This window comes from Watersipora subatra, chromosome 4 (genome assembly GCF_963576615.1).
Source record: "Watersipora subatra chromosome 4, tzWatSuba1.1, whole genome shotgun sequence".
Taxonomy (NCBI): Eukaryota; Metazoa; Bryozoa; class Gymnolaemata; order Cheilostomatida; family Watersiporidae; genus Watersipora; species Watersipora subatra.
In genome coordinates, this window is record NC_088711.1 from 55,594,752 (window position 1) to 55,666,840 (window position 72,089).

The 72,089-nt window shown below is 33.9% G+C and overlaps 1 protein-coding gene and 1 long non-coding RNA gene across 2 annotated transcripts; one reads left to right on the plus strand and one right to left on the minus strand.

Moving 5' to 3' along the window:
* Nucleotides 1-2,209: 2,209 nt before the first annotated feature.
* LOC137393347 (cysteine-rich motor neuron 1 protein-like) lies at nt 2,210-57,287 on the minus strand. Its single transcript, XM_068079855.1, has 12 exons — nt 57,219-57,287; nt 56,464-56,586; nt 12,087-12,236; nt 9,959-10,036; nt 8,611-8,700; nt 7,297-7,386; nt 6,818-6,907; nt 6,140-6,217; nt 5,186-5,275; nt 3,473-3,643; nt 2,880-3,021; nt 2,210-2,449 (listed from the first exon to the last, which is right to left on the minus strand). Exons 1-12 carry the CDS (start codon nt 57,274-57,276, stop codon nt 2,434-2,436), a joined length of 1,176 nt encoding a protein of 391 aa, XP_067935956.1. The 5' UTR covers nt 57,277-57,287; the 3' UTR covers nt 2,210-2,433.
* Nucleotides 41,844-52,733, plus strand: LOC137394690 (uncharacterized). Its single transcript, XR_010978349.1, has 4 exons — nt 41,844-41,931; nt 43,278-43,391; nt 48,911-49,048; nt 52,025-52,733. It is a non-coding gene; the product is annotated as an uncharacterized lncRNA (long non-coding RNA).
* Nucleotides 57,288-72,089: the final 14,802 nt, after the last annotated feature.

The window sequence follows — 72,089 nt, forward strand, 5'->3', positions numbered from 1 at the left end:
ACACCGAAAGCAGTGCGCGTTTTTGGGACAAAAAATTCACGCTACTAATCTTTAATTTCTTCAGTCATTATTTTGCTATTATAGCGGATCAACTAGATTGTTTTGTTAAAAACCTTAGAACCGATCAGTTTTTTATCAACCGACACAATCGACGAGACCCTGTGTCGGCCGCCCTGTGGAACCCTCGAATAGCTTAAGATTAATTATTGCTTAGATTCTTCTCTTGTGTTTTGGATGGTAGTTTTGAATAAATTCTTGCTTATTATACTAGTTTCTTCGTTTCTTTCAATTCATAACGAAACAGCATGGGCCAATAAATAACTTCTTTAAAGGTGAGTAAGAATTAGTTACGGTCATGAATTTAAAGTCTGTATTTAAAAAATAGTGAGTGACTGAGCTTATCATATAATAATATTCATGGTGGTTTGGAGATGGGACTGTCTTGTGTCTGGGGTCTGTGTGGACTGTCCATAGGGTTTTTTGACTCACCCACATCACAACCTGGAGTCTCCATAGTCAATGATAGAGCACACAGGTTGTGCAGCTAAGCCCATTTTTAATTTCTTACTGAACACAACACAGGGTTTTAAGTTATGGAAAACAGCATAATTTAGGAGCATTCATGCTAAAAAAATTTCTGGGGGAGTACCCCCGGACCCCCTTCTACTGAGAGGGTGCAACGCCCTTTTCAGATTCGCCCTGTGAGCGATGAGCAAGGCCGTTGGCCCTGGACACTACCCTCCTGGCATGACAGAGAGTACCCCCAAAAATCTCTCCACTTTAGACACTGGTTATGAATTACTGGTCTAGAGCAACTGTATCACATTCCACTTTTCAAAAATCATATTTGTTTTTCTTAATTCTAAAAAAAGGCTGCTCTTTGCAGCAGCAAGTCACAGCAAAACTCTGTTGAATGTTGGAAGATTTGCTGCCTCTTCTCTAAATCTTTTAGAACACTCATTTTAGCAAATGTACGTAGCTGTTTTGTGAACAAGCCATTGCTACTTACGGAGCATTACAATTAATAATTCTCTTTTCATTCAGAACAATAGTATAAAAGGAGCAGACAACTTCTTGTAACAAATAGATATATTTTAGTGGTATAGGTTGAATGCTTGTTGAAGTTTGTGATTCTAAAAATACTTCTGCTGGAACTGTCGGATGGCTGGTTATAAATTTCCCTATGAAAAGACCAGCTCAGACTATGATCAGAGTAATATATATAGTACAATAGTATTGTCAGCATGTGCTTAGGATAGTCTAGTTAACATAAACCTTTTTGCTTCAAGTAACTAGTGTCATATTGGCTCAACTGTGCCTAGTAGTAAATTATTTTAAAGATGAACTAACATCAAATTTTAGTTGATTTTATTATAAAGCATCAATATTTTTCTGTCTTTTACAATTTTATTTATTTTTGAGATGATCCAAATGCCAGGATGTTTCAAGATTAAATGCAACAAAACTTCATCACAGTTGAAATACTCAAAAGAAAAATACACGCAAAATTACTCCACTACATATGTAGTTGTTACTGTTGCAATAGTTGATACCAGCTATTGCGTTAAGTTGCAGAGTTATGCGTCTCTATTTTGTCGGTCTCTTCGCAGCTATGAATTCCATTATTACACTTTTGCTTGTGCCGAGCACTATAATCGCGAACAAGTTTTATCAATTCCAATCTCAAAACATCCTGGCAATCAGAATCTCGAAGCCAATCTCCACAAACACCATAAACCATCTCAAATGATTGTAAAATACTGATACTTTTTAATAAAATTTACTAAAATGTTGTGCAAGTTTATTTCTAATGCTTTACCTGTTTAATTTAGTTTTTACTACAAAATGGACCATGTCTGTTTGTCTGTCTTCCCATAGGAAGTCGCAGTTGGAGGATATGAAAAAAGATTGAATAGTATGTGATTTCAACTCACAACTTTCAGCATCTTAAACTGTCGCTCTATGGCTTCACCAACCACCATGAGATCGAGCTGATTACTACTACAGATAGTTATTATCTGCGATTTACCAGTACATCGGAGAATCTTTAATGGTACTAGTATAAATAATATGTAAATATGTATAATCTAGAGAGACATGAGTGTCTTTGCAGAAATATTTAAGTTCCCCTTAACTTATCTCATCTGTTTTCTTTTGTAGGATTGAATATCTTTCCTTCAGATATAAGAGCTTTTTGTAAACTGACTCATAGTGAATTGTGACCAGCTTGTTAAAGCTGGGTTGTAATTTATTGCTTTCTCAGGGTTTTATTTTATAAGGGTAACATAAAACTTTAAAAATTCTTTAACATTACATAACAAGGTAGTCTTTAACACAAGATAAGAACATGAGTGATAAAAGGTTTAACTTCCCACAATTCTTCATGTATAGAAAAGTCTCTCCTTTCGGTCAAGCAGAACTCATACTCTCACTTTAATTTTGATAAAATCTGCAACAGAAAAATAACATTTTCAGGCTCACTAATTTGCTATTATATTAAATTATATTAAATTATATTATATTAAATATATTTACATGTATGTATAATACTCTACATTTTTATATACATTATATATTTATAATGTTTAAGGCTCACAAATATATATCATAATAACATACATTAATATACTTATTTTTAATGTTAAATTTATATTATGCAGATATTAACATATATATAAACTTTATATAATTTATATAAAAATATAAATTTTATTGGTGTATTTAATTGTAAAACTATATATGTTTATATTGGTATATTACTATAAAGATAAAATTATTCATGGATATTTATGTGTTAACATAAACAAAAATATTTTAATTTAAATTAAACAATTAGCCGTTCATAAGATGATTAGGCACTCAAACAGTCAGATACTCACATTGGTCTGATACAAACTCTGTAACCAGGTCTCAATGGACAACATTTCAGACTTCCTTCACAGTCATAATCCCGTGTGCATGAGCGATTGTTATTCCTGTTTGTTGATCGGAGACGGGGACATCTTCCTGGTTTGTCAACTCCTGTATAATCAACAACTAGTTGACACTCATGTACCAGAATCGCATTCTATTGATTAAAAATTAGACTATATTTGGGCTATAGTACAGATGAAGTAATAACTCAACACTGGAAAGCTTTAATGTAGCGGTGGTACACTTGAACTCACTTTTCTTCTACAATCTAACTTAAAAAATAGCTGATTATACTAGTCTAAGAATTCTAAGAATGCTTTTTTTAGTTTTAATCTGACAGTCTATTGGTTAAAAATCCGCAAGCTACTGATTATTGTTTGCCACAACTTGTTAGCTGCAGCATTGCCACACTATACAATTTTTCAATTGTTATTATATTTATTAAAAGTGATATTTAACTTAGTCTCGTAAAGTCAACATGCTTTAGATAGAAACAAGTTCTTAGTTTTGACTAAGTTGGTTTGCTTTTTTCTGAATAGTTTTAGATAAAGCTACTCACCATCACAATTTCTGTACCTGCAGTTTCTTGTCTGAAAGTCACTACCTGGGCAGTTCTCACCATCGCCAGATGGATCTGAGCAAGTTCTTGTTCTACGTCTGACGCCTTGACCACAAGTCACAGAGCATTGTGACCAAGGGCCCCATTGGCTCCAGCGAGCAGGACCGGGTTCTGTATCAAAAGGAGATTTTGATCATACAACTAAATCTTGCATAAGAAGAGCCCATACAATCTAACGATAAACTTGTGACCTCAGACAAACTGGAAAAAGTGACAAGATGTTACTTTTGAGAATAGCGTGACAAGAAGCTAAATTTTGATTAACAATATCTAGCCTGCGATTTTATTAGATGAACCTTGTATTTTCGTTTGCGTCATTGTGTATGCAGTGGATTATTTTAACTAAAAATCATAGGTCAAGTTACTACCTCTACTGATGAAAGGTTGCATCTTTAAATTAACTAAATTGCTATAGACTCTTTGTTGCACAATCCTTTCTTAGCCAGAGGCTCATTTCTTTAAGTAAAGTATTTTCCAAGACTGAAGGTAAACTAAATTTCTCTGGCAAGTTTCACTAAATTTCTCACTAAGTTTCTAATAGCAAATGCTGCATTTTTATGTTTTTATTGGTGAGCATCACAATAAACTGCAAAGAGCTACTACGTAGTCCAATGTACTGACTTTGTTTCAGAAATTTTGTAATAACCCCCAACGCTAGCAGTGACAGAAAATTAGTTTAAAAGCGTTTAGCATTTTTTAGTCTTCTTGCAGATTATCCTGAAACCTTTCTTTGAACTTTCTTTGAATATTTTTCCAGTTATTTCTGTATGTATTTCTGTATTTCTGTATGCATGAGAATTTGGTGGTAACAGGAAAAGCTGAAGGAAAGCAGAGAGAGGCAGGGGCAGATAGCAGCTGACCTACTTGGGAAGTGTAGGCAAATAGATGTCAGCTCAACTATCAGAAAGAAAAAGAGCAGAGGTATCAAAGCAAGCAATGTTGAGAAGAACAAGAGATAGGAAGGGTGGAGAACCATGATCGTCTGCGTTCTCACAGGACATGAAAGAGTGAAAGAGCAAAAGAGCGAGAGAGCAAGAGAGTGAGAAAGCGCAAGAGCGAGAGAACAGGAGAACGCAAGAGCGCAAAAAATTGTGAGAGAGTGCGAGATAGCGTGAAAGCATGCGCAGAGAGAATGAGAGAGAAAGCAAGAAAACAAGAGAGTGAGAAAACAAGAGAGCGAGAGAATAAATGAGAGAGAGCAAAGAGAGTGAGATGAAAAAGAGAGGAGAGAGAGTGCAAGAGATCAGAAACCCGAGCAAAAGAAACGGCAAAACAGGGAAAATGGGAGAGAGCAAAAAAGCGTGAAATGGTAAAAAAGAGCACGGGCGAGAGTGTGAGAGAGCGAAAGAGTGAAAGATGAAAAGGAGTGAGAGCGAGGGATTCAGAGCACGCGAGAAAGAGAGTGAGAGAGCAAAACAGCAAAAAAGTGAGACCACGAGACAGCAAGAGAGAGCAGGTGAGCTAGCAAGAGAGCGAGCAACAGAGCGAGTGCGAGAGCGTGAAAAGGTGAGAGAGAAAGCAAGAGAAAGCAACTGCAAAAGAGAGAGCAAAAAAAGAGATTACTTTTCTATCCCTTTTGATAATCTGGATAGAGGATTGATAGAATGAGAAGCAGAGAGTTACTCACAGAGAAGATCTAGTGATTAAACTTACTGCATGTACATGTTTGACAGCCATATTCATCTAGAGCAAAACCATTTGGGCATGGGTCAGCACAACGAACTGCTGGGCAGGGCCTTGGTCCTGTATAAGCAAACAACTTACAGTTCAACTCAGGGTATTCAGTATGCATTGGAATGACCTGTGCATAGTACAAAGTATTACATACACTTATAAACTATCAAAGCGATGTTCATATCATTTTGTATGCAGCTCTAAAAGTGCTGCTTATCTGTCATATAATAATGTGTTTTAGAATGAAATTTTTTTACTACATGATTGCTTTTGGGTTTTGTGTTTCAATTTTTTATTTTATCATGGTAAAAGGCAGAAAAAGTTTTTCCACTTTCATTTGTCAACATTTGTCTAAAATCTATTACATGGAAATTTTGCATCAATAATAATATGCGTACTTAAACACTAAAAATATAGCTGAGCAACTGAAATACATATTATATTAATATATATATATATATATATAATATATTATATACATAATATATTAGTAAAATAGAGTTTAAAGAGCTTGTAAAGGCAGAGCACCGTGACCCAGACCAACGAGATGGTTCATATGACCGACGTTGTAGCCAGTCTGAATCTCAATATCACAACTCGGACTCAGCCACTGGTGATCTGGCTCAGCATGCCAAGCAACACAACAATGCGGAGACCACCCGCAGTGATAAGAAAAAAGCAGAGTCTATCGCACTCCATCGATATATAAGTAGTTTGCTATCAGTGATGAAGCAGAGCTCGTGCAGTCTCTCTGCATGGTTCTTCATTGTATGCACACGCATTAATTTCATGTATATTTATATATTTACGAGATCTATATATATTATTGTAGCTAATACACTTGGGTGTATTTATTCTTGTGGAGAGTAAAGGAGACCGGCAGTTTCCTTTACAAGCTGGCAACGCTATCTGATTAAAAATAAAATAACTTACTGCATCGACAGGTTGGACATCCATATTCATCTGGTATGTTACCATGCTCACAGTAAATATAACAGACCGGCCCGCACCCTAAAAAAATACAGCTTTGTTTAGTTGCTACATAGATCCTTGCCAACTGAATCTGTAAAAAGGAAAATATTAGCTTTATTATATCTTGATTACTATTTTTACTATTGCTAGTTACAGATTATGTTTTTCTTTAAAAAATGCTAGCTTAGAAATTTTTACTATAATAAGACCCTTGTCTGCTCATTTACCCAATGCCATGATTGAGAGTTCAGAAAAAAATATTTCATTTTATATGTTTCAAACTCGCAGCTTTCAGTTTGGTGGGCTTGCATTCCAACACCTGCACCAATCTACCACCTTCGGTGATAAGAGAATAATTGTGCAGATAGTGATTCCCTGCATTTTATCTAAATCTGACAATCTCACACAGCATACAAGACTGTCAGGATACTTGTGATTTAAAAAAATAATCCATGAGCTTGCTTTGATCTTTTAAAAACCGTACAGACAGCTCAGAAGGGTTACACTCAATTTCCTACTTTTGCTATCAAACATGTATTCACTGTATTTGTGCATTCAGAGGTATTTGCTCTAACCATCTGTAAAATTTGAGCAATTACTAAATAGAAGGTTTTGACTGTAAGAAGTCTGAATACTCACTGCATCTGCAGGTCTGGCAGCCATTTTCATCCGTCTCATAGCCATTAGGGCATTGCTGACTACACCTTACGGCAGGACAGATATTTGGCTCTATAACGTAATATAGTATTTAATAACTTTTACAGGTTATTTTTTACCAAAACAAAGCTGAGTTTTTAAGACAAAACTATATATTTAATAAGCCAATCATTGACTCATTTCAGTCAGCTAATGGACCAATAATATGTTGATAAATATCTTTATGGCATTGAAGCTAATTGCAGCACCCAACAGTTGCAGTTTTACCTGATCCACACAACAGCAAACCAAACACCAGGTTTTGGGTGACCCATAAAATCAATAGACAAACATAAAATCAATAGACATACATAAAGTCTTTACACAAAATCCAATGCTTTTTTGTAAGAATAGTTCTCCGAATGAGATGAATTTACGCAGCTGCAAAAGCCGTGTTAGTTGCTTGCTATGAAAAGACTTACTGCACTGGCATATCTCACAGCCATTTTCATCCGTGGCATATCCGTTCTCACAATATAGCCTGCAGAGTACTGGTTGGCATACTGGGGGCTCTAAAACCACAGCAGTAGGTACACAGAAATGTCATACGCTGTTATAACCATATTATAACCATATTATAACCATTTTTATTATATAACGGTCTGTAGCCATATTTGGTCATAAGTGAAACTTTATAATCTATTAGCTGGTCATCAGCCAGTCAGCATATATTGTTAGTAACTGTTTAACCTTTGACTGCCAGAAAAAGCTGCAAATCATTTTTCAGTTTTACCACAAATCCTAGAAATATAGCTTAACCAAACAATGTTTTAAGCAAATTTTAGATTAATTTTTGTTTCAATTGTTGCAACACCTTAACATTTTTTTTAGAAAATAATTATGCATAATTATTATGCAGTTTTAATTTGCCATTCTTATAGTTTGCTACCAAAAAGGTTTAAAAATGGCATTCATGCGGCTGTGAAAAATTTATAAAAGTGTTTCAAACACAGACTCGTTTGTGAAATTCATTGTGAATTATTTAAAAACAGGTTGTCTGCACCTACACTGTTTTTGTAGACATGATGGTAGGTCTTTGCTTCAAAATGAACATGCTGACACTCTAATAACGTTCAGAAAATCTGAATTCTTCAAAATGTCTGTTATACTAGGTAAATAGGCAATTGAACTGACTTAATAAGAGCCTTAGTCAGTCACTCTACGCAGACATGTATTATTTCAACTGCTCCTTGTCTTCACGATAATCGTTATAGCAAAGAACGATTAAGAGGCAAGGAATACCTTCTCTATTATGAAGCCTGAAGAGCAGACAACTTCTTAATCACATGTTCTAAATTTAATAAAAGAGGAAAGGTGCCCCAACCTAAAGTGACTTATTTGATTAAATCATTGAGCTGCTTTAAAAAGAATACTGATTTTCTATATTTGATACATACCACGTGTATAGGACAACTTTTATGATAGATGCTTTGATATTTCTATTTTATCAAATTCTGTTGGAATAGTCCTTTAAAATAGATGCAAAATTGTTTTCTAAATGGCTCTATTAGCTATTGCATATCATATATGAAATGATTTTCTTACACAGTCTCTGGTCATTTATGTATACAATATAAATATTTACTGAGATTTTATTGATGACATCAATCAGCTTTCACAGATTATTTTAGCCACAGCACAGAAGTGTTTAGATATAACATACTTTGAATACAACCACTTCCTTTCGTGATAAGTAAATGTTTGAATGAGGTAGAATTTAACAATGAGAGACTTACTGCACTGGCATATTTCGCAGCCATTTTCATCCGTAGCAAATCCGTTCTCACAAAATCGTCTGCAACGAACTGGCTCACAGGGTGGAGGCTCTAAACCAAAGCAATATAGATGAAGAGAGAGAAAAATATACATGTATCTATAACTTTATTTAATCATAAGTGCATGTGGTATAAGTTGGCACATACACTAGAAGATTTTGTAGGTTCAGGTAGCCTATGAGAGAAACATGCTATTCACATTGTAAGTTATATTGCCTGCACCCGCTTGCCAGTAAGTCAATTGTGCATGGTCCCAACATTTCGCTATTATAATACATTGCCCGATAACAAATCACGACTTAATTGACCAAAGAAAATCACGACTCAGTTGATCAATAATGAATTACAACTTTTTTATGCGAACTTTTATTTGCTAGCTATTAAATTTGATCATTTCATTCATTTTTATCTCAAGTATATAATAATTTATATTTGAACTGAAATTGATATACCAAAGAAGTAATTTGTTATTTGTAATAGTTAATTTAAGATAAATTTTATAGGACAACACTACACAAATATTACAAACTGTTATTTGGTGAGAATCAGCCATGCGCCATCCTGCACAGCGGTTTTCGTGTTAGCTTGGCTAAAATTGGCACAATTATCTTGCGTTACAAAGAGTTAGTCAGTTACCAAGCTTTTTTAGGATCAAGAAGTAGAAAAAAGTGGATTTATATTTGCTTAAATCAACCTATCACTGTTTTAACGGTTTAATGAAATAGCATTCATACTATACAATACAGAAATCTATAGCTATCTATTAATTATAACTAAGTAAATATTTTTTTCGCATAGCAGTTTGCTCTGTTTCAACTATACAATCACTTTTTTTATAATTGGAAGCTTTTGACACAGATAAATAAAACAAAAACTTTAAATGATATCTATTTTGTGCTTTTGATAGCCCAGTGAGGCAAATCCTACAATATAATTCATTTTACATTTTAACATTTTTACATTTTACAGAGTTAATCCTACAATAGAGTTAATCCTACAATAGAGTTAATTCTACAGTAGAGTTAATTCTACAGTAGAGTTAATCATGCACTAGAGTTAATCCTACAATAGAGGTAAATCCTACAATAGAGTTAATTCTTAATTCTACAATAGAGTTAATCATGCAATAGAGTTAATCTTACAATAGAGTTAATTCTACAATAGAGTTAATCATGCAATAGAGTTAATCTTACAATAGAGTTAATTCTACAATAGAGTTAATCCTGCAATAGAGTTAATCCTACAATAGAGGTAAATCCTAATATAGAGGTAATCTATAAACCATTTTACAACAAAATGCAATACTCACTACATTGGCAGGTTGCACAGCCATTACTATCCAGCACATTTCCATGCTCACAGTATATCTCACAGACAGGAGGGCACTCTAAAACAGGCTGAGTATGTATGAGTGTAGGTAAACACATTCAGCTATGAAACCTGTAGTATTGCATATGTAAAACAAGTCACAAATACATTTTCTTTTATCATTTTAGTATATAACTATATTATTATTAGTATTATCGTTATTGCCCTAGCACAGATTAGGCAGGGTAGGACACTGCTGTTTATCAGTAATAACCAATTACTAGCATAGGCTGAGTTAGAACAATAGCTATAAATGTCTAGTTATCAATAAAATTTATTGATAAATTGCTAGCTAGCATTTAATGCTAGCTAGCAATGAGAAAAATATGGCTGCTGATGATTAGCAACATCTACATGTTTGTGTTTCTGTATATAGCTTATATGTAACTCTAAATATATGTATACATTCATATGTGTATATACAAATGTGTGTACGTATATATATATATATATATATATATATATCTATATATATTTAATTTTCTAATTTATATATATATATATATATCTATATATATTTAATTTTCTAATTTATATATATACATATAAATATATATACATATAAATATATATATAAATATATATACATATAAATATATATATATATATATATACAAATAAATATATATATACATATATATATGTATATATATAAATATATATATACGTGAATGTATAGTGTCTACATATACGTGTATACATTTATATATACAGCTCCCAACACTCGACCTCCTGCTCGAAACTGGCCATCTTTTGGTTCCACAATAATTTTACTATAATATAAACGGTGTTCCATGGCGTTAAAACATCCTCAAATTAAAGCAGAGTTATAATAGCAAACTACCAGAGCTCCACACATTATTTCAAGCCTTTTTAATGTTTAAAAGCAGGCAACTCCAAGCAATGCTGTGTTTAAGTGGTAATCTAAGAGCTTTGATTTTTCATATAAATGTGCTACAGTCTATGTTATTATAAACTCAGAGATGCACCTGCCTATACATTAGGGCCAATCACTCTCAATGAACATGTTCACGGATTGTTGTCGTAAAAGCATCGTATAAATTTAAGATGAAAATGAAAGAAATTGTAAAAAAAGACAGAAAAGTCTTTAATTTCACCTGGTTTACTTAAGCAAGTGGTAATTTCCATTTATGCTCAAGTCTCCTACCAGAGACCTGAGATTTGGAGCATTTGCCTCAAAATCTTAGCCATTCTAAAAAACGCACTTTGCTGCAACTCACTTGTGTTGACTGTTGCCGATACTTGGACAAGCCACGTTTGATTCGCAGGTAAAATTGCACTCGATACTCCAAAGGCTATTGGAGTTACAGTTGTTTATGTAGGTACTGTTAGATATTTATAAATACTTATATCCACTTATAGATAAAGATAAGTAGTTATGGGTACTTATAGATATCTATAGATTCTTATAGATGGTTATAGATACTTATAGACATTTATAGACACTTATACACACTTGAAGATACACTAATTAGAAATACTGATAGATACTTATAGATGCTGATTGATGCTGATTGATTTTCATAAATAGCAGACACATTATAAACCTCATCCTTGCTTTGCCATTAACTTCCTTCATGTTGAGTCGGAATCCATAGATCATCACAGCATGTCATTAAAGTCTGTTTGAAATCACCACCATGATGTTTAATAACATAACAATTTATGCCTTTTGCCCAATTAAACGCTCATAAGTTTGCATGGAAAAATTTTCCATTGAATGCTGGTCTTTATAATAATCTGCATGACATGCATGGCTTTCAAATAAATATTTATTAGAATTAGTCTGCAGTCAAGATGAAGTTTCAAGAAAAATGACAAAATGAATTACTCTGTGAGCTAATAATTACATATTTGTTACTTGTGTCAACTTCTGTCTGCGGTTACCTGTTTACTTTGATTACCTGTTTTGATATGACTCACTATAATTATCTGTCAAGGGCTGACAATTACTATTCACAAATTACTTTCACAAATTACCAGCTCTAACAAAGTGTCAATTTTTTTGAATATGCAACTGTTACTGAGCAATATGCTTCTTTACATACCACGAGGTCTGCATTCACACGTGTTGCAACCATCAGGACCGATCACCCAACCACCTGCTGCTTCACAGTTTACAGGACAGGTTAGTCTTGGACAGCTTACAGGACAGGGGCATGGAGCTCTTACACAAACACATGACAGGTCTGGTGGTACTGTAAAAAAGAGATATTTGCAGGCGTAAGATGACATTCATTTGATTCAATTTACTAACTGTTGCTATGCTTTATGCTTGCTGTATGGCACAACTGGAATTTGGAAAAAATTCTGTTCAAAATGAAGTTATCGCCAATAAATTATATCTATATATATATATAAATACATATATATATTGTGTATACATCAAACGATTACAGTGTAAACTGATTTGATACTGAAGCAATTATTACGAACTAAGAAAATTAATAAAAATCATGAACATGTTGAATTAATAATAACAATAGGTACAAAAAATTGTGTATAAAAAAGGTTACTGTTGCAGCAAAAGCTCGTTGTATTGAAACTTTTTAGGGATAGTACTGGTGCCTCTCGATACTGGTACAAACGTAGAGCAGTGAAGCGCATGAGGGTACTTTTGTCTGACCGAACAGAGAGAGAATGTATAGACAATGCCTACTCAGGATAACGCAACATAAAACTGTCCAATTGAAGTTCTTAACTTTTACAGAGTGCCATGAGAAAGAACTGGAAATTGAAAGAAACATGAAACGGCACATTTGTGAAAGCAATTACAATTAAAAAATAAGTAATGAATTTCAAAATGGCTTTTAAAAACCTTTTACAAGCAAAACAAATGCAAAAGGTAATATTAATTAATAATATAAAGTACATACTTAACTTGGAACCTGCACTCGAGATAAGGATAGATCATATAATTAGAAATGATAAGGATGGTTTAGCCTAATGGTCTAGAGGGGCCCGAAAAACATGCTTTTATGATGAAATTAGCCGAATATCCGGCATTGCACAGGTATTAAATCAGCTTATAAACAGTGGCAGGTAATGCAGTTGCCTGCCATTTGCCATTAGCCTGCTACATTGCCAATGGCTAATTTAAGGAAGGTAGTGTCCGTATTGCTAAACTTCCTAAAAAGAGCCCTGAGAGCAAGCTTTAGTGATGTTGCGCTGTAACATAATGCAGTCGCTATGTGTATTTAAACCTAGATAACCCCTCATACCACCCAATGCATGTAATGCATTCTGAGTAGCTCAGTTGGTTAGCTTGTTGCCTGGTGAAAGAGAAGTTCTGTGATACAGAGTTTTCATTGTTAGATGGTAATCACTATAGCTGGACAGACAGAATTGCAGACGACACACAAACCTTGAGATGTGTATATATATATATATATTTATATATATATACATGTATATGTGTGTATATATATATATGTGTATATATATATATATGTGAATATATATGTGTATATATATACTCAAAATATGTAGGATGGGAGGCCCCCTAATAAGAGGCCTTCGTATATATAAAAATTATCTAAAATGTGTATAGCAAATTGATAATAGGAGGCGGAACATTTTTGCCTCCTATCAAGGATATATTTTTAAATTTGTTAGAGGTAGTTTTGAACTTGGAGTTGTCTCCTCAAGGATATGTGTCCAAAATTAATGAATTCATAGGTAAAATTTGTACACACTTAAGAGTTAAGTCTCCTTATCCCAAATTTTGCAATAAAATGCACAACGGATGGCTGTCAGCTGAGCTTTTATAGGCAGGTTTTTATCAGGCATGAAATCAAAGTGTAATGTGATGTGAATAATAAACAAACCAATTATGAATTGAATTAGCAAGAAGTTATTTTTTGAATATAAACCTTTAAAACTGATGGTTTGATTTCGATGATTGTGGTCTATCTTTTGAACTTATGTGTAAATTGGCTACTTTTCCTCAATATAAAAAACTCATAGCATTTTATTTATTGTACAACAAATATAGTTTGCAAATGTGGATGTTGGCTGACTGGTTATTGTCATGGCAAGAAGGGACTGAATGGTAGGTACTAAAACAGCTGGTTTACCTAACATTTTTATCCAAAAAGTTGTAAATGCATTAAAACCAATTAAAATAGTTTGTATTTTATTGCTTCACAACAGTGCTAAAAATAAATAGCAAACAGCAACAAATTTATGCAAACATAGTATGATCATGCAGAACTACGCTAAAAAAATCATCTCTTGATATTAATGTTAAAACATCAACAACATATTGATACTTAATTACAAAAACGATATAATACCAAATAAATTTAAAAGATATATTCTACAAAAGTAGAGACATTATTATTCAAACACATACAAAGTATTCACAATGTGTTTTTATTATTTTCTATGATTCATCAGTGTCAGTTTAAAAAACAAAATATTCTTATAATTTTTTATTTCGTATTGTAAAATGACGCTATTAAACTATACAGTTATATATCCATGTACATATACATATGTACATGTATATAGTTTTAGTGCACATGTAACAATCGTAGGATATGGAATGTTCAACAATAGATAGAATGTCAATTTTGATTTCTCCCCTGGTATTCTAAATCACTGCAAGATAATTTAGATAAAATTAGCAAATTTGATGCTTCTATGGAAGAAATCGTATTTACAGGGGAGATAAATCCTAAAATGTCATTTCTGCCAGATCTCTCATAGAAGTGGAAATGACAGCTACGGCACTTCTTCAGCTTTGAATTATCCATACAATAATTAGTCTAAATCACTGCAGAAATTTCCACTGAAAAACGGTGCCAATGGAAACGCAAGATAAACTGTCTTGGCCCACGGCCTATACGGCATCAAAGTGTTAATTGACTTCATAACAAGTGTTTGGAAAACCATTAACAGGCCATTAGGCAAGCCACTAATTAAAAAGCTTACACTGTTCTGGCTACATTATTACAAACATACTGTAAGAATCGCTTGCAGCTAGTTTTCTGATGAAGGCAGCAAAAGTTCAGTTATTTTATTTTAGTTCTTTGGCTATCATTACAACAATGCATCAATAGTTACAAAGAACATTTTTTTGCTTCTACTAGCACTTTATATTTGTATATTTGTATTGAATAAAACGTTGCTGTTTGTCAATAAAATGCTACCTCACCAAGCGGAGAGTGGTTAAGCGAATTACTTCATCTAATGAAGAACAGGTTCAGGCTTTCCTTTTTTACCGGTTTTGATAGGCAAACATCAAACAGAGCAGACAGTAGTCAATAATTTCTATAGTACGCAACAATTTTGTCTGTGCCTCTGAAGCTAGGGGCAGAGATTAAAAAAACTATTTTTATCGGTTTGGCTACTGGTGGCATACAGCTTAAGAGTCGACTACCCTAACACATGCAATAATGAGCTGTCTTCTTTAAGGGTAGAATAATTGTGGATGTAATTATTCTCTGCACTTTATCAACACGCATGACTATCCCTCAAAGTACAGCGGACTGCCATGGGTACTAGTAATAACAATACAATGATAATTGTGAAGTATGAAAGCCGCAGTCTGAAAAAATACATATTACATACATATACATATGTGACCCAGGCAGTCAGAATGTACAATCGTGCTAAAACAACATTTTTGAGTTATTTACAGATTCAAAATCAACAATATCTGAGGATTTTAATGCAATTTAAATTTTTTAAATCAAATTATATATGCCCAAGTTATGCAAGATTTAGTAGAGAAGGTCTCACGATGAACTAAAACTGTTGTTTTGAGTTTAGGCAGGATAAGGTTGACGATTCATGAATCGTAAATCATGTTATTTGTTTACAAATCAAAATGCCATAGCAACAGACCACTTAATCTCAACCTATATTGACGAAACCTGGCATTCTACACATTAAAACCCTGAAAAAGATAATGGTCACATTTTTATTTAAATTTGATTGACGGTTGACCTTCCAAAGGTCAGGGTAAGGTCAGCAATATATGTGGCTAAAAGCTCACCTTCCTGGAGATTTACATTAAAAGGGTATGCTTCAAACTGGGCACTTCTCATCAAGCTGTATTGCTATGACTGCATATAATGACAATCCAACGACTTATCAAAATGTTGGAAGTGTATTCAAAATTGTCCATCTATACAGAAGGTCATGGTAAAGTCAACGAAAGATGACCACAGAAGGTATCAAGATGCGGAAATATCAACCCAACTCATCAAGTGACCATTCAATCTAGAGCTATTTTTATGTAGTTTAGCACTCACACATTGTAACACAGAGTACACTGCAGAGATTTATTGTAGCCCATTCAACGGGTTTGCTCGTTATATTAGTAGCAGCTTGTCCCAACACAACCATATCAAATGTGTCCTTCGATAATCCTTGATACACAGTTCTAATGAGGCTTATTTGTTTAGATGACATAAAACTAGTGCAGAATTTTTTACATTTGCATCCACTTATTAGTTTGATGTCAACAGCTATAATGGGAAAGTTATCAGCAGTGATAGGCTGATCGTTATTCTCTGTAATTTAATTAATTAGGATGATCGCTGTTACTCTCCTTATCGTTAGCAGCTACATATTGCGTAAGCAGCTGTATTTCTGAGGTTTCCCTATTATCACAATCCTGATCATTGTGTTCACTATAATCTGAGGCAGCTGACTTAGATTCTAAGTAGAAATACTTAGAATTACATCTAAATTATTAGCGTCAACTAGCCGTAATTTGTGCGACGGTTTATTTTGTTTTAGCCTGAGGCGTTGAAACAAAAATGGCCACATACACGCATCCACCCGCAATAAAGTCTATACTTAAGATCTTGGGTTATGACAAATTCCATAGCAACCACCGGTATGGGTAGATTTAAATGGCAATTCTGGCTTTATGATTGGTCAGACACAAAAATAAACAAGACCACGTGAAAGTGCAGGGTTGAATGCACTATAAACCACTGTTTACTAAGATAGTGACGGTGAGTCATATAATAGCATATAGCACGCGTTGCGCTCTATTGTGAACAATCCAATTACCGCACGATTGTACATTCTGACTGCCGGGGTCACATATTTTAAATAAACTGATAACTAACAATGAATAAGACATGTAAGATAGATTTTAGAAAAAAAAAACTAGAAGATGCTATGCTATATAATGAACACCAAGACTGATGAATGAACTATAACAAATGAAAACAAGCAATCAGACAGTAGGGGACACAAAAGTGGATGACAAAAAGAGGCCTTAAGAAAGAGGCAGGGTGTCTAATAACAGCAGCGCAAGACTAAGCACTGCAAACCAATTCCAGGAATGGTAACTAAGTGCAGGTTGTGTAAGACAAAGGGTGAAACAGCCATATTGTAAACAAGTGCTCAAAGATTGCACAAACTGAATACAACCTCTGACTTGATCAAGTGGCCTCAGCAGATTACTGGAGTATCTGTAAGAAGCATAACATACCACACACAGCATAATAGTATAACCATACGGTAGAGCCAGTGTCTGAGAATGACAAAGTAAAAGGTTTAGTACTGATCAAAAAAGAAACAACAGATTGTCAGATTAGTTGTATAACCATCATATGTGATGCCAGAGTAAAAAGAAGAAGGAAATATATAAAGGAGATGTACAAAGTGCAAGATTTGAGCATCGAAGGCTGTAGAATTTTCAACCGAAAGTAATATAATGTATGTAGTGATTGGAGTGATTGACCATTATTCAGCCAGCTTGTGTCATATCTCATTGAGGTCAGTGCTCAACAGTCTTTCAAACAACTCAGAAAACAGTGCTGCTAGGAGCTGGTCAGATTTTAAGGACAACTATTCAGTAAAATGACTCGTTAAAGTCAAAATCATCAGGCTAAGGCCTTGGCTCACCTCCTACCAGCCACCCGGTTGTGAAGACAGTTTTTAGAATGACACTAATAATATAAATAATAGCAGTGTCTGTCCATATGTCTAAAGCTAGATATAGAGGTTAGGAAAAACATTGCATGGGAAATTGAACTCAAATCTTTGGCTGAGCAGCTGTGCACACTAACAACTAACACTATAAACGGCTCAGCTTAACAACCTTGCAGCTATGTTGGGCAGTGGGCCAAGGCAGTTTATTCTTGCATCTCCGTTGGCACCCCCTTTCAGTGGCAATTTCTGCAGTGATTCAGACTAATTTTGATATGGATAATTCAAAACTGAACAGTTGCCACAGCTGTCATTCCCAATTCTGAAAGAAATTTGATAAAATTTTATTTTAGGATTTATCACCCCTGTAAATAAGATTCTTTCCATAGAACCATCAGATTTGCAACTTTTTATAATATTTATTTTGCTGCAATTTAGGATGTCATTGGTGAAGTCAAAATTCATCTTCTATCTACTTTCTAACTTTCTATATCTTACGATTGTTACAACCACATGTAAACTATATACATCTATATACGTATATGTAAATGTAAATGTGTGTATAGTTGTATGGTTTATTAGCTTTATTTTACACAAAAAATTCAAAACCTCTTTAATTATGTTTTATAACCTGAAACTGATGAATCATAGAATATAATAATTGGTGATTATTAATAGCATTATTATTAGTGGTATTATTAACAGCTAATATCAGCAGTCTTACAAAACGAGCTGGGATATTTCAAAATATCGCATATCCTAACTATTTGTTCAATATGTTTAGTTCTTAATCATTTTCCTCGCTATCGGCATCTTCTGCTACTCCTGCTACAGTTTTGTTTCAGTGCATGCATGTGTAAAGCTCTGTGTAAGGCAGCTCTGCCATGATACTGGCACATCAGTTCCCTCGGAACCTGGATTTTGACACTCCCATAGAACAGCTTGTAGAATTTCAGGTGGGGCGATAATTCTGGTATGACACTTTACAGCATACTCATCATTTTCCTTACCCAGTATCCACCGATGTAAAGAAGGAAATTGTGCTTTGGCAAGTTGTGTTGTTGACCCTCTCCATATACATGTATGTATAGCTGCTACATAATTGACACAATGCACATGGTTTTCAGCGATTGAAGGGAGGGACTGACTGGTTTAGACCTAGACACAAACAGCCGGTCTGTTAGTCAGTTGAAGTCTGTACCATTTTCCTGGGTGCTATCTCCTTGGCCATAGAGTCTGCGTGTGTAGGTTTCACAGAGAGAATAAAGTCGCTTTGAAACTTAAATGATTCCCAGAGTCCTTTCATTACCTGCTGAAGGTCGACTTCTGAAATACTCACCTCACAGTGTTTTCTCATAACAAGCTCAATTTTGCTGTTATTTGTCTCTGATGGCATATGTTCTGTGAATCTAGTAGCGATTGCAGACAACTTGAAGCGTACACTATTTGAAACAGACCATTCAGGCTTTTTAAAAGTGTTTTCCAGCTTTATAGACAGTGACTAGTCAATGTTTATTAAGTTAATTTTTTGAGAGTCATGTATGTGAGCTACACTAATCATGTCAAAGCTCAAACAGTGAATGCACTTATCTTGTATCTTATTATTTTCTATTATTCATCTGTGTCAGGTAATAAAACATAACTAATCTGTGTCAGGTTATAAAACATAATTATAGTGTTTTGAATAGTTTTTGTAAAATAAAGCTATTAAACCATACAATTATTTACATACATGTATGTACATATTCATATATACATGTATATAGTTTACATGTGGGTGTAACAATAGTACGATATGGAATGTTCGAAAATAGATAGAAGATAAATTTCGACTTCACCAATGACATCCTAAATTACAGCAAAATAATTATGATAAAAAGTTGCAAATCTGACGCTTCTATGGAAATAATTTAATTTACAGGGGAGATAAATCCTAATATATTCTTTTTATCAAATTTATCATAGAAGTGGGAATGGCAGCTGCGGCAATTCTTCAGTTTTGAGCTCTCCATACCAAAATTAGTCTAAATCACTGCAGAAAATGCCACCAAAATGGGGTGCCAAAGGAACATCATTTCTAGAACTGTTTTGCCTGCTCGGCCCATAGCCTATGTGTAATAATTTTACAAATTCAGCTTGCCAGACTGACAGGGTACCAGTTTTTCTGTAATAAGAATTCTGGGCCTCCTTCTGCTCTAAGCCATGGTTGGAGGTTTGGGAAAAACGTTGCGTAATAGGTAAGGTTTCATACTGGGTAAATATTGAAAAGTTGCAACGAAAAAATTATTTTTTACAAATAAATTGCTGCTTTGATAATTTCCCGAGGTAAAGTTTTTAGAATTCAGCCCGTTCATGAAGCATCACTGCCAGAGACAGCTAGAGGAACAGCACAAGGATAGCGACAGCTGAGAAAATTAGGTTTTCACACTGATCAAGAACAGTCCCAGCAATCTTGTACTATGGGTAGAAAATCAGCAAGGAGATGCAAACAAACATTTGTAAAAAATATTTAAAAGAACTGATCAGTTTACACTCTCATACATTTACAAGTAGAACTGCTTGGAGTTTGTATTTGATGGAGAACAGGCTAATGAAAAGGCTGTACTAATGAACTACCAATACAATCATCCAGGCACCTTGCTTGTAGCTGTGCATATATGCAGGATAAGACAACTTGTGCTTAGAGGCCACTGATGATGGATAGTCAAAGCTGCCATGATTTTTCACAAGCTTTTTAAAAACGTGTGGTTCTCCTTGCTGTCTGTTACACTTTAATATAACGCTTGCTGTGCTTCTGGAAATGTCAGCAATTATTATACGGTTTAACCCTTTCACTGCCGAGCATGTACAAATTTGGGTATCTGCCAAGTGCCAGCCATTTTACCGAAAATTGCCGATATTGCTTCATGATATGTAAACAGTATTTTTTCCAATTTCACTCTCTATTCAGAACAATTTTGTTACATATTTTAATTTGCTAACATTTTAGCTATCATTGCTATGCAAAAATTCAACGGATCTATACTTTGTGCGATGATAAAGCTGTGTGATGCTATGATCGATGCGAAGCTAAAACGATCTTCCATGTTTTTTACTCTTACAAAATTATTACTTTCACTACTCTCAGAGACAGTGCTGCTGCTTTAACTATCTGTATAATCACGAAAATCTGAATCTGAAATGGCTATAATGCCATCAACATTGCTAATTACCTGTTTTCTGACTCGCGCGCGGTAATTAATGAACTCACACAAAAAATGTTCGTTATTAAATTAGAAATTCTCTAACAAAAGTTTGAAATTGGTTCGTTACTTTAAGCTATTTTTATAGATAAATCTTCAGACAACACTGTGAATTTCATAAAAGTCTTGAAGACCGTGGCTTATGCTGTCAACGAGTAATAAAATGAGGTAACTACGCAATGGCTTGGAAAGTCGCAATAATGCGTCTACGGCAGTCGTCCCACGAAAACGCATTTATGCGTCTACGGCAGTGAAAGGGTTAAACAGTAATTAAGATGCTTGTGACATTTTAGTCTCAATTTTAATACATAGTTCATTTGCTTCGATGTCTTAACGGCCTTTTTTCCTGTCAAATTCAAAAATAGTTGGTCAAAAAGTATTGAAGTCTTTCCATCATTTGAAATTTTGTTGGTTGTTTTTGGTGTTCTGACAGACAGGATGTTTTAAGATTAAAATTAGCAAAACTCAATTCCAGTTACAATGCTCACACAAAAAAAAGTGCTCAGACCTCTCCAAAAATTACATCCATAGTCATGCTAGTTGTTTATAAAAATAGACATACTGTCACGTTATCAATGGATACTCACGTGTTCATACAGTATTTAAAGGAAACCAGTGGGACTAATTCTAATCAAACTATCTTTATAATATTTGAAACTGGCTATAGCGGTGTATCTAAGGATAGGCTTACATTCTAATTTGCATCTAAACACTCATAAGCAAACACAAATAATATGTACGTCAATAAATATGCATAACACCGCAACTTGGCTGCAATAGCCGATGACATCACTGGATGAAGAACAGGAAGTGCAACGATTGACATCTTTTTGGAGTAAACATTTTCTTCTGAACTTTATCAATGCAATCAAAAATTCTCAATTTTAATTTTGAAACTTCCCTGCAGCCAAATCACATAAAACAACATGCAGAAAGTCAAAAGAAGGAAAATACAACGATTATATAACGATTTTTAAAACTTTATGCAATGGACAATTTCAAAATATTGGTTTTAAAAGGTTTATAGGAAGTATTTGCCAAATAATGACATCAATATTAGTTGTACGTCCTACTCAATAAATAGTGAGTAAGAGTTGCAACATTTTCGATGATATCAACATTTTAATCTTTTTATAAAAACGCTTTGATAAATATAATTAGCTCGTGTAATACATTGAACTTTGAAACAGAGAGCTACATTGTAAATCTCACAAAAAGTGATGGTTTTAGACGGCTGTGAATTTTTTAGTTAACTATATCATAACTATTGTGTCACACATGCAAGAGTACACCACATTTCATCCAACATATATAACAAGAATTTTAATCTAATTTTTAATTTAAGAGCTTTTAATCAAAAGCTGTAAAGGTTGACTTGCACAAAATAAATTCACATTACAGGTGTATAGTATCAAAAGATTGACCATGTCTTACTCTGCTGTGTTGTTGGTGCAAAATATGTGTAAATGTAATTGCAAGCTTTTAAAAGCTCTAAATCGAACAGTTAATCGCCGCCGGTTGGAATCAATTTATTTTACTGACGTAGGCTAGTCCAGCATCTTTTGTTATTGTTTTGACAACTGATGTTCTCACGTGAAATTGAAGGCCAATACAAGGCTCAATAGAAAAGTTCTCGTAGCATTAGTTTATGACAAACACTTCGGGTTTTATCGAGAAACCCATATCAAATATAGATGCTCGCTACTTTACAGTTTTGTTTCGGCTTGGTCTAATCATCTAGTCGTTATCTGATCATGAAACTTGGGGAACTTGAACCATTTTTCGCCCGAGTTTGAGGGCATAGCATATTTAGCTGACTTTAGACTCTTATAAATTCAAGAATATACCAGTGAGAGGTATAGATTCTTTTGTGTTTACAAACAATTTGTATATTTACACAAGCAAACGAATGAAAATTTTCAGAAGAATAATGTGGGAGATAACTCCGACCGAAAATGACCAAAAATGCTTTTTAGCGACTATTCAAAAACAATTATTGCTCCTAACATATAATTTGCCTTTGTTTCTGTTATTATTTCTGAGTTTCCCCAAGCCTCAGCTATCCAACACTAGTCTCGTCTTCTCTGTAGATGCATCGGGTCTGCGTATAGAAGCCATAAGCCTGCAAGATTAACGTCTTAGTCGAAATACTGCAATAGTAGAGGTCCAGGTCAACTTGTGGTTTCAACAAAATCACACATTTTTCTCATGTTTACACCAATTCACATATGCAGATTTTATTAAAACCATTTAGAGTTTGTGTTTCATACTGTAAACCGCTTAAAATTGAGTTTCAAATGGCCTCCAAACACCTTTTTAAATCGCCTTAATTAAATGAGATGATCCCGCTTGTCAAGCTTTAACTTGGCTGATTATTATCCTTTCATTATCAAATTTTCTGTTTTCTTTTGGTTTGTGATTGTGATAGTAATGAAGCTTGAATTATTTTATTAACATATATTCCTAAATGTTATCAATTGTTGTAGCTTCAAATGCATATGTTTTGCCTGAGTTGGTCGTAGGTGGTGGCACCACTGCTAATAAAAAACCGCTATTGTGGTACCCAGCAGATGTCTTCTCGCTTTGATCATGTGAAATTGTTTGTTGAGCCTTTGCACATGAATCTCACATTAACATCATTGTTCTCTTGATCATAGCCAATTGCCATCCCCATATACTGCCGACCATCATATATACAGGCCAGATATTGTCCAGGTTGAGGTGTTAAGGTATTGCTGGTAACATGTGAGTCATCAGTCTTCTCAACTTTATATCTTTGTAGCATACATTTTTTTCAACAAGTGGTGAAAGTTTTCAAACTTCAATGGCTTTCCTACTGAGTGGCTTGAACCAGTGCTGTTCCCGACAACCAATGACTCGTTGTGTTGATTTGAACCTTGGTTCCAAAATCGCTGCTTAATCTGCGGCTTCATCAGTGGGTACATAAAACACCTCCACCCCAGCAATGTTTTCCCTAGCATACTTGTACAGTTGCTCAGTACTGAGCAGTCTTTCTTTTCCTGACTTAAAGGTTGACCTGCAACAAAATTCACATTACAGTTATTTGGTATCAAAAAATTCACCATGTCTTACTCTGTTGTGGTGTAGGTGCCAAATGTGTAAAAATGTAATTACAAGCTCTTAAAAGCTCAAAAACGAAAAGCTGCCGTAGATTCGAATCTCTTTATTTCTTGGACGTAGACATGATATTTGGTTATTGTCTTGTCACGTGATGTTCTCATGTGAATTGAAAGGCCAATAAAAAGCTCAATATAAAACTTATCGTAGAACTGGTTTATGACAAACACTTCGGGTTTTACCGAAGACACCGTATCAAATATAGATGCTTGCTACTTTACCGTTTTCTTTTGGTTTGGTCTAATCGGCAAGTCGTAATCTGATTATGTGACCCAATACTTCGCAAACAATTTTTGCAGCACTTTTAGATTACAATCCAAAGCGTACAATCCGGATAACGCATTTTAGATTGTATACATACATTCCAGAGAACGCTCATCAGATTCATTAAAAAAACCTACCTCAAGTGACTCATGTGAATTATTTCAGTGATGGATCTGGCGCCCAATACAAGAATTACAAGAACTTTGCCAACTTATGTTACCATGAGCTTGATTTCAATCTTACAGCATCTTGGAGCTTCTTTGCCATCTCACATGAAAAAGGTCCGTGAGATGGGATTCGCGGATTTGCTCAGTGCTAAACCACTGTGCAAGTATGCTAGAGAAAACATTGCTGGGGTGGAGGTGTTTTATGTACTCACTAAAGAAGTCGCAGAACAAGCAGCGAATTAAAAACCAAGGTTCAAGGCAGCACAACGAGTCATTGGTTTTCAGAACCAGCACTGTTTCAAGCCGCTCAGTAGAACAGCCATTGAAGTTTGCAAACTTTCACCACTGGTTGATGAAAAATGTATGCTACAAGAATACAAAGTTGGGAAGACTGATGACTCACATGTTACCAGCAATACCTTAACACCTCAACCTGGACATTATCTGGCCTGTATATATGATGGTCGATGGTATATGAGGATGGTAATTGGCTATGATCGAGAGAACGTTTGTGTTAATGTGAGATTCATGTGCAAAGGCTCAACAAACAATTTCACATGGCCACAGCAAGATGACATCTGCTGGGTACCATAAGAGCATGTTCTATTAGCTGTGGCGCCGCCATCTACCACCAACTCAGGCAAAGCATATGCATTTGAAGCTACAACAATTGATAACATTGAGGAATGTAAGTTAAGAAAATATTTTAGGCTCATTACTATCACAATCACAAATCAAAATTACACGGCATATTTAAACTTGATAGGATAATATTCTAATAATCAGCCAAGTTAAAGCTTGACAAGGGGGGATAACCTCATTTGATTGAGGCAAGTTTTAAAGGAGTTTGGAGGGCATTTGTAACTCAATTTTCAGCATTTTACAGGCTGAAACACAAACTTTTGATAGTTTTAATGAAATCTGCATATGCTAATTGGTGTAAAACATGAGAAAAATGTGCGACTGTTGAAACCGCAGGTTGACCTTGACCTCTCCTTTTGCAGTAATTCGACAAAGACCTTATTCTTGTATGGCTTCCAGACGCTGACCTGATACATCTACAGAGAAGATGAGACTAGTTTTGGATAGCTGAGGCATGGAGAAATTCAGAAATAATAACAGAAACAAAGGCAAATTATATGATAGGAGGGATAATTGTTTTTGAATAGTCGCTAAAATAGCATTTTCTTTCCTTTTTGGTTTAAGTTATCTCCCCATTATTTATCCAAAAAATTTCAAACCTATTTGTTTGTGTAAATATAGAAACTTTGTGTAGACACAAAAATCTAGATATTTAACTTGTATATTCTTCAGATCATATGAGTCTAAATTCAGCTACATGTAGATGTGCTATGCCCTCAAACTCGGGCTACAAATGGTCAATGTTGAAATCTTCTTAGCACCTGAACCAATGACCCTAGAATATCAAAATTTGGGATATAAGCGCTTTTCAATATGGGCAACAACATTTTAAAAAAATCATCAAAATCTGAGACTATGAGGTTTTTTTAGTTGAACTTGGTAAATTATATGCCAAATATATTTTTGCAAAACTCCAATTTTTAAAATAAAGCCAAAACATGTGTGCTTAACTGAAATGGTTGATTTTTACAGTCTCATTTTTATTTAATGAGTTTTCAACATACTTTTAATTTGTCCATGAATGACATTTGAACGAAGATAACAACAGGGATTCACACAAACATCTATTAACAAGGGGACAAAAAGATTCTCACTTTTACCATATATCTGAAAAATATTAGGAAAACTTGGAAATGTTTATAATACAATAAATTATTTATACTTCAAAGTTTAGTATGTCATAACTCAAATTATTTTAGAGTGTTTTTTATCATGACCATGTCTAATAGTTGTTGAGATGAATTGTTGAAAAAACGCAACTAGATGCGAAAATTCAATTATTATCACAATTTTCTTATTACACACGCTGTCTGTTGGCATGTAGCAGCCACAAGTAAAAAGGCTTGACCTCAATATTAATTAACATCTATGGAGCCAGGTGCCCTTTTTGAGAACCCGCAAGGTTGGCCTTGGTGTCATGAAAGCAACCAGCATGAAGTTTTGGCCTTCAGTTACCACCTTCTTTAAAAACTCCATGTATCAGGAGGGGAGGAGTCTACAAATGCTATAATATAGTTATTTTGATTATACTTCAACATTAGTCATATTGGATGATGTAGCAATGAAAATGTGAGTGAAGCCAAGATTAATTAGTATCATCAGCTTGCATTCAGCTCTGTATTTGGCCAGATCATCAAGCCAGTCCATAAAACAATGTTACCTAATCAACCTCAGAGCTAACCTTTAGAGCTAATTGTGGTGTACCAATTCATTGCCTATAGTTGCTGGGGCAGGCACGAATTTCTGTCTGTTACTCCCTTTATTCTTAGCCCTGCCTAATTTAGGTGCAGGTGACCAATGAACTGAGAAATATGGGTCGGAGTGGTCAAGTTTCAGCTGATTGCCGGGTTTATCCTGCGGGCCTATAAATACACCTATTTATGAAGCAAGACTAACATTAATCGTCACAGTATTTCTAGATGTGACAGAGATGTTATTTACGGCTGCTGCAGTCAAAGCAAGGCCAATGTTATTACAGCTGCTTATCTAGTATTTTGCAATATTATCACATACTCGTTATATACGCATTATGTGGCTCTCAGCCTGAAGGGCCAGGTTTGTAAGGCAGAGCTAGTTAAAGAGTGGTAGAACACACATGTGAATAATAAAGCCTGCTCTGTAACACTTACTAGAACCAACATGTACATTCAAACATAAAACATTAAAAATACCTATTTTTGTTACGGTATATGCATGCATGCTATATGCTGACCTTAGAGCAAATCAGATGATGCAGTTTACAGAAAGCTGTTTGGAAAATAGAACTGTCTGGGCCCTAGCTTGTATATTATTTATGTTAGCCGTTTGGCCTTGCTGCTAGAATTTTTAAGATAACACAATGGCAGTTTGAACAAGCTAGAATAAATAAATGCAGGGTTAAATCCAGATATAGATATATATATATATATATATATATATACACGAATCTCAATGTTTGTCTGTCTGTCATTCATTCACCAAATTATAGCGATAAAGCTTTAGCAATGAGAAAATCGCCTTGCAGTATATTGGACTCATGACATTCAGACCGCAAGTCTACTAACAAGAGTGACTAACCACAAGGCTAAGCCATTCTTATCACTCCCATCACTCTTACCATATACAGTAAACGCTCCTATAACATAGGCCTATACCTCTTAGAACTAAAGTCTAGACGACATACATTTCTGTAAAGTTTTTGCTTCCGACTACCAAAAAAATTCCATATTACATGCTAAGTCGAGTAAGTTCTCAACTTTGATTTAAACGTTAGTTTATATTGATTGCTTCACATGTAAGAGAGAAGACTATGTGAATATAGCATTATACATATTATGTATATAATTTTTGTAGCAATCTAGTTGGTTGTGACAGATTGCCAGATGTACCGACAAAACAGAGAATAGGGTAATTGTGCAATGTTCATAAATATAAAGGCGATTGATTGGCGCAGGTGTTACAGCGTAAATCCACCAATGTGAATGTAACGAGTGGGAGTATCATCACTAGTTCTATTTTTTCCTAACCTTGACCTCTGAATACAGATAGGTGATGAGCAGGCAGAACAGCTTTTGTAAAATATTTTGTTGTTTTGTTTCCTTGTAGACATAAAATATTTGTTATTAGTTTTCCTTTGCAGATTATACATTGCTGTTTAGAAAAATTAGTAAATCGTTGTAAATGAACGTCAAAGATGTACGCTCCCCAAGTTATTGTGGAAGTACTGAAAAATGGTAAAAAACAAATGAGGTTGATCAAAAACAGAGAAAAGTTGTCAATGCACCCTAATATTACTGCAGTTACAGTACACCCCACATATTTAAAAAAAATTACGTCAAGTTTTTCCTCTTTGTATGCCCGAAAGGTCAGTTTGGAAAGGTCTTTGAATGGGTTGTGCAATTCACATGTATTTTACTGTTCTTATATTGTACAATCAATATATTGTAAACTTCACTGGAAAATATTATTTATGCTGCAGGAGCTCGTAATGTAGGCCTACGGTATATTCTTTCAACGATTGGAAAAACCAAAGTTGCACTTCCTATAGGTAGCTAATTGATATTACCTTTGGTGTTTTGTTTTTTTTAAATCTAATTTTTACCATTATACATTTTTAGTTGGTAGTTTTCAATGGATTTCAATTTTCAATTTTCAATTTCAATTTCAAAGGTCCTGGTACACTCATGTTTCTGGTTTTCCTAAGATTCGATCACTAAATATACATATGACTAACAATATACAGTGTCGTATACGCTTTCACTGCCGTATGCTCATTTATGTAAAATATATGGTCGACTGCGCATTTTCGCGAACTTCCCAGTAATTGCGTAGTAGCCTGATTTTATTATCCGTTGACAACATAACCAATGATATTTAGGACTTTTATGGTATTGACAATGTTGTCCAAAATTTGTTGTATAAAATTAGCATTGAATCACAAGGTAATTTTAAATTTTTGTTTGGAAATTTCCAACCGAAAAAACCAACATTATTGTGTAAGTTTTATGTAAGAACCTTCCGAGATACATGTGAATTGGATTACCTATCATAAGCAGAGTAGGATTAAGTCTGTCATTAATATTAGTTTTAGCACTGGCTCACATTCAATCATCTGTTAAAGTATTCATGATGTTTTTTTGTCATTAGTTAGTCTTGCCTAAGGTATGTTATGGTATGCTATTATAAAGCAATTATGCTGTGGTTTTTGTATCTGTTTTTGTCGTTGATGAGTTATGCTAGTAGCATTGTTTTGCTGGAGTCAGTGAGCTACGTATGTTTTAACAGTAAAGGAGAGTATCACAACAGAGCTGAAGATGAGAGGCGTTTAGTGAATTTTAGTAGACCAAGATACATAACTTACATTAGACAACAGATAATTACTTATGTTGATGATATTATAGGTAATTCAGATTTTTTTTTTTTTTCATTAAACCGACAAAAAATAGCAGCACTGACTCTGATGGTAGTGAAAGTAATATTTTTGTAAGAGTAAGAAATATTGAGGAGGATTGTTTTAGCTTTGTAGTGATTGTACTTTACATCGCTTTATCAATGCACAAAAAAGTTATAAAAACAAACTGAAATATTGTTTCCAAGTCTATTTATAAAAGCCTTTTATGAAATTTTTTTATATCAAATATTCCAGATTTATAGGTTCATAAAATTATTGTTATGAAAATGAACTACAGATCAACAACAAACTATAGGGCTCAGCAAACGTTCAGAGTATGACATAGCAGAACGGTAGAACCTCAGCACATTTGCTATTACGCAATCTAGACAGAAACCGGTAGCCACTCCCAAATTGATTCATTATACCAACTACCTAACTGTATATGTAGAAGTGAAAGCATTAGCTCTTGCTACTATGCTTTTGAAATGCACAAAATGCCATTTATTTGCGTTGCAATTAAGTAGCTTGGCTATCTATCACAAACAACTCAAGAAAACATGTTTTTCAACTCTTAATGAAATTTTTGCCATAAAATTTGGCCAATATCTTATAATTGAGTTATATAACATCTATTATAGATGTTATATAACCCAATAATAAGATATTGGCCAAATTTTCTGGTACAATAATAATAATAATACATTAGTTACTTATTTGGCTTCAGCTGTTAGCCAAACCTAAAAAAACAGCAACCTATATGGGCTAGGGGCGCTTATCGGATCCAATCATTAGTATTTACAAGTTTGGATTAAACCAAACAATGTTCTTCTGTTTTTTAGGTGTGAGCTGTCATCACAAACTTGGAGAATGATTAAGCTAGGCTCCTTTTTAACTTCCCAACCTTTCATAAGTTTCATTATCTTTTTAGACAGCCGTTGCCTGTTCAATTAGAACTCCTGGCATTCAAACTATGGTTCATTGTTCAATTCTCAAATAAGCTCCTATGGATGGCCAGATCTACATCAACCCCTGAAATGTTCTCTTAGCCAATGTTCTCCGCTAATAACTGTTACTTGTTATTGCTATAATAGTTCAAACAGATTGTGTTGGCAGAAGATTGTTCCATCATACGGTAGTTTTCAATTATTATCATGTATGTTTTAATAGGAGTTGCATAATTTCCAATTAGGGATTTTAAATGTTTTTCAATTTGATGAATCCAAACATCTATGTTTACAATAATTGTGATTAGAAATAATCACTGCCAGAGCAACGAGCTATGGGGATCAGTGAATGTCTAATTTGGCGCAGCAGACCCTCAATGCGAGAGTAATTACGTAATACCTATGGAGTGTCTCCAGCTGGACAAAGGATGAGAGAAATTAACAGCAAATGACACAGCAAAAGTGTAGCAGTGCCCGGCTTTGATAGAGACACACTAATTAAGGCAATGCCATTTCACTGTCACTCTGAACTTTGACGTTCTTACTTACTCCAATGCTTTTAGTAAAAGGCTTTCAATAAATTTTAAAGATCTTGTATTTACTCAGATATCATATATATTAAACTGAAAAAGAAAAGATTTAACAAAAGTTTTTACTGCCGCCTAATGTAGCAGTGTTTTTAAACTACTGTCATTGACAATCAGTTAGCCATGATGGATTAAGCATGCCGATAGCTTGTGAACTGTATACTGTTTTAAAGCATTGCAGAAAGCCCTGCAGTCTTAAAATAAATTTCATAGACATACCAGATAGGTGAGCCTTCCAGAAAGCATTTAAAAAGCATTAAAAGGCACCTATATGCTTCAAATATATATTTTTTTTAAAGCATTTTATGCACTATGCAAATATTGTTTTTTAAATTTGTGCTCAAATTCATCCCCGCTTTCATCATTGCCTTTTGAACTAATGATTTGGCAAGTCTCTTGCAGTTATTGTTTTAAAAATATAATGATATATTGTATATATATATATATATATTATTGTGCACGTGGTAGCGTATAAATTAAAACCATCAAAAATTTACAAATCCTGTAGTGAAGTTTATCTTATCTTGAATTTATCAGTTTGGCACTCCTTTGTCTGCGCATGCTAAGGTGAGGCCGGGTTCAGACCTGGGGACAGCTGCGTAATCTCGACTCATTATGTATCCAACAGCTGGAAAGCAAACAAATTGTGTAGCTGCGTATGGGCATCAAATTAATTTAATTGCGCAAATGACGACATTTCTTTCTGTAGGACATAATAGTCGCGCACTCTGAGCTTGTAGTCCATGAGCGATCGCTTGCATAACAGGTACTCTGTCACACGTGTCTTAGATGCCATATTGGTTCGAACCAGGCCTAAGTAAGGCTGTAAATCTAACTCATTCCATCTCGTTACAGTCAGGCTTTTAGCTTTAGTTTCTGATTTAGACGAACAAGGATAGGCTAAAACTCTATTTAAGAAATTGGACAGATAGTGGAGGTAGCAGGTATGTGTGCTTATGCTTTAGCTCTGGCTTACCATGTACTTTGGAGATTACATTGAACTAAAGAATTTATGGTTGTCACTCATCCAAAGTAACAAAAAATTAGGACTTTTATTAGAAGCCTGAATGATTGTAGCCTAACATTTATTTCATATTCATGTTTTTAACGCAGTCATTCTGACTTTATATATGTGTTAGTCGTATAACAACTGAAAAGCAGAAAATCAAAGAAGAGAAAGGCTGTTATGAATGCTTAGATATAAGGTTATAGGGAGCAAAAAATATGCAGGTACAAAAACCCACCTGACCGCGCAAGCCAAGACAACATATGTAGTTTTAAAAGCTAAAGATAACTGTAGAAATGTCAAGTGATTTGCAAGAATTGAGAGTCGCTATCCTTGGTAATGTTTCCGTAGATATGGATTACAGAAAAATGTTGTCTTGCTAACTGGTTGCTAGATGCATGCTTTACATTAAAGCTTCAAGGTCGCGAATGATAAGTTTTTCAACTTTTTAAAGATTTCAAGGGATTAAAAATGTACAGCAACTGTTTCAATAATATGGTTTACAGAAGGATATTTAAGAATTGAATAGTGAAATGGTATATAATTTATATTGTAATATTCATACAAAAATTATTTCCGTACCATATGCTTATCAAAGCTTCCATTGCAAGGCAGAAGTTAGCAGTAGTTCATTTTTCAGTATAGAAATTTAGGACGAAAAATGGATGTAAAATGAGCAACATTGTATAATGCTAGAACTACATGTAGCATCAGCTTTGCTAACAAGGCTTTGTGAAGGATATTAGATACGCATGACATGAGAAAAATCTTTTACCATGGATGTTTATATTATTGAATGATATTATTAATATTCCCAGTTGCAGATATTACTTAAGAGAAAATGACTATTTTGCCATAAGCTTAGCTTTTGAACATTTTTTTGATTGGCTAATCAACCATGATACAGATACATGCAAAATAATTAAGCTCTCTGTATACACATTAATATGCTAGTTAGCAACAAATTTGTGTGTAGCATTAGCAAAATCAATGACTAAAATTTGCTTTATAGTTTTCCAGTGTGCTGCAGGACACTTTTTGTCTCTTGTGAGCTTTAGCTTTCAGAGCCAGACATTACCCAGTTCAAGAACTGAAGGTCATAATCTAGTAGCTAGCATTATTTAGCCATCCATTTGTATATAGCTGAGGGTATGGCATTATGTAATAGCATGGCTGGTGGTTGTTTAGTTCAGGCTAATCCCATCGGCCACTGTCAACACCTCGCTGGCACTTGTTACATGTATTACTCATGCTTCTTTGTCTAATGGTGCGTGTACACTGGCCGATTTTGTCACCCATTTTGTCGAGCACAGACCAATTTGATGAGTCGGTGTCGGCATCGGTAGGTGTGAGCAGAGAGATCGGTGTTGGTGGTGATTTGAAAGTCGGTGTCGGTGAATCCCAGCAGCTCATCAGCCAATCATAAGCTAGGAGCCTCTGATTAAATGAGCCTAAGCTTTAATGGCAGTTCTAAGTTTATGAAACGAAAGGGCTAGGTTTAATGAGAGGCTAGTAGACTGTCATTAAACTTTCCCTAGTGCTCTTTCTGATAGTGAGCTTTTATTTAAATTAATTAAAAGTGAATAGCCAGTTGTATGACTACTACTAGTACTACTTCTAGTTCTACTACATGTACTACTTTAAAGGAATTTGCCGGCCCTTACTTGGCACGATCTAAATTATTTCATACAGAAATAAATTGAGTGTGATTTTATTCAAGGTTTTATTAGCGAAGGAAATTTACTAGCCGAGGAGCGTACGGCCATTCGCTCTGTCTACTAAGTGAGCGTTGCGCCCTTATATACAATAAAATTGCCCGTTCCGGCTAACGGAACCGAGTAGGAACACCAGGTAACAATGTTTAAATGGCCAATAATTAGGCCCGCTAGTGCGTTGATATGACAACATAAACGACGACAATTGATAGCCTAACGAGTAACAAGGCTATAATAAAAAGGAAAACACATATAATAAAATATTTATAGACATAAAATATATACAAACATATAATTACATATAATACAGACTGTCAGAGCTTCCGCAGCTGATCCTGCCATCAACAAAATCTAATCGTCATCGGAAGATTCCATTCGGCATTCAGTAGTTGCTTCTAGCGGTAGTAGTAGGAGCAGTAGTAATAGTGTAGTACTAGTATATAATTTTCCACATCAAACGCGTTGATTTTTATGTGTACTCGTCTTTGCGTGGTTGGGTGAAGGTCAGAACGGCGAAGCGCTGTGATTGGCTGTTGGTACTGAAAAAAATGGTTCGATCGTTGCAATGTAAAGGGGAGTCGGTGTCGGCACCCATACATGAAATGTCTGAGGTACCGGTCTGAGTCAGGGTTTTGGCACCTAATCGGAGCCGGTCCTGGCCAGTGTAAACGCACCATAACTTGTGATGTACTGTCTAACTGGTCTTGGTCAACATGAATGCATGCTCACCATCAATTGTCCTTTTTTTCTGTAGATTCTGCAATCGTGTTTCGTAATGATGCTATGATGCCTGACTTGCTTTTGGTTGCAGGTATGTACTGACAAGATAAAACAGTGTGACTCTTTTTTCAATTTTATTTTCAGGGTTTAATTATATGGTCTATAATTTTGATAACAACTGTGACTTAGTCTTTAGCTGAACGCCCTCTTTTCTTGTTATTTTGTTACTGTTACTCATGCCAACAAGAAATTTAAAAATCATATTGTTTTAACTAATTATAATAGGAAAGGGTGGAGTACTATTTAAGATAACGTTTTTCTGTAGACCCACATTACAAAAATCATAATTAGCAATCAATATAGTTCTGGTCATGACATTAAAATGAACATTTTTGTGGTTTAGTGTCATGCTTAGCCTCTGAACATTGATTTCAATGTTTTCCAATGTTTCTAACTTGAAAGTTTTGAACTCTTGAGATTACACCATACTGACCCTCTTATAAAGCTTAACCCTGTCTATAACAAATATGATTTCATCTAGTTCTTAATAGCCTAGCCGACTAACCTTACCCACACTGTGTAGTACTGTCCTGATTGTATTGTGGCTGATTTTTGTTAGTACAAATTAGGGTTTGGCACTAGCAGTGAAACTCACTGAAAATTCATGGGGTTATCTTCTCTCAAATCTTGTAATTAGAAAGTTTGAGTATTTTTATCTTGTTGGCTAGAATTTAGACTGCTGCGTGTGAGATTTGGCGCTTGAATTATTTGAACAGAATGGATTAATGCTGGGTTTACTGGAACTGAAAGATGTGTGATATTCAACAACCAGGCTTGCTACGAACTAATGCAACTATGGAAATAATTATAATTGCATTTCAATATCAAGATGACTAAGCTGGTGTCTTGTAATAATTTAGGTTGTACACATAAAACACCATAGATATAGCATGTTTCAGTCAGTTCTACTAGTACAATTAAATATGACATGGAGTCGTGTAGTGTTTTTATAATTTTAGTGTCCATTCTTCTTATTTGAGATTCTGACGCTTGTCGCCAATGTTTTTGTAGTTCTACCTGCAAAATGATAAAAAGTTATTTTCACCTGTAAAATTACAATTTAAGTATATATATTGAACAATACTTAAATTGTTCTATGTACTCGAAGAAGAGATAGAGATAAGGTTTGAGTGATCAAAAAAGATATATGTGTATGCAGGGACAAGAACACTCCAGATAACCTAATTGCAAACCAAGAAAACCTCTGTAGTCATAAAAGCCGAAGAAACTGTAGAAATGTCAAGCGATTGGCAGTAGTCGAGAGTTGCTATAATTCATAATGCTTTGGTAGATATGAATTACTAAATAATTTTTCAGCAAGCTTAGCTTTTGAACCATGATACAGATACATGCAAAATAGTTAAGCTCTCTGTATACACATTAATATGCTAGTTAGCAACAAATTTGTGTGCAGCATTAGCAAAATCAATGACTAAATTTGCTTGATAGTTCTCCAATGTGCTGTGGGACACCTTTTGTATCTTGCAAGCTTTAGCTTTCAGAGCCAGACATTACCCAGTTCAAGAACTGAAGGTCATAATCTAGTAGCTAGCATTATTTAAACATCCATTTGTGTATAGCTGAGTGTATGGCATTATGTAATAGCGTGGCTGGTGATTGTTTAGTTCAGAGAAATGGCTAATCAGCCATCAGCCCATCAGCCCATCAGCCACTGTCAACACCTCGCTGGCACTTGTTTACATGCGTTACTCGTGTGTCTTTGTCTAACTTGTGATGTACTGTCTAACTTATCTTGGTCAAAATGAATGCATGCTCACCATCAATTGTCTTTTTTTTTCTGTAGATTCTGCAATCGTGTTTCGTAATGATGCTATGATGCCTGACTTGCTTTTGGTTGCAGGTATGTACTGACAAGATAAAACAGTGTGACTCCTTTTTCAATTTTATTTTCAGGGTTTAATTATATGGTCTATAATTTTGATAACAACTGTGTCTTAGTCTTTAGCTGAATGCCCTCTTTTCTTGTTATTTTGTTACTGTTACTCATGCCAACAAGAAATTTAAAAATCATATTGTTTTAACTAATTATAATAGGAAAGGGTGGAGTACTATTTAAGATAGCTTTTTCTGTAGACCCACATAACAAAAATCATAATTAGCAATCAATATAGCTCTGGTCATGACATTAAAATGAACATTTTTGTGGTTTAGTGTCATGCTTAGCCTCTGAACATTGATTTCAATGTTTTCCAATGTTTCCAACTTGAAAGTTTTGACCTCTTGAGATTACACCATACTGACCCTCTTATAAAGCTAAACCCTGTATATAACAATTATGATTTCATCTAGTTTTTAATAGCCTAGCCGACTAACCTTAGCCACACTGTGTATTACTGTTCTCATGGTATTTTGGTTGACTTTTGTTAGTAAAAAGTAGTATTATACTCACTGGAAATTCGGGAATTATCTTCTCTCAAATCTTGATATTTAAAAGTTTGAGTATTTTTATCTTGTTGGCTAGAATTTTGACTGCTGAGTTTGAGATTTGGCACAAGAACTCTTTGAACAGAATGTATAAGTGCTGGGTTTACTCCACTTGAAAGATGTGCAATATTCAGCAACTATGCTTGCTATGGACTAATGCAACTCGGGAAATAATTATAGTTGCATTTAAATATCACACTGACTATGCTGGTGTCATGTATTAAGTTAGGTTTTACAAAAAAAAAACACCGGAGATGTAGCATGTTTCAGTCAGTTCAACTTGTTCAATTAAAATGACATAGAATGGTGTAGTGGTTTTATAATTTTAGTCTCCAATCTTCTGATTTGAGATTATCACGCTTGTTGTCAATGTTTTTGTAGTTGTACCTGCAAAACAAAAGAAAATTATTTTTCATTTGTTTTTACAATTTAGGTATAAGGAACAATACTAACCAAAACAGTAAATAATGCAGTATCTCATCAATGTTAGCCCTCTGAACCCTCACAGCTGGTATTACGGAATTGCGTAGGCTGTGGCAGAAACCTTAATGGCGGAATACAGGCTTCCATATGGTTCTGTTTACAAAATATGTTTTTAAGCAACAGCAAAAACTAATAAAATTAATTCTTTCGCAGGATGTTAGATTTTAAATTTCACTTCCATTTGTAACATTTTTCACTTATCTTTATCTACTTCTTTCATTATAATAACACATTTTATTAGAATGATATCGCGAAACAATCAATATGACTCATTCGTTGGTAGGTCATAAATGACTGTGATACAAATGTGGAATTTTATGATAATAAATATAAATTTCCAGTATATTTTGAGTCATGAAAGGATGATGAGCGTGCTATGGATGAATATTATCTGTAAATGTTTAATGAGTGTTTAAAATCGTGCGAACTTTTATAGTTTTAGCCCGAATAATGGTGACATACTGTTTTTTTCTGTTTGATGACATCTGCTGTAGGTTGTCCGACTTTTTGTACTGCTGTTTCACCAAATATAATTGCATTGTTAGCACGTTTAGATATATTTGGTAAAAAATTAATAACTTCGGATTGCTGGACATATTGTCTAGGTTTACTGACACGCATTGATTAGATCGAGCAAGGATCAACGGGTTAAAACTCGGTTTCGTATCATGGATTTTTACAAGTTTGTATTTATATTTAACAACTATGATATTATCTTACATGTATTTACATAGCATTGTCTAATTTATTTGAAAATTAGAGCTTTAACTAGCAAATGTGGTTGCTGTCTAATGACACAGGCTTGGGTAATATTTCATACCAAGGGTTAGTACAAAGCCATTTGCATAGCTATTCATCCATAACATCTCGTGTATTGCTTTTCATTTGACCAGCACTTTATGTATTTCTATATCAAATTCATTGACATACAAACCGGTGGTGACTCACGGTTCTTTCATCTATATAGGCCTGGGCGGTCATCAAGGTCCTCTTCCTTGCATTGTCTTCCGGAAGATTTTGGCGATGAGTAGATAATAAATGTCAGTTGAACGCTTCTTCCCTGTCATTAGACACGTACCCAACCTAATTTTGAACAGCTGGTAAGTCATCATTGACTACTTGACTTGATGGGCTTTGTACTTAATGACCTCCCATATACTCTCAACACATTAGTCATAACTTATAATAAACTTTCATGGGTAGCAAAATCGTAAATGATACAGAATTTGAAGCGAACACGAGTCAATACACAAACCGGCTATAGGAAATCAATTGATTCTTCAGAAGATTGTGTCAGTCTACCCCAAACCTTCAAAATAAATATATTGATATATATATATATATATATATATATATATATATATATAACAATAACCAATGAATAGATTTAAGAATTCAAGCAATTTATGTTTACACAAATTCTGTACCATTCACTATCTCACTACCCACTTTCGCCTTGAAATTCTAGAAAATTAGAGATGCGAGCTTGCAAGGTGGTTTTTTATGTATCACTAAATGCCCAAAGATGCGAAAGGCCAGTTACGGAAACTACATCGCTTGGTTTTCCCGTCAGGTCTGCTTCAGATTTGTTTTAAAAAGGTTGGCTGGAAATGAGAGTATAAGCAAATCGAGAAGTTTCCAGCCAGGAAGAGATGATTTAAAAATTAAAATGAAGAAAAAATAGAATTAGCTCTAATATAAGATCAGAACGTTTTTTTCAAGAATGTTTTATTAAGTTGATTTCAGTTATATTAAATTTATACTTTAAGTTTGTTTATGCGATGCCACAAAAGTGTAGCGTACCAAGCGTGTTGCATCAGGTCTCTCTCACAATCATTAGTGCTATGATTCTCTGAAAGGTAAGAACTCCATATGGTATGCTACTGTATGGACTGCTGCATACTGCCACTACTCAAAATTATGTTGTGCATAATACTGCTACATTTTAATGCAGACCATAACCTTTACCTAGGTATTTGTAGCCTTGGGGGCATGGGTATAGAGCATGAATAGATAAAATCATGTATTTTTTCATTGTAATATCTCTTATTGGTAGTTTTTAAGAGGATGGCAACACAATAATTTATCTTTAGTTAATTTATATAAAAAACATTTTTGAGATAGGACTTTAAGAAAATTAACTTGCGAGCCTTTGTCCCAGAATGCATTTTGTTCTCATATCAGACATGACTGTACAGTAGGCGCGGCTAAAATGAGATGATCAGTTCTAGGAACGTTTACATGATAAGGATTTTTCATTATAAGAATGTTAACATACATGTAAATTGTCTAAACCATTTCAGGACCTTTCCAAACTCGCTCATGTGAGAATCCGACTTAAATTCTTTTGAATGTATTGGCGGTGCCTTAACTGTATTATTGGTTTTCATCGACAACTTTTCATGATCAACCTCATTGGTTTAATAGACCATGATTGTGGTAATTTGACTATAATTTGATGAAGAGCGCATAGTTTGACGCGACAGCGACTTACAACAATTGACTAAGAAAAAAAGTTTCACTATAAAAAAGCGATAGTACCTTTTCGTCATCTATTCGTTCTTAAGAGCTCAAGATTGCAACTCCAACTCGTGACATTCAGATGCACCGACCAATAGCCTTAAAGTATTTATCAACAATTGCACTGCTATATGTACCTATTCTCTGTTCCGTTGTCACTTCAGACAAATTATCACAAGAGTCAGAATGTCATGGAAATTGTATGTATTATATGTATAATGCTTTATGTACAGTGTTGGGAAAAAATCTTTGTCCGCCTGTTTAAGTAAGTGTAGCACTGCAATAAATTCATCATAATTTGGAAATATTTTGCACTGCATACATAAAACCCTGTATCAAAACAATCCTAATGAGCTGAAAAATAGAAATAACTAGATTTTAAAATTGCCAAATATCTTCTATTGTATCAACCGCTGCCTACTAATTCACACTGCATACCAGAAAATATGTCATCGCAAATTTCGTTATTATCTCTTCTTTAATTATTTTCTAAATTGAAAATAACAGTCTTGTACTGTTATGGGCCCAGAAAAAAGCCATTGGGGTTGTTTTGCATTTCAATATTTTATCTGGTAGCCTTTGCAGACTATAACCATTCTGCAGCCTTAGGCATGGTGTGAACAAGCCTCACGAGCGCTTGAGTGTTCATAATCTGAAACCAGCAATCATGTTGGACAGCTGGTTTTTTCAAACGCCTTGATCGTGGTAGATCTTTGGTGGTTTGATGCTGCATTCATTTCTTTACCACTTAATTTTCTTTAGATTGAAATACTCTAAGCTTCTTCGCTATTTTTCTATTGCTCAGATTGCCCATCGTATGCAGGCGAATGATGAGGTTGTTGACACATTTCTTATCCATGGTTGATGTTGACGCTGGTATGAATTCTGGGATCTCTAGCTGTTCCTCTTTTAACAAGCAAAACTGTAAACCTTTGCTGCACATGCTGTCCAACAGGATCTCTATTGTTGTGATAATATTCCACTTGAAAATTAATAATGTCATATTGCGTTTGAAAATGAGTTAATAAGCACCGATTCACATTGATTGGCCTAAAAATGATTATTGATCCCTGATTAACCGTAATTTTATTACTGATGGTGTCAACAAGATCTAATGTTAATTTACTTTTAAATGATGCATGGTTTGTCAGGGTTCAATCCCTCTACATGACTACTACAACAAATATACCTAAAATGGGCAGTGAGGTTTGAGGTGGACAAATACTTTCTGACACCGCTGTATGTCGTTTTCTTTTCTCGCAGGTGTGGCGAGACAGACTAACACTCAAATCAAACTTTAGAACTCGCCCGATGATACACTTTAAGTTATATGGAGTTTTTTACGCGGTACGAAGCAAAAACTTCACAAAATTGCCCGACTTTTTCTAGAATTTATGCTATAGGAGGTATACGTTATAGGAGCATCTACTTTACTCTAAAAGACCATGTGAGTTTGTGAGGTACAAATATCATGTTTAAAGTGTGCAATAGCTTCCATGTAGAATACTTTTGCTCCCTCATCACTAATTGAACTTGAAAGTTTATTGTGTATTATCTAATTTTTATCACTTTTAGCCTTGCTTGTCCTCTAGCGCAAAGCCGAACTATTGCTCCTAGATGTGACTCTGGCACTTATGGAATAAAAGTGCAAGCTGAGTTATCAGTAAAGATTTTGACAGAACTGTTCATGAAGTGAGTGTGAGAGTGCTTTAATTTCAATGCTGTAGTTTATCCCATTTTCTTTCCACTTAACATGGAATGTTTGATTAGTATGATATTTTAGGCAGTTTGAGGCCGCTTGTTTTTGGGACAATGTTTAATTATGACTGCTGATGTACTGGCGGTTCAGACATTTGAAAAGCTGATAATGGTGTTTTTATAAATCCCCGACAACAAATTCAGAGTAATTTTTTGCTTTGTAGCATATTTGACTCAATAGAACAAGTGTTATCGCTGAAGCATTCTCTTAAGGTGAAAACAAATTAGGCGATAATTAGAGCGATATTGCGTTAGAGCTAATTAAAATTCACTCAGCGTGTTCATGCAGAGCGATAAAGCTAGAATTTCTCTACACAACTTTATTGCTAACGAGATGCATTTCGATTGGTTAGTTCTTACCAAAATGTAATTTTACGACGGGTAATTATTTCTTACCGATGTTCAACAACGTACATCAGCTCCAATTTTCTATTTTGTTACGAAACATCTTCAGAACGAACACTCAATTGTTCATGAATTTAATAATAGCACTCCCAGTTCTGTCCATCATAACAAAATTTAAAAAAATCCGAGTTGAAAACCAACATCCGGAGTCAATCGTTGCGCCGGTTGACCATCTTGAGAATGGTAAATATTTAATATATTAAATATGAAAAACCACTACAAAATAAAATATGTATAAAAAATTGTAAAAACAATACAGCTAAAAATACAAGAATCGTTTTTCTTTTGTCTTCTTGTAGTGTAGGCAGTGTACACTCTTTGAAAGGGAGATAGGTTTAATAACAAATGTGGAGGTTGTTTATGTTGTAGCCTAGACGACGACATTTTGACTGGCCTAAATTTATCAACAACTCCGAAAAAACTAATGATACGGATTTTTATTGGCAGTTTGTGAGCGTGCCTATTATATCATTTGCTAGTAAATCGCTCAAGTGTGTTTATGCACGCACCAGCGATATATTCGCCCTCATGACGCTTGCAATAAAATCGCCTAGTGTGTTTGGACCTTAAAAACTCCTTGCTATATTTTCACAAAAGGCAAATATACCTAAACCTATACATATACTGATAAGGTAACTTACCTCCTCAAATAGAGTTGGCGTTCATTAAAAAGATGGCGCTCGATTTTCAAAGCAATCTCCTGATGTGGTCCCAAATAGCGGTGCCAATCAAATCAAGGTGCATTCAAATATAGGTTTAACGGTAGCTCACTTTCAACATTTTTTCCAATACCAAATTGAAGGTGGTCAGAGACTCTGTGCATAAAGTCCTCATCAACTTAATCATACAATGTTAAAATCTTTGTTCTTTTGTAGAAGTTGTTTAATCTGGAGAACGAAGATGAGCTCACCACGCAGAACTATTGTTCTTTAATCATGTTCTCACAGAACTAATCATATTGGCCTACAAGTGTTTTGAAAAACTGAAGGGTAAGTTGATGAGTCCTCTACTTTTTGTAGTCCTAATCTTCTGATAATTAAATTGGGCTTTGATGACTAAAGTGAGCTCTGGAGACTGCAGTCATTACATTGGGTAGTTGGCTACACTAAAATACTATAGCACTGACAATCCGCAAAAACAGTAAAACAATAGTTATGAAGCAAAATAACCATGTATGGAGTGGCATGTACAATTGATATTTAAATTGTACAAATACAATATCAAAGTATTAAAATATTAACCATTTTTTAAAGATTGAATGTATTTCTTAATGAGTGTAGCCTGGGTTTTCCAAATGGAAAAAGTCTAAAACACAATCAGATTTTGGTCTAGTCCATTAACTGAGTGCGTACAACAGGCTGCGCAGTGCAGCTCAGCACAATGTACGCTTATAACCAAGAGCAATGCGCTAAAAAATCTTTGTACAAAACATTTCTTATTAGTGAGTAGGCAATTAGTTAGCCGGTCATATGTGTACCTAATAGGAAAAAACCAATCGCCATCCTGCATCTAACTAATAGAAAACATGTTAACAGCCAACAGCAACCAAAGTTTTTTGAGAATCATTATTTTTGTTTTTACAGTTTATTATTGCAATAAACAGCTGTGTTAGACCTTTACAGCTACCAAGGTTTTAGAAATGGGCAATAAATAAACCTTTGGAAAATGGACTACTGATTGCTACCTATTGTATCAGCAAAAGAGGATGAGAACCTGACCAAGCTCATACTGCAACACACTTTTTAGATTTTTTGTCGGTAACATTAGGCGTAAAACCTTCTGCTGATTAATGTGTATGTTAAAAAACTCTGATAGGCGGTGTGGTTCATGAATAAGGTCATCTTAATCTGAGGGCACACTTCATTGGTGAAAATTAGGTCTTTAATAAGAGCCATCACATGTAGGAAAAATTAATGTACCAAAGTCTGTTCTATTCTAATAAAAAGTGTATTACGTTATTCAATAGAAAAATGATATGGTAATTATGCTACCACTACCAGGCACAATAGCCTTTTGGCTTTTACTTTGAAACAATTTTTATTTACCCTTTATGGCCACAATGTTTGCGCTTTAATTCTGGAATTGTCTGTTTGTGTAATAATGTTCTATCTACCAATCTTTCATACAAATAAAAGTGTCCTCAAGAACCCTGGCCATCATTTTTAGCTGTTTTTTATGAAATCTAGAGGCATTTGAAACGTTGTCTCTTCTAACAGCGTCAATAATTTTTTAACCTTGTCTTAGCATTTTACAACATATTGAAGGGTAAAGTAACAATTTGTTCAAAACTTCATGAACTTGTAGTATGGCTCTTACTCTGTTTTTTTTTACACTAAGCCTGCTTATAAAAATGCTGATGAAATGCAGTTGCATTTAAGTTCTGCATAAATTGTCTAAATTGTTTTTTATCACGGCTTCATTAACAAATTAAAGACTTGGTAAATTTTGATCTTGCAGCCATTTTTCCTAATTGTGCACGCAGTATGATGCTCAATTACAACAAGGCATGAAGTAAATGTAATACGAAGCAGTTTTTGCACTGATTTCTTATGTCTTAATTTTATGTTGAAGCTGTTTCAGTGTGAACTCTTAAACTACCAATAGTACAGCTCGTTTGGCAATGTGTTTCTGTATGGCCAAGTGCTGCATGATGCGGCTTTAGCAAGCTTTTGTACAAATTGTTTCCGATTACTGATTAATTAGTAAGTTATTTTATTACATCTATACCTGATCGAAAAAAGCTATTATTTGCATATGTTGAGCAGATAAGAATGCGTTTACAACCTGAGCATAGTTTTGCTTTGCAAAAACTTGTTTTATGAAATCTTCTTACTGATGACCAGTAATTTCAGAAGCAATACAGCCATAAATGGTTACTAACTTCAGATCTATAGACTGAGCAACTCTATTGAGCAATAGTACTAATGAGAGTAATTATGTTCATCAGATTAATTAACATGTAAACTAATAATATTCATAAATCATCCGACTAGAGTTTTGTGCTTACCTCACAGTAATTTCAAAATGGACGAAAAGTGGTCCCTCTCACTCGACAACTCGTTTGTAATATTTTTGGGGGCATGAACTAACATAAAAACTTATGCTGACAAACTTGCTATAAAAATATTGTTAATAAACAATTGGGGTGTAAAGTTATAACCATTTATACACTCTTTTAGAAATTAAGTTTCACGAAACACTTATGTCGCGGTAGAGAGATCCATTTGGTAGTAAAGGAGTTGAAGTTATCAGCAGGTAGATCATATGGGTTGCGGTCACAGAAACCATGGTTAAGTCGCAAATCACGAAGTTGAATTATTCGACTTTGAAGTTGCACCAACTGAACTTATAATATTGGTAACAAATTTTGTAATTTGTAGGTCTGTACCAATCAAAGAGTGATCTTTCTGAATCTGAAGTCAGTTTAGCCAATAAAAGTATTTTACCATCGAAAAAAAACTTAAAACCACTGCTATGCTAAACAAGAAGTACTGAAAAATGGTGTCCGCTAAAAATAATTGTTTCTTTTTTGCCGATTTTAAAGGTAACTTTGACATTTTGGACGCTTGTAATGAGTACTTTGGTATTCTAACTGATGTCAAAAGCAGTGAAAGTAAAGGGAGTTGTGGTGATATTTTCCTAACGATTCTTACAAGATTACTACAATATTTAATAATAAGAATAATTATTCAATTTTTATGAAATTATAATCAGATTTAGTTATGAGAATAATTATTCGAGTTTGCAAGGTCGAAGTATATAGTGACCGATGGTGTGCAATATGTTACTGTTGTTAATTTTCTAAAGATTTGGTTGATGATTTGGGTGTGCCCAATATCGCGATACAATCAAGCTGTTTTTTATATCTGCAAAAATAAGTAATACACTTTCTTATAAATATACAGCTATTTCTTTGACAACCAGCTAAAATCTGTTTAGATTTTTAAATTCAGCATAGTTTTTTGGATCCAAGTACAGAAATCTAGATAAATATCACAATATTTTGATATTGGTTGCTATGTCATGTTGAAATGTAAACAAAACTTTACATTGGTTTTCGTTTCTCAAACTTTAATACCAGTTTTCTTGGAACTATGTTTTTGCACTAATGGTAAACGTGCTTCAGTTTTTTGACCATATAATCTGGTGTAATTAGGCTAGAATCAAAATTTTGTTTGCTAAATCTTGTAATCCCGACTTACCATGAATTCTGTGATCATGACACATATTAATAGTTAATGCACTGTTTGGAACTTATAGTGCTATTGTAGAACTACAATAAAAAATATGTCATCACTAACAGAAATTAACTACCAGTTTTGATTTTGTATAGGTGTCTTGTTTTCTATTACAGATTTTAATGTGTTTGCAGGACAAAATGAAGCAACTGCAAGAGGTTTATTATAGAATTTATTTCAAATTATGTTCTTATGATAGAACTTTCCGTAACAAACTTTCATTTGGCTAATACTTGTATCCATTTTTGACTAGAATAAGTCGAGCCAATTTGTTTCACTCCTACTACCTGCCCTAAATTGGTGCAAATGGTCATCAGAAATGTGCTTTCTTTGCGCTGCTAAAATGGCCCATTAAATGTACTTTAATTTGATGAAAACTCAAATATTGGTTAATTATTGGCCTTTCCAAAATACCGTAAAATACTCATCTGATTTGCATGTACGACTTAACTGCCCAAGTTGTCAATGCATGGTACTGGAGCTTGTTATCATTTTGCTTGTTGAAGGTTGACTTGCAACAAAATTTCATTACGGTTATTTGGTATCAAAAGATTCACCATGGCTTACTCTGCTGTGTTGTGGGTGCAAAGTATGGAGAACTGTGATTACATGCTCTTAAAAGCTAAAAAAAAAACAGTTAATCTACGCGATCCCGAAACCGCCGTAGATTGGAATCAATTCATTTCTCTGACATAGTAAAATGATTTGGTTATTGTTTTGACACGTGATCTTCTCACATGAATTGTAAGTTCCATAAAAGGCTCAATATAAAACTTCTTGTAGCACTAGTTTATGACATAAACTTTGGGTTTCGCCAAAGGGCTCTTACCAAATATAGATGCTCGCTAGTTTACAATTTTGTTTTGGGTTGATCTAATCGTCTAGTCGCAATCTGATCATGTGACCCATGCTTCCTGCCAAACAGCGCGCATAATTTTCGCAGCATTTTTTGACTATCACAGGTGACCAACAGGCTTGTCATGCTTATCAGATGATGATATGCATTCCTTCGAGCTAAGGTTAAAAATTAAACCATTTTTTACGGTAGGTTTTGAGATATCAGTGCTCAAAGTGACATCAATACAGTGATGAGGAAACAGATGCTTGAGGGCAATAGACATCGTTTCATTGAATGCGTGAAGTGTAATTGTGAAAATATTTGAATGAATGAGGTTGCATGAAAGTGTAAACAGAAGCCATCTTGTTGAGCTACGTTCCATTTGACCCATTTTTGGAACGGGATTCTAATCTTCGGCAATTTCGTGATGGCGGCGATTAACTTTTCGCTTTTGAGCTTTTAAGAGCATGTTATCACATTTCTACATATATTGCACATGCAACACAACAGAGTAAGACATGGTGAATCTTTTGATACCAAATAACTGTAGCGTGAATTTTGTTGCAAGTCAACCTTTAAGCATTAGTAATCTTTTAGAAAAATGACAAGATTTTCTTTTGGAAACATACCTTTCAAGCAACAACGGTATGCGAGTGCCACTGTACGTAATTTTGATTAATATTCTTAAACGTCATAATCATTCTTAGTATTGACTAAGTATTATTGCTTTTTAGTTTGTGTATTTTCTTATGTAATTATTATCTGTGAATGTTTAGCTGAAGCTTGTGCAGAGCTGTCATCAACAACAATTTAGTTGAATGTCATTTACTAGTTATTCCGTTTTACAAATTGGACTATGCCTTGTGAAATAACTGCTTTATTTTAATTGTGTATACAGCTCCTATTCACCCTTGCATGTTTATAGTTGTCATGTTCTTGCATTCTGGTTGCCTGTCCACTGACGATAGCACTTGTACAGACTATATGTAAGCATAGTGTCTGGGATAGGAACTGAAACTCACAGTTAAAACCTATGGTGACCAGCTCTAAACTTTACTTTGCAATAATATCTAAAAGCCAAGTCCAGATCAAGGTCAGACTACTGACTATCAATTTTACGAATGAGTAATTGCTTTTGAAATACCACTTCAATATTTGAAGTCCTTTTTTTTAATAGGATATGAATAAGTTTTTACATTGCTTAACTCGTGTTCTTCTATTGCCTACAAATCACAATGGTGACAAATATCAAAGCTGGGATTGAGAGTCATAAGCTAAAATATCCGATGCACTTCTGCTTGCTCAGTTTTTTCCTTTTTTTGCAGCAAGCAATGAGCTTTCAATTGATTAGCTATGAAAAGAGTTTAATTTAAATCGGAAAATCATTCATTCAAAAAATGTGATATTTCTATTTTGTTATTACTAATTGCAGGGTGTTGCTATAACATGTTCTGCACCCACTCTGGTGCTAGACAAGTTATCTAAAGAATTGGCGATTCAAGGTTACAAAAGCTTACATATTTGGGGAGGTTTCTGGTCAGAGGAGAGCGGACAAAGGAACTTAGTGAAGGTAAATTAGGGTGTCAAAACACCAAAATATTGAGTGACATAGAATGAACCTTGGTGAAAAACAATATTTTTTTGGATGTATTTTACAAATATTGAGATGAAAAATTTTGTGCTAGTCCGAAAATTTCAATAATATGTATTTGGACGATGTATCTATTAGTATGCAACAAGCTATAGCTTTTTTTTAACTCTGAATGACACTCGTATTGCTTAACTTGCATTTTTGTACCATTTACAATCTATGTTTGTGAGAAATGTACCTTTTGTTCCAAATCCTGTTTGGCCTGTCATAGCTGTTTTCTGCAGTCACCATTCAATTTTCGGGATTAACGGGGACCAGGGTCTTTTGTGGACAGTGAAAACCCACAAAATAAAAAGTAATGTTTTTAAGTATATACATAAATAAGCCAAACTTTAAGGCCAAAACACTTGCATTGTTTCATAAGCATAATGTATTTGTTTCCTATGTGAAAAGTAAACTTAAGTTCCTTTCATTGACTTTTAGGTCATATGCTAACTTAAATCCAAGTATTTTAACTCAAATTATGAATTTTTTGTAGTATGGGCATAGGTCAGATTTTTATCTGGTTGGAATAGCTGTACAGCAAATTTTGCTATAATGTACATGTATACCTATTATAACGCAAATTCCTCTCAATGTAAAGAATTTATGTAAAGCTTTTGTTTGACCAACATAAGTAATGCCATATAGGGTAAAGTGTCAAGTTGGTGAAAGTTCCCAAAATTATTAACAAAATTTTCATAGTTGTCCTTAAAAATATCGCTTACATTCTTGCCAAACTTGAGCAATGATAAGATGCATAGGGTTCGCTATTATAGATACTAATACATTGTTAAACTAGTTTGTCATTAGAGATTGTCATTTTTGTCAAAAATATGTAAAATGATTCGCCTCGCAAGAAATCAGAAATATTTGAAGGGGATCTATCAGTGAAAGCTTTGGAGTGTTAATACAGACGGTTTCCTACTTACGAACATTCGAGTTACAAACAACGGTACATACAAACAGGTCTGCGCGTATATTCATCGATAATACCGACGGTATTACCGACTTATTAGCGGCAGAAAGAGGCGCTACATAGAAGCATCACCCAGCATCCACCTTCCTCTGCCCAGTTCGTTGCAGTGCATAAGTGCGTGAACGTATCTCCAGTGCGCAAAGAACTTTTTTATTTTTCCTGTATGTATTGTAAAGGAGTTTGCCGACCTTTACTTGGCACGATCTAGACTAATAAATAAAAAGAAGAGAGTGTGTGTAGTCCCATTCAGCTTTTTTATTAGCGAAGGAAATTTCACTATTCGAGGAGCGTACATCTATCTGCTCTGCTCAAATAAATGAGAGCGCTCTGTTATATTCAGTAATATCAACTGTTCCGTCCTAACGGCAAACGGTGAGAACACCGGCTAATAAGGTGAATAAATAGGACCGCTAGCGAGTTGGTATGACAACAATAAAAGTGACGATAAATGATAGTGTTATAACATGATATCAGATATAACAATAGCATAACGAGTGAAACAACGGTATAATAAAAGGACAACACATAAAAAAGGACAACAAAGATAAGTTCTAGCATAACGATTAAAACAACGATATAATAAAAAAGGACAACACATACAATCAATAAGAAATGCTGTGTCATGGCCTGGCGTCCACCACAGTATTCTCTCCATTTTATTAAAAAGTTTTTTTCAGTACAAACCAATTTACAGGTTACTTATACAAGCCTTAAACATACTAATATAAACCTTCAACATACTTATATACATGTAGGCCTTAAGCATAAGTTATAATACAAAATATAGCACTGAAGCAACTTACGAACAAATTCACTGTACAAACAATTGTTCGAAACGTAACTCGTTCGCAGGTTGGGGACCGTCTGTATACCAAGCTGAATGTCATGATATCTAGGCTCATCAAAATCTATCTTGCTCCCAAGCTCTTCCCGACGATGGATAAATGATAAGTCATACAGACACTGATTTTACTTTGTTAGCTAGCCGCAACAAGTAGCAGTCTGTCTCTTGTGGCTTTTATTCACCTCACCTTCTGTTTGATCTCCAAATTCATGTTTACTACCTTCAAAACTGAATGTTTTTTAATTGTCCAATCAGTTGATATGAGCATCAGAGTTAAATTTTTTGCTGAGCTAGAATTTATTTTGGTCATCTCAAATAGTCTACGAAGATGAACTGTTATAAACGAGCGCATTTGCACAGACATGCTAATGGCAAAGAGTAGCTTTATCATATAAGCAGAGACTAAATGGTGTAAACAAAAGCTGAAAATCTGTTTTAATAGAAACTTCTAAACTATTTAAAGAATTTCAATAATATCTATATAATTATTGATTAATGTATAATCCTAAATATTTAGGATTTGTTTGGAGTGCACGAGAGGACAACTCTGCTTGGTAACGCTGTAATTATTAGTTTGTAAAATAAAGCTTTTCTTAACCCAACTATTCATTACATTTTATATTTAAAAGATACCATTCTTACCTAATAGTTTGACAAAAAAGCTTTAGCTTAAAAGAAAGCATTAATGATAATGTTTGTTGTTTTTTACTTTTATTGAGTTAACTTGTGTTAACAACATCGAAACAAGAATTTTTTAAGGCTTACTAAGTTTTTTTTTTTAGGCAAAACATCAACATAGTGAGAACCGCAATCTCTTTAAGGCAAACATAATTATGCAGAGTTTCAGTAGGAAAGCATCTTCTGTGTGACCTACATTTAGTACAGCCACCAATATAGCTAGCTGCAAAAGCCTACTCTTCAAGTTTCTGGCCAATCTCCTAAGCGTTCTAAAACAACATGATGGAGCACACTTTTTAGTCAGTATTGTTTTAAAGCTGGTTTGATATCTTGGGAAAGTCTGTAAAATGAGTAGTGTTCAACATTCTCCTAATTTTTAACTATACTAACAGGTTAATAACTGGTTTCTTTGCAGGTAGAGCAGCATATTTACCAGTGGAGGCAAAGTGGTCTAAATTGCCTAACCTTCAAACAACAAGTTGATGTTCAATTTCCAAAAAGGCATCCAGTGACTGGAATGACATCCAACCTTAAAGTTCTTTCTGTAGCTGGGCGTGTCTACAATCAGCAAAGTTCTCTTGCGAATCGCTTCTAAGATCTCTAGCTAAAATCATATTTTAAACGTTGTGCAGAGCCATTAGTTACAACTACCACAACTTCACACATTATACTCGAGGTGCCAGGAGATGGTCACACAATTTGCAAGACAATTATAGAGCTCAGTGTTTTGAAGCTCTACAGCTTTATTTGACAGAAATAAAATAGTCCACTTTTGTTGATAAATGTTTTATGGTATTCTTGTGAATGCTTTGATTTTTAATCTTTTGGTAATGTAACAGCTGTTTGGCCTGCTTTTGATAGGTCGCTCCATTTGCACTAAAGACTTTTAGATTTATACAAACTCATTGTGTTTTAAGAATATTTTATTTGTCACCGTTGCACTCACTTGAGCAATTTGTTTGACGTACTTATATTGAGCTTTCCTTTTCTGTAAACTCAACTCCTTGACGGGGTTGCTTAAAGAGTCAATTTTTTTCCTTTTGAGTAAGTTTGGGCTTTTTTTAAAGAAATATGCTGACCAATGTTGATAAATGCGAGTTAGATATACATGCATGCAATCTGCACAGTGTGTTCAATGTTACTGCATGGTTTCATCGAAAGCTCTTATCTGAAACCTTTTATAATCCAAAGGGCCCCACATATGCTATATTTCCCAGTTTTGCCTCAGTAGCAATGAATTGACTAAATCAAATTGTATAAGTAATAAATGTGGCCACAGGTATGCAAATCTCCCATGTTTGACATTTATGTTTTAAAAATTGGGTGTCTCTGACTCTACTAGGCATATTTGGCAGCATGAATATATGCACTGTTTTAATTAATATACGTTTTAAAAGTTTTCTATTTGACAACTAGGATGGTTTCAATACCAATTACTTGATGTCAATACCATCCTAGCTTTTATTGCAACTTATTACAACTTTTTTTAAATGGACAAAGTGCTTGTTTTTGCCATGCATGCCCACTAACAAGCTATTAAGGGAAAGCATAAGTTTTCAATTTTATGAATAATATGTATGATAAACTTTAGATCAAAGCACACACAGATGTGCCTGCAAATCGGTTTTCTTAGGTTCTGTTGGCAAAATCCCTGAAATGGGGTTTCAGGGATTAGTTTGCCTTTTTAACCAATTGATAGAAAATTAAATGATGCAATAAAGGTTCATTACAAGTAAAAAGAACCAAACTAAATATCATAGTTAGCTAAATTTATATAAAAAGAAAAGAAGTAGAGCTTGGAACTAGGACTATCTAATTCAAGATATAAAAACATAATAGGAGGCCCTGAATTTAATGAGAAGATAACTTCTCTTGCAAAAGAGAAGACAACTCAGAATTTTGTATAAAAATTTTCAAATTTTACGCTAATGGGAGGTCCTCCATTTCAAACTACAGAGCCTCCTAACCTGCAAAATTTTCCAAAATGTTGAACTCTCCGGCAAAATTTATGCAAAATGCAAAATAGATACGTATGCGATCAGCATGACGAGTAGAGTTGTTTAAGCATGTTTCTAGCGAAGCCTCCTATCAGAAGCCTCCTATTATCCGAAAGCCCTATATCGTGGATATATTTTCCAAAGTGGCCTCCTATTCAATCTAATTTGACTATATATATATGTGTATATATATATGTATATATATGTATATATATATATATATATATATATATATATATATATATATATATATATATATATATATATATATACATATATATATATATATATATACATATATATGTATATGGTTTGGTAGTGTAAGCTAGAGTTATCTTTTGTTACTTATAAATTCTCAATAGAGTTGCTATAATAGTATCAAAGCTGTGACATCGCTTTTAATGTTTTTTTGTTTTTGTCTTTCCCAATATGCTTAGTCTGTAATAATCTTCTTTATTCCCCATAAAGGCAGACCTTTTTAAGTTGCGACACCGCAGCATACGACACAGGCTGAAGAAAAAAAACAGCGATTCATTTTCAAAAGCATGACGATTGTAACCTTAAAAAAACTGTATTATAGCTGCTACCACTCAGTGATATATACAACCTTATGATTGTTTGAGTTGCTAAAAGCAATTATTGAGCATCCCTCAAGATACAGACAAAAAAATTGAGAGCAGCTGTTGAGGCAAGTTTTTAATATTATTTTAGCAGCTGGTGCAAAAAAATAAAAAGTAATATCCACTTATAATGGCTTAGCCATTTCATAGCATTTGCATCATAGACACATGCATTCTAATGACAATCCTAAATACAATGTATTTACTAATCTATAAAACAATGTGAGTTCATGAGAGTTAAAGGCATTCATGAATAATAACTATGCAGAGAAGGAAATGACACGTCAATGCGTTTCCTTGTGGTACCGAGTATAAACAATAATTAATTATTCCTATTAATAATGGCTTGTCAATTTTCTAGGCTCATGGTACGCAACAGACACGTTTACTGAGCAGCTAAATATAGACAGTTTGGAGACATAAGCTATGATTATCTAAAACCTTTCATAATTTTAAATGATTAAACATGTATAGCACTTATATTAAATATTCTAGTCAGTATCATATAGTACTGCAAAGTACAAAAGAACAATATAATATGATGTCAACATTGTTACACCGTCATTTCAAACTTGATGATAAATCTGTAAGTTCAGTACAAACTTTAGTCGGTTCAGATATTTTCTTATGACAGAATGCTCATGATTTTGTAACTGTGTTGAAAAGCAATGTGATACTATTGACCTTGACATTGCTCATTGAAAAAAACAGTTCAAGTTTTAGTAAGCTCTTTGGACAAGGAAATGTTTAACATCTGAATAAATCAAAATCATGCACCATCTTTAATTAAACTTTGATTATTTTTGTAGTATTTTTGATAAAACTAAAAATGAAAATATTCAACTTGATTCAAATAGATATTGAAATATTTTTAAAATTAAATTCACTAAGTGTTCAAGTCTCAAAACATCTATAAAAAGCCTGCATTCCTTATTTATAAAAAAACTAAATATGTGACATCTGTTTCTCACTAAACCATTTGAATCCCAGTTTTTATATCAAATTATTTGCAGCTTAAGTTTGCACATTTCATACTTTTTTATACTAGGAGATTTTAATAGGCAATCCGCTTAATTTTAGTCTTAGCTAATAACACTTACTACAAATAGACAATAGTAGCAAAGAGCTCACTCAATACAAACAGCAAATCATAACAGAACTTGAATAAAAATGACCAATCACAACAATTAACTTGGTGAAAACAGCCAATAATAATAAAAAAACTCAATATTAGCAACCAACCATACTAAATAACTAATTTTTGATATATTTCCTCCAAATAGACATGGAATCTTAAATAATGAGCAGTTAGAACAGTGAAGAAGAATGTCATGTAAGGATGTGATGAACAACTAGTCTGTGTTGATAGCCAATACTGCAGGTTGATTGAACTATGTGTGTTCAGATGTTTAGTGGGTACCATGAGTATAGTCAGTGTTACTCATGGTTTAATGCTACACAAGAGAACAACTGCAAATTTTCTGGTAAAAGGCAGAATCCAATATTGCAGTTAGATATAGTATTTATAAGGCTTGTTAACAATTTAATGTAATTTAATTTAATTTAATTCATTTCACTGCTATTATTGTAAGCTGGCAACCTGATAGTCTAGTGCAGTGTGAGAGATTGTAAGTGTGCCGGTAAAGCAAAGAGAATAAATATTTGCCTGCGCAGTAATTTGTAAGACTATAAGATGGTTGATTGGCAGTGGTGTCAGTGGGTCAAGTGAGTAAGCTGTATTAGGAGTTCAAGTCCCATAGAAAGCCATTTTTTATTCCAACCCTGGCATTGGGCGCATAGACACAAGTATTATAGTAAAGAATCTATACATAAATAGAATCACTGGCAAATTCTAGGTCTATTGCTGCATGATTTGAGAGCTTATCAGGTATGGCTATAAAGCATCAGAAAAACCTATTTGCATGGCTAAAAGGGGATTGATTGGTGCAGGCTACTATGCTGAGGGTCATGAGTTCGAGCCCAGTTGAAAGCAACTTTTTATCTCAACTCTAACTTGAGACGGACAAGCATAACTAATATAATGAAAATTTCAAACATAGAATCACTGAATAACTTAAAAATGCTATTCAAATAACTAAACAAGAAGCCCCTAGCAATAACATAAGAGAGGCAATTGGACAACAATGCTGACATATTCACTGGCACTGCCAGTAATGCAGCATTGTGATATTATAAATATATGAACCAGTTGGTCCAAAGCTTTTTAAAATACTCACCGAATCCATCTTTACAGGGACAGCCTCGCAAAGGACAACCTCTGCTGTCAGTCTGAGGTCCCAGTGGACCGCACAGCTTGGCAGAGCAGTCGGCAGCGAACTCACAGGTAATTAGTGCAGTAGCTAAAAAAGTACATACTATCTGTGTAGCTACCCCAAAGTGTATGCTGAACACACAGATGTTAGTATGAAAATGTTGCAAGTATTTCTGAAAGACAAACACTTCTGAAAAGACACTGTAAGTACAACATCAGCTAGTATTTAATTTTATAGTAAGTGTCTAGTAGAAAAATATAAAATAAATGTAACATTATTTTTGAACTCTAAAAATTAAAAGCCTTCTAGTTTAAATATCAAACACTCTTTTATTGGTTGTAACAACAACAATTTTTTTATAAAATAAGACAATTATAGATTATAGCCTATTACTTCTATTTGGTAAATTGCTAATGAAATCAAACTTTATCAGCTTGTAAATTCAATGCATTTTATTGTAGGTATTTTTAGGTTCACTTCATGTTTACTAAAACTTTTAAGCATAATTTAATCACTTCTTAGTTTAAGTGGCTGCTGCTCTAACAATGTTGGTACAGACTGTAACTACTCACTAAATGGCTTTTATTAACCTCCGTCAGTAGACATCATAAAAAACCAGTATTCATATAAAAAATGATTTGTAAATATTAATTTTAGTATAACTGCAAATTCATGACAAATTTTTAAGGAAATCATCTGTGAAATGTATCTACACTTACTTGCAGCAGCGCAACTGATAACAACAGCAAGCGACAGAAGTAGTGCGGAGCCTCTCATGTTGTCTTTGTTCTTTCAATAAAACCTGACATACGGGGTATTTTCCTTTTATACACTTTGCGTTCATCAGCTGTTGCTATGGCGACAATAACAATAATGCGACTTGTGGTTAACATCCTCATAGATGCATTATCGCATGTCCTGTTTAGCTTGAAGAGGTTGACAAGTGTGCCTGTGTGTCACTGATTGCTCAACAACAAATAAAGTTTTTCAATATATTATTTTGCAATCTATTACAAAGAGGTAGTAGTGATTGTAATGACTTGCTGGCAGTGTACTGATAGCTTAAAGTGGTGTGCAAAGTTATGTTGGTCTCCTAAACAATACGACATATGTTATGTTTCATTAAAGATTGTTGTGCTGAAAATCACCCGAACTAAGCAAACCTATACCTCATTTTTATCCAGAATTTGTGAGCAGTTCAAATATCCAGTTGAAACTTTATATGTTTTGACTTTACTGTTATCAATCTAGAAAAACCTGATGCATATCTATAGCTTGTGTACAAAAAATAACTATAGGGAAACTTTTAAGGGTAGTTGTGAATTGGCTCCTGCTGAAATAAGTGGAAAATGTGAACTGATTTCTTTGTGCAAAAGTTAGTGGACCTGAAAAGGACTTTGATTTAGGAATTGAAAACAAGTTTACTCTGAGTTTTAAGATTAGAGCTCAGTTTAGCTTGTAATTATTTGTGGAAACGAACAAAAGATTTTGGTCTAATTAGATTAATTTATTTGCTACAATTTACGTTTTAAAATTATGCAAAAATTTTCTATGCATGCAGAGATAAGCTGAGATGAAATATAAGATAATAAGATATTTCAGTAAAAAATTAACACAGGTTTGCCATAATTTTGCACACCACATCATTCATTAAAACACAATAAATAATATCTGTCATGCAGTACAATCAGTCACAAAGGAATGGAGGTGATATTAATGACCTGCTGGCGGTGTACTGATAAATTGTTGTGTTGATTAAAATACAGCAATTTGCGGAAAAAGACAGATTGACAATTTTTCAATCTGTTCAACTTCCACTCCGCATGCCAGACTTATCCTAGATGAGAAAGTGTCACATAAGATTAGGTTTATTCTGGTGTAAAGCACTTTGTTAAACCAATTAGTTTGTAAATTTAACATTATAGAGAGGGGGACAAAGGGGAAGAAAATGGGAAGGGGAGAGGGAGAGGGAGAAGGAGAGGGAGAGGGAGAGAGAGAGGGAGAGTGAGAGAGAGGGGGAGGGAGAGGGAGAGAACTAGGGCTGACTCAATACAAAAGCCAATCAAGTATGCTTTCGTCTTCCGGAAAACTTAAGAATTAATCTCTTAGGCATTGCTGGCTGTCTTACATGTATACGTTCAAGTAATCTAAATATGCTAGTCTATTATACTAGGTTTCTACACGTTTATAGACTTTGTTTCTCTAGCCGCAATGTTGCAAGATTAAGTTTCTCCGTATATTCAAAACATTTTGATTAGAAATAAAAAATATTTGAATTTTTCAGTGTTTCGAATGAGGCTTATATTTTGTGGTTTTAATCTGAATTAACACACTATTCAAATGTAGCTTTTGCTAAAAGTATTATCGATAGAATATTATATTATATTAAAGAACTATTTATAAAAAGAGTTTCTGCTGACATTAGTCATCTAATCTAGTAAAATTAAGACAAAACGTTCATCTGCAATTAGATACACAATATACACAATTAGGTATATAGTATATAGAATTATATATCATTATATACAATATATACAATTATGCACAATACTTATTTACATGTACTTACATGTACAATTCTTTACAAAACTTATACACAATTATCAACATTTATATACACTTATATGCACTTATATATGCTTACCAGTGAATCCCCAGCATTGTCCGGGAAATGCAAAAAGTATTTGCACAAAAAATTTGTTTTTATTTAGTTGGTAACAGTAGCTACCATTTCCAATTTCAAATTTCCAACCATGAAAAAAGTTTTTTGTGCAGTTTAGATACAACAAGAGCAAAATCAAACAACGATCAAGATTTTCAAACTTTTCAAACTATTACATTTCATGCCATGAAAAAAGTGTTTTGTTGGAATAAGTTAAGAGAAAAAAAGCAGCTGTAAAGATGTTTAAATGTAAATGTGCAATAATTTGCAATTAATGGCTCAATAAAATAGAAATGTTAATGGTAAAGCGAAAAATTATTTAATATGCAATTATATAGTTTTAATTCATTTCAGTGTTGGTATCGTAAGGCAAAAATATCATATAGAGTGGTAAAGAAACCCACAGTATTTATCTAATGCAAACACCTCCTGCTAAAAATCATCAAAATTTTATATTCGTACTGTACATTTGTTTTATTTTGTTATAATCAGTACATCGACTGTCAAATTTTAATTTCAAGAGGAATTTTTGTTAATATTGATTTTTGCTGATGAAAGAAATTTGACCTCTTTGTAAGCTCACCAGAAAAAAGTTTGTTGAAAAAAACATCACGTTCTATATAAAAAAGCAAAAAAATCTCATAATAGAGGTATTGTGACCCGAGAGTACACTGTATTAATTAATATATATATATATATATATATATATATATATATATATATATATATATATATATATATATATATATATATATATATATATATATATATATATATATATATATATATATATATATATATATATATATATATAATATAAATAGTGCATATCTTGCATGTGCAATCGTGAAAAGGATATACAGTATGCAGTGATAGCGATGAGTGTGATAAGAATGTCTTAGCCTTGTGGTTACCCCCGCTTGTTGGTAGACTTGTGAATTGAACGACGTGAGCTCCAATCCACAATCAAAGTGATTTTTTAAAGGAGGTTTTTTTGTTAAAACTTTAGCAGTTATAGCTGGACAGGCAAACGACCGTCAGTTTTCAACAGACAGACCAAATTTGAGATTTCTATATATAAAAAACACTTACAATTATGATATATCACTTTTACTACCTTTAGGGCTACACAAAGTTATAGACACAGCTGATCTGTAGTCTTCTCCAGTTTCAATACTTCTATATTCAGAAACACACATTTTTTCTTGCTCCCTCTCTCTCCTTCCCCTTTTCTTCCTTTTTTGTTCCTCTCTATAATGTTAAATTTACAAGCTAACTGGTTTAACGAAGTGCTTTACACCAGAAAAAAACTAATCTTATGTGACACTTTCCCATCTAGGATAAGTCTGGAATGCAGACTGGATGTTGAACAGATTGAAAAAGTATCACTCTGTGTCCATCCACAAATTACTGTATTTTAATCAACACAACAATTTATGAGTACACTGCCAGCAGGTCGGTAATATTGTCTTCATTCCTTTGTGGCTGATTGTATTGTATGACATATATTATTTATTGTGTTTTAATGAATAATGTAGTGCGCAAAAAAATATGGCAAACCTGTGTTCGTTTTTAACTGAAATATCTTCTTATCTCATTATTCATCTCAGCTTACTTCTAATAATACCTCTAAATGTGGCATATTAAATATTTGCATCATTTTAAAACATAAATTGTACAAATTAAAATAATCTAATTGAAAAAAAATCTTTTGTTCTTTTCCACAAAAAGTTACAAGCTAACCTGAGCTCTGATTTTAAAACTCAGAGTAAACTTGTGTTCAATTCCTAAATCAAACGACCCTTTTCAGGAACATGGCACCAACATCTCCATAAAGATTTCAGTTCACATTTTCTGCATATTTCATCAGAAGCCAATTCACAACTACCTTTGACAGTTTCTCTATATTTATTCTTATCAGGTCAATAAAAAAATCAGGTGGTGTATGAACCCGTACAGCACTCAACCAAGTAAGCTTGATTGATTGTCAAGTTGAAGCACTTGACCAAATCCATCTCACGTTATACCATTACCTTGACTCTATGATGTACCTTACGCACATTACAACAGTAATTTTTGACAGCTTTTTAATTTTATAAGATCAGTTTTGGTTAAAAAATATACTGGACTTTAAAATAATCAGGCCAATAGAAACACCGGCTCCGATTACAAAAGAAGACATTACTAAGCATGATAATGTAAGTTAAACCATGCAAACAGTGATTAAGGAAAATCAAGCATTGTTTGCAGCTTTCGCCGACTTCTGAAAGGGGACACAACAGATGTAAATATCTAAAATAGAGGTGCAGTCCTGCAGTCACGGCTTGTAATACGAATGTAGCAAAGGTACTGTATCATCATACTGTTCATTATCTTTTGACAGGTAACCCAGTGGACAAGCAACAGATTTTAGCGCCTACTTGTTTTGGTCAGCATTCATAGAGTGAACCATGAAAAGCTCTTCATCACTTGGCTTCCTTGTTACATGAGCGGCCAAAAAGTGTTTCACTTGAACTTTGTCTAGAAAATTAAAGATAAACAACAAACTATCATCTGTTATTCCTCCCACCCTCTTTTCTTTCTACCCCTGTCTCATCCTCTGTTTCCTACATCTCTTTCATTGTTTTTCATCCTTATACTTTTCACTTTTTCCTCTTTCTTTAATTTTAACTTGACTTTAAATAATTTGCTATTGTTTGGAAGCTAACCAAAAATTTATTCACTTAAAAGTCATCTAAAAACTGAGAATGAGCAGCAAACTATTATCTGCTTTCCTTTTTTTTTCTTGCCCTATCCCTACCTTTAAACATGAATTAACTAGCTAAAAAATGATGATTAAAATTACCCTAAAAGCCTTAAATATAAAGGAAGGTATCAGAGTCAGTTTTGTGACTAAAAACTCATGTGATAAGTGGATAAACTAGCATATCCTTTTTTGGCTGCTCACCAGAAAGATATGAATATTGAAGTCTACCTAAATACAGATTATGCTATCTTACAATACTTAAAAATAAGAAAATACTTTTTTGGCAAAAATATCTCTCATGAGTGGGCTTTTTTCAGAAGTGTCATGTGGTACTTTAGTCAGTTTCGGTATAGATGATAAGTAGACCAGCATTAAACTGGAAGCTGTGAAGCACCATCATGAGATGTTGTGGCAGAAATGTCAATGAAGCCGTCATAAATTGATTCACTGGCATAGTTCATATGATATCCTTTTTGGCAGTAATTCTTAATGACTTCCCTGTATTTTTAACTACTTTGCGTAATGCTAACTACAGTCATGAGATAAAAGTTAAGATTACTTGTTAGGAAGTCTAATAAAAAGACAACGAGAGAAGGCAACTTCTGGTAATCTTTTTATGAGAATCACAGTGTGACAAACTTGTTAACTGGTAACATATTTTCTTCAAATTTTGTAGACAGCTTCTCAAAAAACCCTCGCCTTAACTTGGTTAAACTCAAGAACCTAATCGGTCAGATAAGGTAAATTGGCGATAAAAACTAAACAAGATTGAATGAAATTATTCTACTGTACAATCTATCGGCTGCTGTAAATCAAGCACCCAATCACACCGGAAACAGTACCGATGAGAAAATATAAGGTTGAGTGTCGATATGTGGGTAGCTTTCCTACAGGCAGAGTCCTTGGTGAAGAGGAATGCAATCAACACATAACAAATTGAAAAATCTCAGCCACACTGTTTAAAAACTCGAGAAAAAAATATTGATTGGGTAACATCACTGTAATCTGCCACATGCTAGCTTATCCTTCACAAATTTATCCAAAAATGTTTAATTTTAGTAATTTATGTAATAATTTATGTAATGTAGTGCATGAGCTGTTTTCAGCTTTAATAAAAATGAAACTGAAGAATTACATAAGAATTTTATTTTAAATGTATGCAGTTTGATTCATCCAGTAGGGCAAAAGGCAGGCTGCAGATATAACGACACTTGCTTTAGACAGAAAGCTAAAATCACTATTTATATGACTTACTTACTACACCTACAATATATACATTTACCTACACATCTGTCACCATCCAGTTTGTATCCCATGACACAGTTGCAAGTAGTTTTGTACGTATTACATTTAAAAGTTCTTCTGGTTTACAGAGGTCACAGTTTACTAGAAACAGAAGAAAATTACTATAAAATTAAGGAACTGAAAGATGGAAAAACACAAATGAAAACATAAATGCAAACATGAATTTTCTTCCTAGATAGAGTTCTATATATTATTTTTTATCCAAAATTAACTTTCCATAATACGACTAACTTTTAAACATTTCATTACGGAACCAAAAATCTTTAAAGAGTCTGTATCAAAATACAAAAAAAAACATTTCAATGTATCTGCATTAATTAAGAGAAAATGAGAAGATTTTAATATTATGCTTGATTCAAATACTTGCCATAGAAATAATGACACTTTATTTTACACTAGATGAATGCTTGGTGTTGCACAAGTAGTAAACGAGTTTTGGTATAAAAAAATTATTTTCAATTGGCCAAGTTTCTTTACCCAATGTACTTGAGTAACTTAAGCTAGTTAATTTATGCCTAATAAGTGTCGCTAGTATAAGTTAAGACAGCGTTAGGATAAAAGATCCAGCCATGCTCTTTCGGCATGCTTGCTGAAGAGTGAGTATTTTAACCGATTGGCATTAAAGATTGGCAGGTGTAATAGGAATGATGTGCACAATAATTCTATTATATGCCAATGTAGTCGCATGGTCTAGTGGTTTAGCACAAGTTCAAGCCCCATACGAGGCAAATTTTTGGTTCCTAAAACTTGATTGCTATAACTGGATACACGAATGACCAATAACCAATAGACAAACTGCAACAAACACCGTGATATATATAGTGGTATATAGAAGACTGTTGTTTTAGCTAGTGTAAAAAAAAAGTATATATATATAGTCCACCCTCAGGATACGATTTTGATCCATTCCAGGGTTGACATCGTAGGGTGAAAAAATTGTATGTAGGGGTATAGAAACCATAATAATTATATAATGCAAGCATCAAAAATTGTCAATAGATTATATAAGTGATGCACATAGTTAAAAATTAGTAACAAAATAGTATGTTTACCTTAGTAGCTATAGTTACCTATAGTAGCTTTATTGTATTTAGTATACATGTATTTAGTGGTTATGATCTGCAATAAAATGTAACATTATAACATACCATGTGCAGACGTACCATTGGGAGTTCCTACCTTCAAGACAGACGTATGTATAATATAAACTTTGACGATGCTGTTTTTGTAATGAAGTAGATTTTTGTTGGCAGGTCAAGGGAAGTTGTCTGTTTCACTAACCTTCTATTTGAAGAGATCACAACTCCAACTTTGTTACTAGTTTTAATGGTTTGAAGCGTTGTGAAAATATTTTCAGCAAACAGCATTTCGGTGTCTTTGTTATTTTGACGTACGCAATAAGCACACCAACTGTCCAATTTAAACTCAGTTCAAAATTTTTTTGCATTCGTATGGTGAAATAAGATTCCTATAGTGAGGTGAAAAAATCATGTTAAACTTCATAAGGTGAAAAAAATCGTATATAAAGGTAATCGTATCCTGAGGGTGCACTGTATATTCATATATACTAGATTGTTAGAATAGGTTAAGTTTACTTATCTTTTTTTCAGCTTGATGTTTTTTTCTGAAGTCATGACAGGTCTGTTTTGGGCTTAGCACTCGTCAGGGGATTTACATTATATGGCTGGTGGAATTGCTTTTTCTGGTGTTGCTGGTGTTGTTTGTAGCTTTACCTCTACATGGAATGTATTGGCTAAGAAGATATTTTTTGGAGTGTCTGTGTGCATTGTTGATCTTACATATTTTTGTTTAAGGTGGCTGTTTCTGGCCTGAAAATGAAGTAAAACTTTTCAGTAAGTTAGAGATGGCATTTCTTTGCTAGGTTCGAATAGGGTTTAGCTTTCTGGGCAATTTTCTATTAATCTTATGACTTGTATTGTCAGTGTTCCTGCTCATTTCTATTATGTGATATGGTTGACTTTTACACATTTATAATAGAAGAATTATTTTAATAAGCCCTACACTTTGCGAGCAACCATGCGGATATCACCAACCAAAACAAGCAAATAATCCTGCACGTTAAAAATTCCATACTAGTACACAATGAAAAACTTACATCGAAAATATGCAAATTAGTTGGCACATACATGTTATTACTACTCCTTAGCCAGCTCCGAGAACACATTGGACTATACAAAGATGATGGACTAGCCATCAGCACTGCTTACAGAAAATCAAATAATTAAAGAAACTGATATGCACTGTATTTTTCAAGCACAAACTAAAATCAACCATTGAAGCTAAAAGAAAATCAGTAGCCTTCCTTGACATAACCAAACAACGTAACGTAACGAAACTTAATTCAAACAGCTACTCACTCTATACCAAACCTAGCAACACAAACTATATGTTCACTAAAACAGTAACCGCCCTACCACTGCAATAAAAAATTAGCCCCACAACATTAACTTAAAGGTTGACTGGCAACAAAATTCACATTATAGTTATTTGGTATCCAAAGATTCACCATGTCTTACTCTGCTGTGGAAATGGGGAAATACGATTACAAGCTCTTAACAGCTCAAAAACGAACAGTTAATCACCACCATTACGACACTGCTGTGGATTAGAATTTCTTTCCAAAGCGGCTCAAATGGGACATAGTTGAACAAGATGGTTTATGTTTACACTTTCATGCAACCTCATCTGATGAAATATTTTCACAAATATACTTCACGCATTCAATAAAACTATGTCTAATGTTCTTATGCGTCTGTTTTATCATCATTATAATGCTGTCATTTTGAGGACTGATATCTTCAAACCTACCGTAAAAATTTGTTTAATTTGTTAACCTTAGCTCGAAGGAGTGCATATCATCCTCTGATCAACATGACAAGCCTGTTGCTCACCTGTGATAATCGAAAAATGCTGCAAGAACTGTTAGCGCGGTTTGGCAGGAAGTATGGGTCACATGATCAGATTACGACTAGGCGATTAGACCTAGCCAAAACAAAACTGTAAACTAGCGAGCATCTATATTTGGTAAGGGCTCTTCAGTAAAATCCGAAGTGTTTGCCATAAACTAGTGCTACGATAAGTTTTATGTTGAGCTTTTTATTGGTTTTTCAATTCACGCAAGAACATCACGTGTCAAAACAATAACCAAATGGATTGACTACATCAGAGAAATAAACTGATTACATTCTACGGCGGTTCGTGATGGCGGTGATTAACTACTCGTCTTTTAGCTTGTAGCTACTTGTAGCTACTCGTCTTGTGCTCGTAGTCACATTTCCACATATTTTGAACCCCCAACATAATAGTGTAAAACACGGTGAATCTTGTAATACCAAATGACTGTAATTTGAACTTTGTTGCAAATCAACCTTTGTAGACTAACTACACTATCTAGTAATGAGCATGAATTTAACAAAACAGCACCGCCTTACCAGAAAGTATCCAATGACAGTGATTATAGCCACACACTCAAACACATGTCGTTTTAGCCAGTGGCTAATAGAAAAGAATGAAGCGACATATAAAATGGTACAACCCACCTGTTATATCCAATGTACAGACTAACATAGGCAGAAAGTTCATAAATATTATAGTTACATGCTTCCTTCCACACATTTCCTGCACAAAGTATTTAGCAGACATACACTAAAACTAAACTACTCCTACATGCCTGACATGAAGCAGCACATAGACTCGCATACCTGACCCTTGCTGAAAAACCAGCAGAGGACGACTACCAGTAGGACTGCAATAGTAGAGTAAGGAACAACTGCTTATTGGATGGAAACTGCCTACCTACAGACATAATATACCAGATCATAGTGAATAAAGAAAACACTGTCACCGAGAGCACCAACATAGAACAATGCGCAACAGACTTGAAATCTAGATATAGAAACCTTAATGCCTCATTCATGAGCAGTAACAAACAAAACAGCGCAGAATTTAGTAAACACATCTGGAAGCTTGAAACTAACATTACAAGCTATAGGGTTAAATGGAACAGTATGCAGAAAGCTAAACCCTATTCAAGCCTAACTAAAAATGCTATCTGTGTCTCACTGAAAACTATTACATGATTTGCAGGTCAGAAGCAGCAGCCTTAGAAAAAAAGAAGTGAGATTAACAATGCATGCAGACACTCCAAGAAATATTTCCATAACCAATACGATCCACATGGAGCTGAATACAACACCAGCAACACCAAGAACGGCAAATCTACCAGCCATATAATGTAAGTCACCTGACGAGTGCAAAAGCATAAAACAGACCTGTCGTAACCCCATAGAGAAACATTCTTCTGAAAAAATATATGTAACTTTAACCTATTCCAACACTTTAGTTAGTTATATCACTTTGCACTTTTCAGAGCGTGGAGTGATGGTATCAGGAAGGCCTGACTACTTATCTGTATATACAAATCTCAAATTTTGGCATCTGTTGTTCCTTTTCTGTTCATGTACAGCTATTAAGAGCTAGGAATAGAAGATCCACTTTGTGTTGAATTTGAACTCACAAAGATTGCAACAATAAGAATATAAACATATAAACACACAAACACACACACGCACGCACACGCACGCACGCACGCACACACATCTAACCACAAGGCTATGCTGTTCTTACCATTCCATTGTTCTTACCGAATATTCCTTACCCTTTTCCCAATTGCACGCCTCAAATTACTTGCTAATTGATACAGTATATCCACAGGCTGCTACGACCCTGTGATAAGATGTTTTGCCTTGTTCTATAAAACACGCTTTTTCATCTCTGCCATACTAGGGCGAACTTGTTTTTCCATCATACGATATTAACAAAAAATTTGCCCCAAATTAAAGTTTGTCAATTGCTGCACTGTTTAGAACGGAAAATTAAAAAAAATCTTAATAAGCTATTTGTGTAAATGCTTCTCACAATGCCTGAAAGAGATCTACATTGCTTGATAACTCAGTTCAGCATTATTCGTTATAGTAAAAAGGAATTCGCAAACAAATAAGCGATAAAATTACAGTTCAAAGTTTAAAGTTTAGTAAATATATTAAATAGTAGATATTAAAACTTTCTCAAAGTAGGCTACGTATTTAGTAAGCTAAATTCATTTAAGTTAGATTCAGCGTTCATGTTACACGTCCATCTCAGAGGTAAGAACTCTGCCTCTAGTACATCATAATGTTACATTTTCTTGCAGATCATAACCACAAAATTCACTAAAGTTATTGTAGATAACTGTAGTTACTAAGGTTGACATATTGTTTTGTTACTATTTTTAATGATCACGATTTTTACCAGGAAGTGATTGCCTTGGATAATTGCTATGTGTTTCTAGACCACTCTATACCCATGCAACGTCGGGCATCTAGTAGCCTATTTTATTTATGTATGTATTTTTTATTTTACTACAAACCATTTTCATTACTTAACTTATATGACCCAGCACACTTACAGTGTATATACTTACCTAATATTATATACTCCCTAATTATGTTAAAGTAACTAGTAGATAAAGCTTTGCTTGAAAATGCTTAGAATTGGTAAAATATTTATAAATTTTACTGAGGTTTAATCTACCATCACAGAAAAGTCAAGTAGTAAACCAACAGCATAATGAAAAAAAACATAAACCATTGTTTTTTTTATTAATAATGAAATATTTATAAAAATTACTTTAAAGCAAGTCCTCCTTACCATTAATAACCATTCTAGCGAGCACTTCTATGTTCTTATAAAGTGAAAATTTAATAATTGGTTTAAACGCAATTGCATTATCAAAGCAATGGTCTTGACCAAGTGTGAAGTCTAGAAAGTAAACATGGCAACATTTACTCATTTCTAGAAAACTTAACTCTACGATAATGACAATAACTGCTAGAATGAAAACAAAAATACTGGCTAGATAAAATTCTCAGAATTTCCCTTTGTTTACAGATGTCAAGTAGAAGAAAATGCATGCAGTTTGTTTCTTTCTATAGAATGAAAGGCAAGCTGCAGATATAATCATACTCGTTTCAAAAAGATACCTAATGGAGTCACTATTTAATCTATATGACCTACTACACTTACAGTATATATACTTACCTATGCATTTATCATCTTCCAGTTTATATCCAGCTGCACAGCCACAGGTATTTTGATCCTCATTACACTTACACAAGTCACAGTCAACTAGAAAAGGAAAAACTTGTAGTACAATAATTCGTACGTTATAAATTCTTTAATTTTAAAGTAGTTATTACTTTAAAATTGAGAAACTTAAAACATAAAAAGTATGTACAGCAAGTACATCATTCTGGACGTTCTTTATCGTACAAAATAATTACTGCTTTTAGCCTCAAAGTATAGCCAAAAAGTAATATTGGCATAAAGGGTTTAAATGTTTATTCAATGTTTTCATGCCAAAAGTTTATTTGCCTCTTTTTTAAAAACCAGTGAAAACACGATCTTTCTCCAAATTTTCCTTTTAGTTACATGTAAAACAATAAACATCTACAATTTTCTAAAAAAAGGTTTTTATTAGGTTTCGAACAGTAGGAAATATTAGCATTTGGATGCAATGGCACAGGTGTTAGTTAAATCATATGCAAAACACCCATTTATTTTAACTGTTTTGTGAGATTTCTCTGAACAGTTATATTACATTCAATTGTAAGCAATTTCCTGTTTAGAATTAAAAGTTAGAACGTTAGGTCAAATGTCAGCTATAAGCTTATGAGGTTGTTTTGATTTATTTTATTAGCTTGAACTGAAAGGAAATTGAGACCCAAGAGACTGGCCATTTTTTGAACTTCCAGGAGCCAGAGAGTTGAAGGTCCATTATATGAAAAAACCATAATGTAAGGTGATTACCAAAGATTCAACTAGCTAGACACTATTAAGCATTGCAGATATATAAACTACTATCAGAATGCTTGGCGTTGCACGAGTAACAAAAAACAGCTTATAAACAGTAGCAGGTAATGTGGTGGCTATTTGCTAGTTTACTAGTCTGCCTATAGCAGTATTAGAAAATTGGAAAATTGAGAAAATCAAGATAGGAACTAAAGCCTGTCGAGATACAATGTATTTACTAAAATAAGAGCTATGGAGCCATTCTGCAATCGTTACATGTAATCTTACATGTCATGACCTCTCTCGCAATCATGATTTTTAATCGTGCTAGTAGCAGTCAGTAGTATTTTCCCTAGCACTTCAAGTGTGCATATTTTAACCTATGTAATGAATATGACCACAACTATTCCATTGGGATGCAACGTAACCACTTAGCCTAGTAGATAGAATGTCTGCCATTAGACTAGAAAGATGTGAGTTAAATCCTGTGCAAAGCAGATTTTTTGTTCCAAAAACTTTTTCGCAATAACTAGACACACAAATGAAAGACCAACAAACAGATTAATGACAAACAATGAGATTTATATATGAACTAGCTATACAATCCGGCGTTGCCCGGATAATAAAAAAGTATTTGGACGGAAAACTGATTTGCGTTTAACATATAACAACATTTGCCATTCTAACTGTCAAAACTACATATCATGAGAGAAGTATGTTGTGTAATTGAAATGAATTAATAAAAAATAAAAACAGTTGTTAAGGTTTTCAAACTGTGTCAAACAACTGTAACTTTTAAACTTCTCTATCATGAGGAACAATTTTTGTAACTTTTTACAAAATTTATTTTGTAATAAATTACAAAATACAAAACAACTATAAAAGGGTTTAGATATAAATGTAAAATAATTAGCTAGTAATAGCTAAATTAAGTCGGTTTTGCTATGATTACAATAAAGGATGATTTGGCAATGATGCAATTATTATGAACTGAGAAAACAAAATAAAAATTCTGAATATATTGAATTAATAATAGTAATTCATGCATAGAAGTGTGTGTTTAAAGAAGGTTACTGTTCCACCAAAAGATCTCCATCAAAAACTTTGAATACAAAGATTCTATTATCTCTCAATACTGGTACAAATGTAAAAATGAAATATCGTACTTTTTCTTACCAAAGGGAGAGAGAATGTCAAAGCTCTTCTGATGAATGCAGTATAGACCTATACTGGTCCATGTGAGAAGAATTGACCTTGACCACAGATATAGTAATTGAAACTCACAAAAAATATTTCTTAACAGGGGTATAGTAACACATAGCCGTGTTAGCAAAATCGTCAGCATGCGCTATAGCTATAGCTGGAAAGACACACATATGGACGGGCACATAAACTTTAAGAAATATATATATGTATATAAAAAAAATATATATATACATGTATATATATATATATATATATATACAGTAGACAGAGGCATTGTAATGTGTGAGCGCAATGCTAAAATAATAGCTAAAGCTGAACAATCAAAACGACAAATACACAAAGACACATACGACCAACTTTAAGAAATATATCTATATAGATTTAGCAAGGAAGTTTGCGAAATAAGTTAATACATTTTGAAATCACACTGTTACCAGCTCAGAGCCATACACACAACAGGATACTCTGAATGAGAATATGAAGGAAACAATAGTTCATCGACGAGAATATTTAGAGTAGATTTTATACATAGAACAACTACATGTATATGTTGGCTGACAAAGAGTACAATTAGATACTTTGCTAACGCAGTAATTCATGAGAATTTGGTAATCTGTGAAACTTCATATCACAATGATCATTAGGATGTTCAGATTAAAATAGCAAAAGAAGTGTTTTCAATTTCGCTAAAAACAAAGTATAAACAAGTAAAAATATAATGAAGCAAAGAAAACTGTGATTAAATTTTTGCTTCCAGAAAGATTTTCATTGGCCGTATATCCCTGAACACACTAAGCAGAGTTAGATTCTACAAAATAGTAA

Excerpts from the sequence above, each read along its gene's own strand:
- LOC137393347 (XM_068079855.1), bottom strand. The coding sequence starts at position 57,276 with ATGAGAGGCTCCGCACTACTTCTGTCGCTTGCTGTTGTTATCAGTTGC. Across the intron at positions 56,587-57,218 it reads TATCAGTTGCGCTGCTGCAA|CTACTGCACTAATTACCTGT; the intron begins GTAAGTGTAGAT and ends GTACTTTTTTAG. Across the intron at positions 3,022-3,472 it reads CAGGTACAGAAATTGTGATG|GAGTTGACAAACCAGGAAGA; the intron begins GTGAGTAGCTTT and ends TTGATTATACAG.